The sequence below is a fragment of the Hordeum vulgare genome, chromosome 4H, assembly GCF_904849725.1.
Source record: "Hordeum vulgare subsp. vulgare chromosome 4H, MorexV3_pseudomolecules_assembly, whole genome shotgun sequence".
In the NCBI taxonomy this organism is placed as follows: Eukaryota; Viridiplantae; Streptophyta; class Magnoliopsida; order Poales; family Poaceae; genus Hordeum; species Hordeum vulgare.
Genome location: NC_058521.1, coordinates 215,300,639 through 215,372,727, shown reverse-complemented (window position 1 = coordinate 215,372,727; position 72,089 = coordinate 215,300,639).

The following is a 72,089-nucleotide window of genomic DNA, read 5'->3' as shown; positions in this document are numbered from 1 at the left end:
TAAGAAGGATTAAGTATGTATCCTAGCATGTGCCCAGGAGAACTCAAGTAAATTCCTTATCAGGAGTTGTATAGGAGGAAGTACCAGTGGTGAAGGATTTCCATGATGTATTTCTAGAGGAGTTGCCAGGCATGCCACTAGATAGGGACATTGAGTTTTTGATTGAGCTTTTGCCAGACAGAGGGCCAATATCTAAGAGACCGTATCGGATGCCCGCAAAGGATTTGGAAGAAATTAAGAAGCAGATTAAGGAGTTACTGGATAAAGGCTATATTTGCCCAAGTTCGTCACCTTGGGGATCACCAGTGCTTCTTGTCGAGAAGAAGGATGGATCATTGAGGATGGTTGTTTACTATCGAGGATTGAATGAAGTGACAATCAAGAACAAGTATCCACTCCCGATTATCAGTGATTTGTTTGACCAGTTGCAAGGAGCTAAAGTATTTTCCAAGATCGATCTGCGATCAGGATACCACCAGCAGAAGATTCGAGAGCAGGATATACCTAAGACAGCTTTTACCACCAGGTATGGGCTATATGAGTATACCGTGATGTCATTTGGTCTGACTAACGCACCTACCTATTTTATGAACATGATGAACAAGGTGCTTATGGATTTTTTAGATAAGTTCGTCGTGGTGTTCATTGATGCTATTCTGGTGTATTCGAAAAATGAAGAGGGGCATAAGGAGCATTTGCGTTTGGTACTTGGGAAGCTCAGAGAACATCAGTTATATGCCAAGTTCAGCAAGTGTGAGTTTTGGTTGAAGGAAGTTGGTTTCCTCGGACACGTTATATCCGGAGAAGTAATATCAGTAGACCCCACCAAAGTTGTCACAGTGACTAATTGGGAATCACCCATGTTAGTTGGAGAGATCCGGAGTTTCCTTGGACTTGCAGGATACTACTAGAGGTTCATTGAGAATTTCTCTAAGATTGCAATGCCCATGATGGAGTTGTTGAAGAAAGACACCAAGTTCAAATGGACTGAGGAACGTGAGGCCAGTTTTCAGGAGTTGAAGAAACGCTTGGTTACAACCCCAGTGTTGATTCTACCAGATCAACGCAAGGAATATCAAGTGTATTGCAACGCTTCTCATCGAAGACTTGGAGCAGTGCTAATGCAGGAGGGAAGAGTTGTTTCGTATGCCTCACGACAACTTAAACCCCATGAGTTGAACTATGCTACCCTCGATTTGGAGTTAGCAGCTGTAGTGCATGCGTTGAAGACATGGAGACATTTTCTCATCGGAAACCATTGTGAGGTGTACACGGATCACAATAGTTTGAAGTATATCTTCGCACAGAAGGAGTTGAATCTCATACAGCGGAGATGGTTGGAGCTCATCAAGGATTATGATATGAGGTTGCACTATCATCCCGGAAAGCCTAATGTAGTAGCCGATGCGTTGAGTCGCAAGAGTCATGTCAATACACTCATGACCAGAGGTTTACCGAAGGAGTTAGTAGAGGATCTTCGCGAACTATGTTTGGAAGTAGTTCCAAGAGGTTGTGTAGCAGCATTGGAAATTCAGTCTACCCTGATGGGTAAGATCAGAGAAGCTCAGAATACTAACAAAGAGATTGCCGAGATAAAGGAAATGATGAGCAAAGGAAACCCTAAATGATTTTGTGAGGATGCGCACGATACCTTATGGTTTGAGGATCGCGTATACGTACCTAATAACCCCGATATCACGAAGTTGATTCTGCAAGAGGCCCATGATTTTCCGTATTCGATTCACCCAGGAAATACCAAGATGTATCTGGATTTGAAGGACAGTTTCTGGTGGACTGGAATGAAGAAGGATATTGCTGAGTATGTAGCAGTTTGTGATGTATGTCAGAGAGTGAAGGCAGAGCATCAGAAGTCAACAGGTTTGCTACAGCCATTGCCGATACCCGAATGGAAGTGGGACAAGCTAGGCATGGATTTTATCACGGGATTGCCCAGGACTCGTTCAGGCTACGACTCGATTTGGGTTGTGTTCGATCGTTTGATGAAGGTAGCTCATTTCAACCCAGTAAGACCACTTACACCAGTGCTAAGTTGGCAAAGATATACATGACCAGGGTCGTATGTCTGCATGGAGTTCCGAGGACCATTGTATCAGATAGAGGAACCCAGTTTACCTCAAAGTTCTGGAATCAGTTGCATGAAACTTTGGGTACCAGGGTAGAGTTCAGTACAAATTTTCATCCACAGACAGATGGACAGACCGAGAGAGTCAATCAGATTTCGGAGGACATGTTGAGATCTTGTGCGCTAGATTATGGATCTAGTTGGGACGACAATTTGCCGTATGCAGAGTTCTCTCACAACAACAGTTATCAAGCTAGTTTGAAGATGACCCCTTTTGAAGCCTTGTACGGAAGGAGGTGCAGGACACCGTTGTTATGGGATAAAGTTGGAGACCGCTAGTTGTTCGGACCAGATTTGATTAAGGAGTCTGAAGAGAAGGTTAAGTTGATTCGCGATAGACTCAAGGTAGCCCAGTCCACACAGAAGAGCTATGCGGATTCAAAACGCAAGGAGACAGTTTACAAAGTCGGAGATAGAGTTTATCTTTGTGTGTCCCCACTTCGAGGAGTTAAGCATTTTGGAGTTAAGGGAAACTTAGCACCACATTTCATGATGTGTTTGACGTTTCAAAGTTGAAGAAGTGCCACGCAGAGATGGCCGATATCCCTTTGAGAGATACACTGCCACTGGAAGTGATGCACTTGGATAGCGATTTGACTTACAAGGATAAACTAGTGAAGATTCTCGAGTTTGCCAGCCGAGTCACGCGCAGCAAGGTTACCAAGTTCTGCAAAGTTTAGTGGAGACACCATACCTAGGATTTAGCCACCTCGGAACAAGAGGAAGATCTACGGAAGGATCATGCACCCGCACCTATTTTCTAGCCAACCCGAATCTCGAGGCGAGATTCATCTTAAGGGGGGTTGGTTTGTAACATCCCAAATTTTCCAATTTGGACTGTTATACATTAGATCATCATTGCACATCATATTTTATTGCATTCTTGGTTGATCCTAGAAATTCTACGCAACTCAAGGACCCATGGAGAGAGTTGGGGATTTCGTTATTCTCATATTTGAGCTTTCCCAACTTTTGAAAAGAGGATCATTTGGTTTTAATTATTTTCTCTTTGAATATTCTAAATATTAAATAAAAGAGAGGGGATAAAATGACTTCCCCAAAATAAAAGAAATACTGGAGGAAAAATATTAAAATCAAATAAGAATTTTATTCAAAGCTTTATGGCTATTTTATTTGAATTAGAAAAAATGAGTTTTTGAAAATTGCATTAGAGGCACAAATAAGTGTTCACCTTGTCCGTTATATTTTTAGAGGATGGGGAAAATTTATTTCAGGATTTTTGGAGTCCATTTAGTATTTCTTTTATTTTATTTTCCGCGGTTCAGATTTTTTTTTTAAAAGTCAACCGACCTACTGGGCCATGTCCGGCTAGGACTCCGACCGAGCCGGCCTTTATAAGTCACGCTAGTCCCGCCCACAAAAACCCTAGCCGCCGCCGGCCGCCAACCCGCACTGCCACCTCGCCGCCAGCCGCCGCCACCACGCCGCGCCACTAGAGCCGCCCGCCGCCGCCGGAGCAGCCCGCCGCCGCCGCCGGACCTCGCCGAGGTAGCCGCCGTCAGAGAGGAGGAGGAGAACGCCAACGAGGTTGCCGACACAGTCAAGCTCCTTTGAACACGGGAATGGGTCCGCCTGACCGTCGCCTACCTGCTGGTGCTCGAAACAACGACGGGGAGGCAGGGGTTCGCCGGTGACGAGGAGGCTATGGCGGAGGAGCTTCAGGAGGTGGACGAGGGAGAGTCTAGAGACACGAAAAATATCGGGCTAGTTGGGGGAAATCTTCCTGGGATAAAGGGGGTCAGTTTGGTGGGTCGAGGGGCGCAGGAGCCGTCGTGTAGCGGGAGATCGACCGGAGCTCCGAGGCGGAGGGACCTCGGTCGAGCTCGAGCACCGGGGCTCTGCTGGTTTGCTGGGGTGGCTAGGGAGGTGCTAGTGGATGTCGCGAAGCTATCTGAGGGGTGCTGGAGCGAGGGGAGGGCTATTTATAGGCCCGCGACGGTGAGCAGATTCGGGAGCGCTTGTGAATCACCTTGGCGCGCATGGGGGTGCAGAGAGAGGTCGGGGTTGAAACCACGGTCTCAGGACGTGGTATTGGACCGCCCGAACCATCTGCAAGAGAGAGAGGGAGATAGAGCGCGAGCATTCATGGCCGTGCAAGCTTGAACGGTTCTGGAGCGTTCGGGCACGCGTCGCGCGAGCTCTAGCGCGAGAGAGGAGGGGCCCTGAGGCTTTCCCGATGCAGAGGGACTGTCGGGGAAGAGGTTGGACATCTCGGGGGAGGCTGGAACTGGCCAAGGGCGTCGCCCCCACCTTGGTGACTCCCTGTAGCGCGCCCAGAGCGCGGTTTTGGCATGCCAGGGCATGCTATTGCGCTCTGAGGCAGTTTGGACGTTTCTAACATGTCCTGGCACTTGCTGGGGGTGTGCCTAGCCGTTTGGTTTTTGTGCGAGCTTCGGCTAGTCAAAGGTGGCAAGAAATACTACTGCTGCTAGTCATGAACTGAGGTATAAATTGGGGTTTTTGGCCTTTTCACTTTGAACCAGTGAGGGGCCAGTTGACTGGGATTAGATACAGGTGCTGGCTACTTAATCTAAGAGTTTGAAGCAAAGGAGTTTGGTTTAACTGTGGCTAAGGTGCCTTTTTCCTATCTGTCAGAAGGTGTTCGACAGTGGGTACAGGGGGTTGCACCCCACCACTGGTGCTGAGACTTAACAGGTTTGGTTTTGGTGGTAAACCATGGAGTTCCACCAAATTTGAGCTCCAGAGGACAAGTTTAGCTTTGTAAACTTGAAATCACTCCACTATGTGGGCAAACTAAGTCCCACAAATCCCATTTTTGTTGTAGAACCCTCATTTGAGGTATTAGGCACTCCTGCAAAGTTTTAGCATCATTGGGCAAACTTTCCTATGTAGAGATGCTCTAACTTGATTCTGGACATACATGGTTTTTGGGTTATTTGGGGTCCTTATCCACCTTTGATCAAGGTGAAACTTTATGTGGACACCAAACAAGGCTTAGGGATATCATTGTAATTTTCTAGGAATTTACTGAGAATATTTCCTTTCGAAATATTTCAAAATGCCAAAACAGACAAAAATAGCTTTTATAGTTTTAATTAATAAATATAATATAAAAATTGGTTTAAAATCCTATGTATGGAAAATATATGTCCTTGTGATCATCTAGAAATTTAATCAGATTTTTCCAAGGCAGAAAAGTATGTTTCCATGTTGGAATACCAATTCTGACCTTAGAAATGGATAGGTTATTTAATTAGGAAAATAATCACGAAAATAACTGTTTTTGTGGTTTTGAAATATAAAGGTAGGTAAAAATCAGATTACCAAATATGGGTGGAAGCACTGCTTGCTATCAAGGGCATGTAGTGCAACTCAAGGTGGTATTACTTAGGTCAGCAATAAGCAAGGGTTTTTGAAATCAGTAAAATACTAAGGAATTTAGGGTTTTAAATCCTCACATGATCAAGCATACAAGAATACAATGCCAATCATCGCACTCACATCATTAGTTTGGAAAAAGTTTTAACAAGCTCAGAATTTTACAATAAAGACAAGTGATAGCCAAAACAGGGTGTGACAGACCTATCCCCCTTAAAAGAATCTCGTCCCCGAGATTCCTAAGCTAGGTGCTAAAAAGGTGTGGAAACTCAGATCGGAGATAGTCTTCACGCTCCCATGTAAATTCCGCTTCGGTGTGGTTGCTCCATTGAACCTTGAAATACTTGATGGTGCGGCTTCTGGTGCATCGCTCTACTTCATCCAGAATGCGGATTGGCCTCTCGTGGTAGGTGAGATCAGACTGAAGGTCAATGGCCCGGTGATCAATGTCCTTATAAGGATCGGAACGACTTGGCGTCCGGAGACACTTCCGAAGCTGTGACACGTGGAAAACGTTGTGCACACCCGAAAGTTCCGGAGGTAACTCTAACTGATAAGCGACCTCTCCACGCCTTGCCGTGATCTTAAATGGCCCAATGAACCTTGGAGCTAGTTTCCCCTTAACGTGGAAACGCTTGGTTCCCCTGAGAGGTGTGACACGGAGGTACACCAGATCTCCGGGAATGAATTCCACATTCCTGCAGCGAGAGTCCGCATAACTCTTTTGTCGCGACTTGGCTTCCTTCAGATTTTCTTGGACTAGTTGCACCTTCTCTTCTGCCCGGTGCAAAACTTCTGCTCCAAAATCAGCCCATCTCCGGTTTCTGACCAGTTGAGCAGGGTGCGGCATTTCCGTCCGTACAACACTTCGAATGGGGCCATCTCAAGACTAGACTGGTAGCTGTTATTGTATGAAATCTCAGCGAACGGTAGACAGTCTTCCCATTTGGCTCCGTGCGCTAGGACGCACGCGCGGAGCATATTTTCGAGTATCTGATTCATCCTTTTCATCTGTCCTCCCGTCTGCGGGTGGAAGGCTGTGCTGAAAGAGAGCTTGGTACCGAGGGCTTCCTGAAGTTTGCTCCAAAACCTTGAGGTGAACTGCGTGCCTCGGTCAGATACAATCTCCTTGGGAACTCCATGAAGGCTTACTATGCGCTCGCTGTAGAGAGCCAACTTGTTCCCGTCGTAAGTGGTGTTGACAGGGATGAAGTGGGCCACTTTGGTCAGATGGTCGACAACAACCCATATCAAGTTATGGCCCTTGCTAGACCTTGGTGGACCGATAATGAAATCCATCCCTACCTTGTCCCACTTCCATTCCGGCACCTCGAGAGGTTGTCGCAGTCCTGCGGGTCGCTGACGCTCAGCGTTAACTTGCTGACATACAACGCACTTGACCACATATGACGCGATTTCCCTCTTCATGTCGTGCCACCAGAATCTTTCTCGGAGATCTTGATACATCTTGGTACCACCGGGGTGAATGGAGTAGGGTGTATCATGAGCTTCCTGTAGAATGATGTGACAGCCCGATGCCGACGCCTTAGAAGATTCCCTTTATTTTCGTTTTCGTCGTATGATTATTTTATTTGTCACATCATCATTGCATCATGCATGTCATCATTTCTCTTGCGTGCTTGTCTTGGTATCTAGTTGCACCTTGGTGATTGTGAGTGTGAGTGCTTTGTGAGTGTGCCTTTGTGTTTGTTGTGTGATTGGGTGCCTCAAGGATTCTTCTCAAAACCCATTCTTGCACCAAAGCTCCAAAAACCCCTTCTTCCAATTTATTTAGTGGCTGAGTTTAAAGTCTCTATTTGGGGCCTAATAAAATGTTCCTCCTCTTTTAAAAAACATTCTTATTATTTTTGCGGCAACACTCTAGTTTTTACTTTGTTTTCTCCTTTTGCCTTATATCAAATCAGAGCCCCATTTTATATAAAAGGTTTTATTTTTATTCTTAAAATAAAACCCAATCTATTTTGATAAATTGGTGCATGTTTTAAGGAGCCCAAAAGTATTTTTTATATTTGTTTATTTCCTTTTCTTTTGCCTCTGGCATTATTTTAAAATCACCTTTTTTCGCGTATCCTTTTTTTTGAGAAAGGAGATATCTGCCCAACGCCCAGCCGACCACTTGGGCCTCCAGGCCGGCCTACCTACCCTGCTAGCCTAGCGATAGGAGCAGCTCTGCCCGAGACCCCATCTCCCCGTCGCCCTGCCGATCTCCTCCTCCTCCCTGTTCCCTTCTCGCGCTGCCACGCCCTGTGCCTCGCCATGGTTGCCAGCCCCCGAGCCGCCGCAGCTGGTCCCCCGCATGCTTGGTGTGCGCCCCTCGCCCTCCCCGCTCGCCGCCAGGCCCCCGCCGCCTCCAAGAACTCTGGCCGCCGCCGGTGTTGTCTAGCAGGCCGCACCCCCCCCCCTCCCGTAGCCGGACACCAGGCCGCGCAGCAGCTGGCCGCCATGCCCGTCTGCACCGACTCCCGCGCGCCGCCCGTTGTGCTCCCCTCGGCCTCGGTCCTCACGAGCTCACGCGGCCGCCGCCATGGCCGCCCACCGCCTGCGCAAGGAGGGCCCCCCTGGCGGATGTCACCGGAGGTCCCCCGCGCCGCCGACCTCAACTGTCCCTCGACCTCGCCTCCTGCGCCGCTCCCCTGCCCGAGATGGCCTCCCATCGCCGGTGCGCCACGTCCTCTGCAGCACCCCCCTGCGTGCCGCTGATGTGGCTGTCTCGTTGCTGTTGCTTGTTGCTGTGCATAGGTGCTACTTGCTGTGTCGTGCTGTTGTTTGCCTGCTGCAAGACCTGCTGCTATGTTGCTGTTGCTGCCGCTTGCGTGCCGACGATGCTCTTGCTTGCTATTTCTGCTAGCTGAATCTGCTTGCTGTTGCGTTATGCTGCTGCTAGGTTGCTTTGTTGATGTGTGTTGCTGCTAGCTGCAATTTGCCGTGACCGTAGCTGCTATGCTTGGTGTTGCTGTTGTTAGATGCTTAGCTGTTGCTAGTTGTAGTTGTTGCTTGCCTTGCTAGTTAGGCTAGGTGCTGCTAGCTTGTAGCTTGGTGTTGCAAGTTGCTGCTGGTAGATGGTGGCATGATGCCGTTGTGTCGCGGTTGCCTCCTGCTGGTGCTGCTTGAGTCGTGTTGCTGTTTGATGTCGCTGGTTATGTCGGCGAAGACTACATGCGTCATTCCCTCCTTCATGGAACCAACAAGGTCGGCGGGTACCACTACGTCCTCGACGACCCCCGGAACGTGTTCGACAACCGATGTGAAGACCGTGACCGACGCCAAAGACCGTGAACCACGACGCCGAGAGAACGACTACCGTCGACAAGACCGGTACCACGACTTCCACGACGTCCTCGACGACCGTTGTTCCCCTTCACCGAACCGAACTGCTCCGATTCGCACGCGTCGAAGGTATACCGATGAGACGTGTCGTGTAACGAACGAATGTGCTGTAAGAGTTGTATCGTGTGTTGCACCGTATGTTGCCCGTTGCACGTTGTCCCTCTTATGTTGAGCCCCGACACATGGGAACCCGGTAACCGGGATCACCCCATCTTGTTTACCGTTCCCGCACGCGTTCCCAGTACGTTGGCACGATATCTAGACGAGTTATCGGGATAGGAACGTTGCCGTGGCATCATTTCCGTCTTGCCGCCATGGTTCCCTCTCGCTCGCCGTGGCGACACCTGTTTCTTTCCCTTCTTGCCCGTGTTATGAACTCGCATGCATGACGCATTCATGGCATAATATTTCTTGTGTTGCATGCCTCTTGTGTCGTAGTTCCATTCTATGTTCCGCGTGTTAATCGACTAGTATGACAGGTAGAATCATCGCTTCACCCTTGCCATGTTAACAACAATGTAATATTGTCGTGTAAATAATCGGGAGTGAATTAAAAAATTAATCGTGGAGTTTCGTCGGTATGCAACCCGTTGCATATCGAGCTTCACTTAATGTGTAGTGTTTGCATGAGGTGAATTGCCATGCCATCCCTTGCATCACTGATCTGACCATGCATCATATTAGGTTTGCATCATGTTGTGCATCGTGTGGTGAATATCTGTGTTGATGTTTATTTCCGGTTTCCTCCGTCTCGATAGAGTTCCGCAAGCGTGTCGGAATGTGAGGACCCATTCGACTACGTTGGTTCGCCGACTTCACGGAGTCGTTCTTCTTCCAAGCAGGATCTCAGGCAAGATGACCATTTCCCCAGATACCATTACTATCATTGCCATGCTAGTTTATCGCTTCTATTGATGTCTCTTTGCCTACCACTTGTTAAATATCAGCCTCTCTACAATGCCATGATAACCTTCAACCTGCTCGACCTAGCAAACCACTGATTGGCTATGTTACTACTTGCTTATCCATGTTGTTAGCATTGCTAGTTGCAGGTGTAGTTGCTTCCATGTGATAACATGGGTTCCTTGTTATATCACCATATTAAATGCTATTTAATTTAATGCACCTATATACTTGGTAAAAGGTGGAAGGCTCGGCCTTTCTAGCCTGGTGTTTTGTTCCACCTTTTCCCCCTTAGTTTCCAGCTACCGGTGTTATGTTCCATAAATGAGCGCTCCTAACACGATCGAGGTTGTTATGGGGACCCCCTTGATAATTCGTTTTAGATTAAAGCTGGTCTGGCAAGGCCCAACATTGGTACTACATATGCCCAACATAATAACTTGTTAAGACTGAAAGCATAGGGCATCATGAACTCGAGGAGTAATTTCACATAATACAGGGGGGCAGTGCTGTTGGTGCTGGTCCAAAACTAGAGCCGTTTGCGGGGCCAACCCGGGGCAACTCGGGAGATTTCTATCAGGCCACCGTACGCTGTGCTTATCCGTCGTGTCCTCAGAAGGAGATACGCGGCTCCTATCGGGATCGACGACACGCCGGGCGGCCTTGCTGGATTAGTTTTACCTTTGACGAGATAGCTTGTGCATCGAGATTCCGGTGATCCTTTGGGTAATCTCAGAGTTGAGGTTTTCCACTAGGGAATCCGACGAGATCGCGAGCTTCGTGATTGAGGATCTATATGTGGCTTGTGGTAATTTGTGATGGACTAGTTGGAGCACCCATGCAGGGTTAAATCTTTTCGGAAAGCCGTGCCCGCGGTTATGTGGCAACGTGGAAACTTTGTTTAACACTGGTTCTAGATAACTTGAAGTTAACTTAATTAAAATATGCCAACTGTGTGCGTAACCGTGACTGTCTCTTTCGTGAGTTCCTTCTCTGATCGAGAACACGGTGGGGTTATGTCTGACGTAGGTAGGTGTTCAGGATCATTCATTTGATCATCAGTAGTTCACGTCCGTTATGCGTAGATCTTCCCACTCTTATTTCTTGTACTCGTAAGTTTAGCCACCAAATATATGCTTAGCCGCTGCTGCAACCTCACCACTTAACCATGTCTCACCCTTTATGCTTTGCTATTCTTGATACCTTTGGAAATGAGATTGCTGAGTCCCCTGTGGCTCACAGATTACTACAACACCAGTTGCAGGTAAATGTAAAGGTTATTTGACGCGAGCGTGTTGTTTGTTCATTTGGAGTTGCTTCTTCTTCTTCTTCTTCTTCATCGATCTAGGATGGGTTCCAGGCCGGCAGCCTGGGATAGCAAGGATGGACGTCGTTCTTATTTTCTCATTTGTTTTCGTCCGTAGTCGGACTCTGCTCTTACTCTTGATGAATATGTAATGTACTGATGTGATTTTGACGTAGCTTGTGGCGAGTGTAAGCCAATTCTATATATACCTCTTCTTTTTAGTACATGTACTTGTAACAATATCCATTCTTGCGACACGACGAGATGCGCTTCTATCCCTGACGAGGCCCTCGTGCCAAATTGAGGATAGGGTCGCATCTTGGGCGTGACAGATGAGCTCCTTGAGTTCGGCCTTGTTGGGTGCGCATAAACGTTTCCCAAATCACACCACACCTTGATCATCCTCCAAGAATCCTCGGGCCCTGCCTTCTGGAATCTTCTTCTTGATACCTTCGATGCTCTTGTGACCCTTCTGGGCCTCCTTGATGTCGTCTTCTAGCGTTGGTTTGACTTCGAGATTATCTAGGAATCCTGGTTCCACCAGTTCCAATCCGAAGATCTCCAATTCTTCATATAAGGCGGGCTGCCTTTCCTTAAGCATAACGTTTATGGTGCTGGTCTTCCGACTCAAGGCGTCAGCCACTACATTTGCCTTAGCGGGGTGATATTGAATGCTAAGGTCGTAGTCTTTGATTAACTCCAACCATCTCCATTGCCTCATACTTAATTCCCTTTGGTTGAAGATATACTTCAGACTCTTGTGGTCGGTGTATATTTCACATCGCTTCCCCAGAAGGTAATGTCACCATGTCTCGAGGGCATGCACTACTGCTGCCAACTCGAGATCATGGGTGGCATAATTTTCCTCATGCGGGCGCAGTTGCCATGACAAGTATGCCACGACCCTGCCATCCTGCATTTGAACCCCACCTAGACCGGTCCTTGAGGCATCACAATATATCACGAACTCCTTGTTGATATCTGGAGTGGCCAATACCGGGGCGCTGGTTAGCCTCTTCTTCAACTCTTGGAAGCTTGCCTCACATTCCATCATCCATTCGAACTTCTTGCCTTTCTTCAAGAGCTGAGTCATAGGTCGCGCGATGCGGGAGAATCCTTCTACGAACTTGCGGTAGTATCCTGCGAGTCCGAGGAAGCTCCTGACTTCCCTCACATCGATTGGTGATTCCCAATTGGTTACCGTGGTAGTCTTTGAGGGATCAACTGCCAGTCCACTTGCTGTCATGGTATGACCTAGGAATCCAACTTCGTTCAGCCAAAACTGGCATTTGCTGAACTTGGCATACAGTTGGTGCTCTCGAAGCTTTTCCAATACTAACCTCAAGTGTTGCTCATGCTCTTCTTCAGATTTGGAAAAGATTAATATGTCGTCAATGAATACAATGACAAACTTGTCCAAATATTGCATGAAGACCTTATTCATGAGGTACATGAAGTAAGCTCGGGCATTTGTCAATCCGAAGGACATGACAGTGCATTCGTACAGACCGTACCGGGTCACAAATGTCATCTTCGGAATGTCTTCGGGTCTAATCTTTAGTTTGTAATATCCAGATCGGAGGTCGATCTTGGAAAATACCTTTGCTCCATTAAGCTGGTCGGACAAGTCTTTAATCTTGGGGAGTGGATACTTGTTCTTGATCCTGACCTCATTGAGTGATCGGTAATCGACGCAAAGTCGGATTGTCCCATCCTTCTTGGACATGAAGAGAACAGGCGATCCCCAAGGTGACGCACTTGGACGAATAAACCCTTTCCTCAGTTGCTCATCCAGTTGCTTCTTCAACTCCGCTAGCTCTTAGGATCCCATCCTGTAAGGCTTCTTATAGATAGGCCTTGATCCGGGCATGAGTTCGATGATGAACTCGATGTCTCGATCAGGAGGCATCCCTGGTAGCTCATCAGGAAAGACATCCGGGTACTCACGGACTATTGGCCCTCGGTCGAATCCTTCCTGTGATAGGCTGTTAACTCGTGGCACTTGAGTGGGTACAGGCTGAGAGACATACTTGACTTTGACCCCTTGGTCACTTGTCATGGTAATGGCCCTGTTAGCACAATCCAAGATACTCTAATGCTTGGCCAACCGGTCCATACCGAAGATTACTTCTAGGCCTTGCGATTTAAGCACAATGAGATCCGCTTAGAAGCTCGTCCCATTGATAACTATCCCAACCTTTCTACACCCTAGGTTGGTCCTCAAAACTGCTCCCGGGTTTTGAATTGCCATATGCCCACGAAGCAAGGTAGGTTCTAGTCCACACTTTTCCGCAAACTTTTGTATAAAAAAGGAATGCGAAGCACCACAATCAAACAATATTGTTGCTGGGGTAGAGTTGACGAGGAACGTACCCAGAATGTAGTCCGGGTCTTCGTGTGCCTTTTCTGCGGAAATATGATTAATCCGCCCCTTGCTGTGATAATGCTGAATGCGGGGAGCCTAGTTCCTGCCTGGTGCTCCTTGGCCTGGATTTGGCGCATTGGGGCACGGAGCATCGGGTTTCTTATTGGGGCACAGCCTGGAATAGTGCCCTGGTTGTCCACACCCAAAACAGGTAACTTGCACTGGAAGGTTGGTCTTGCTCCCACCGTTGTTTGGCGGAGTGCTTGTTGGCTTGACGCTGACTTGCTGAGGTTGGTAATTCTGGCGAAATGTTGGATGCTTGTACTGCTGCTGCTGATAGTTGGGTCTTGCTGGGGCTGACTGTCATGGTCGTGGTTTCGAGTTGATCGGTCCTCCATTGCACGACGCTTGTCTTCCAACATAAGAGCCTTATTAACCAGGTCACTGAAGGTCCGACATTCACAAACAACTAGTTGATACTGGAGTGACTGCTGCAGTCCTTCCATAAAGTGCTCCACTTTGGCAGCCTCAGTGTTGACAACTTCAGGTACATACCTTGATAGAAGGTTGAACTTCTCCAAATACTCCTTGACTGATCCACTGCCTTGCCTTAAGGCTTGGAATTTCCGCTTCTTAATGATCATCATTCCCGGAGGAATGTGAGTGGCGCGGAATCCATCTTTGAACACGGCCAAAGTGATGACTTACACGGCTCGCATGATCTGAAATCCATCCCACCAGGCTCTGGTTGTGCCTCCGAGGCAGTGGGTTGCATAGAGAACATTCTCGTTGTCGTCGGTGCACTTGACCAACGCGAGAAGGTCTTCGATAGTGCGGATCGAGTAATCGGCATCCAAGTGCTCAGTCGTCTACGTAAATGTGGGCGGCGTGGTCGCATAAACTCAGAGAGAGTTGAGCGACCGTTGCCATTCCCGTTCTACGGCGGGTGTTTCACCAAAGTTTGAGCCAGCTGCCGGATAGCGGCATTGTTGGCTTGCCACTCCTCCCGAAGAGCTTGAAAGAACTGAGCCATGGTCAAGCTTTCAGGGGGAGGCGGCGGTGGAGGAGCATCGTCTTGCTGCACATGGTGATCTCCAGCTTGAGCTTCCTCTCTGGTTCACTACTGCTATCCTGAAGAGGCAGAGCCGGAGTTGCCGAAAGTGCTGTTGCGAGTTGCATTCACCATCCTTTCAGGGGAGTAGACATGTCAATTTGCCGAACTGGTTGCACTCGAAAGGGATGATATTCTTGCAAAGAGGGGGTCTAGCGTGTGCTAGTGTGCAAAGTTTTATGAGAAAGGTTTTTGAAAAGAACTACTCCATTAAATTTGAAACAAGTGATGCAGTCGCTGACAAGCTGCTCAAGGGAGAATGCGAGTCGCATCCAACAGGTTCACACAACACCTGGGTCATAAAATCCTCATAAAGGAACTCCTACTTTCGATACATCCTAAGCTGCTAAGCGATCGACTGCGCGGTCTCATAAGCCGGCTCTATGGGATCTTCGTCTTCTTCTTCATCTCTGTCTTCATCTTCATTGCTGCTTCCCTTCCTCGAAGGAGTAGGGGAAGGAAGTAGACCGTCTCGACGTCTCTTGGTTGGTGAGGTAGCGAAAAGCTCGGTGTATTCTTCTATGGTTAAACGTAGACTCTGAAGAGGAACAACCTGAAGCGGGGGTATTCCTCCTCGGAAAGCAAAGCCAGGTGATATCACAGGTGCTCATTCTTTCTTCACCTTGCGGTTCATCATCTTCTCCATACGAAGTAGGTCCTTAACTTGTTGCAGCTCTTGGCGAATCCTAGTTGACTCCTTGATCAAAAGATGCATCAAGGTGTCTAAGGAGAGGCTGAAGTAGGTGTAAAACCTTAATGGCATCCCGTCCTCGGATGAAGGGTTGAGTGTCCAGCTTCCGTCTACCTTATCCTTAACAAAAGGTAGGTGATGAGTAGCGGGTTCGTCCGCCATCTCAGGAAGGATGTCGCGGAGTCGCACGAGTGCCTCTCGTGCCGTAGTCTCCACGGCCAACATCACATCCTCCATTTGTGGCCCTTCAAAGAACCAGCTAGTTGGGGAGTCATTTGTTGGGGAACGTCGCATGGGAAACAAAAATTTTCCTACGCGCACGAAGACCTATCATGGTGATGTCCATCTACGAGAGGGGATGTGTGATCTATGTACCCTTGTAGACCGTACAGCAGAAGCGTTAGTGAACGCGGTTGATGTAGTATAACGTCCTCACGTCCCTCGATCCGCCCCGCGAACCGTCCCGCGATTAGTCCCACGATCTAGTGTCGAACGGACGACACCTCCGCGTTCACCACACGTACAGCTCGACGATGATCTCGGCCTTCTTGATCCAGCAAGAGAGACAGAGAGGTAGAAGAGTTCTCTGGCAGCGTGACGATGCTCCGGAGGTTGGCGATGATCTTGTCTCGGCAGGGCTCCGCCCGAGCTCCGTAGAAACGCGATCTAGAGGTAAAACCGTGGAGATATGTGGTCGGGCTGCCGTGGAAAAGTTGTCTCAAATCAGCCCTAAAACCTCGGTATATATAGGGGGAAGAGGGAGAGCCTTGCCTTGGGGTCCAAGGACCCCTAAGGGCTTCGGCCGAGCCAAGGGGGGCAGCGCTCCCCTTCCAAACCGAGTCCAACTAGCTTTGGAAGGAGGAGTCCTTCCCCCTTTTCCCACCTCCTCTTATTTTTCTCTTTGATTTTCTTCCTATGGCGCATAGGGCCTTCTTGGGCTGTCCCACCAGCCCACTAAGGGCTGGTGCACCACCCGCAAGCCCTATGGTCTTCCCCGGGGTGGGTTGCCCCCCGGTGAACTCCCGGAACCCATTCGTCATTCCCGGTACATTCCCGGTAACTCCGAAAACCTTCCGGTAATCAAATGAGGTCATCCTATATATCAGTCTTTGTTTCCGGACCATTCCGGAAACCCTCGTGACGTCCGTGATCTCAGCCTGGACTCCGAACAACATTCGGTAACCAACCATATAACTCAAATACGCATAAAACAATATCGAACCTTAGGTGTGCAGACCCTGCGGGTTCGAGAACTATGTAGACATGACCCGAGAGACTCCTCAGTCAATATCCAATAGCGGGACCTGGATGCCCATATTGGATCCTACATGTTCTATGAAGATCTTATCGTTTGTACCTCAGTGCCAAGGATTCATATAATCCCATATGTCATTCCCTTTGTCCTTCGGTATGTTACTTGCCCGAGATTCGATCGTCAGTATCCGCATACCTATTTCAATCCCGTTTACCGGCAAGTCTCTTTACTCGTTCCGTAATACAAGATCCCGCAACTTACACTAAGTCAGATTGCTTGCAAGGCTTGTGTGTGATGTTGTATTACCGAGTGGGCCCCGAGATACCTCTCCGTCACACGGAGTGACAAATCCCAGTCTCGATCCATCCTAACTCAACGAACACCTTCGGAGATACCTGCAGAGCATCTTTATAGTCACCCAGTTACGTTGCGACGTTTGATACACACAAAGTATTCCTCCGGTGTCAGTGAGTTATATGATCTCATGGTCATAGGAACAAATACTTGACACGAAGAAAACAGTAGCAACAAAATGACACGATCAACATGCTACGTCTGTTAGTTTGGGTCTAGTCCATCACGTGATTCTCCTAATGACGTGATCCAGTTATCAAGCAACAACACCTTGTTCATAATCAAAAGACACTGGCTATCTTTGATCAACTGGCTAGCCAACTAGAGGCTTGCTAGGGACAGTGTTTTGTCTATGTATCCACACATGTATATAAGTCTTCATTCAATACAATTATAGCATGGATAATAAATGATTATCTTGATACAGGAATTATAATAATAACTATATTTATTATTGCCTCTAGGGCATAATTCCAACAGTCTCCCACTTGCACTAGAGTCAATAATCTAGCCCTCACATCATCATGCGAAATACATTGTAATAAATCTAACACCCATACAGTTCTGGTGTTGATCATGCTTTGCCCGTGGAAGACGTTTAGTCAGCGGGTCTGCTACATTCAGATCCGTGTGCACTTTGCATATATTCACGTCCTCCGCTTCAACGTAGTCGCGGATGAGGTTGAAGCGTCGTTTGATGTGTCTGGATTTCTTGTGAAACCGTGGTTCCTTTGCTAGGGCAATGGCACCCGTGTTGTCACAGAACAAGGTTATTGGATTCAGTGCACTTAGCACCACTCCAAGATCCGTCAAGAACTGCTTCATCCAGACACCCTCCTTAGCCGCCTCCGAGGCAGCCATGTACCCTGCTTCACATGTAGAATCTGCTACGACGCTTTGCTTGGAACTGCACCAGCTTACCGCACCCCCATTATGAATAAATATGTATCCGGTCTGCGACTTAGAGTCGTCCGGATCTGTGTCAAAGCTTGCATCGACGTAACCCTTTACGGCGAGCTCTTCGTCACCTCCATACACGAGAAACATCTCCTTAGTCCTTTTCAGGTACTTCAGGATATTCTTGACCGCCGTCCAGTGATCCACTCCTGGATTACTCTGGAACCCGCATGCCATACGTATGGCCAGGCTAACGTCCGGTCTAGTGCACAGCATTGCATACATGATAGAACCTATGGCTGAAGCATAGGGGACGGTGCTCATATGCTCTCTATCCTCATCAGTTGCTGGGCACTGAGTCTTACTCAATCTCGTACCTTGTAAAACTGGCAAGAACCCTTTCTTGGACTGTTCCATTTTGAACCTCTTCAAATCTTTATCAAGGTATGTGCTTTGTGAAAGTCCTATCAGGCGTTTTGATCTATCCCTGTAGATCTTAATGCCTAGAATGTAAGCAGCTTCTCCTAGGACCTTCATAGAGAAACTTCTATTCAAGTAACACTTTATGCTCTCCAAAAACTCTACGTTGTTTCCAATCAGCAATATGTCATCCACATATAATATTAGAAACGCCACAGAGCTCCCACTCACTTTGCCGTAAATAAAAGATTCTCCAACCACTTGCATAAACCCAAATGCTTTGATCACCTCATCAAAGCGTTTGTTCCAACTCTGAGATGCTTGCACCAGTCCATAAATGGATCGCTGCAGCTTGCACACCTTGTTAGCATTCTTAGGATCGACAAAACCTTCGGGTTGCATCATATACAACTCTTCCTTAAGGAAACCGTTAAGGAACGCCGTTTTGACATCCATCTACCAGATTTCATAATCGAAAAATGCAGCTATTGCTAACATGATTCTGACGGACTTAAGCATTGCTACGGGTGAGAATGTCTCATCGTCCTCAACTCCTTGAACTTGTGAAAAACCCTTTGCCACAAGTCGAGCTTTATAAACAGTCACATTGCCGTCAGCGTCCGTCTTCCTCTTAAAGATCCATTTGTTCTGAATAGCCTTGCGGCCCTCAGGTAGTACTTCCAAAGTCCACACTTTGTTCTCATACATGGATCCTATCTCGGACTTCATGGCTTCTAGCCATTTGTTGGAATCTGGGCCCACCATTGCTTCTTCATAATTTACAGGTTCATTGTTGTCTAACAACATGATTGACAAGACGGGATTACCGTACCACTCTGGAGAAGCACGTGGTCTCGTCGACCTGCGTGGTTCAACAGAAACTGGAACCGGAGTTTCATGATCATCATCATTAACTTCCTCCTCACCGGCGTCGCAACGACACAGGTTTCCCCTTGCCCTGCGCCACCATCCAGAGGGATGAGAGGTTCGACAACCTCATCAAGTTCTATCTTCCTCCCACTCAATTCTCTCGAGAGAAACTCCTTCTCGAGAAAAGCTCCGTTTTTAGCAACAAACACTTTGCCCTCGGATTTGAGATAGAAGGTGTACCCAACTGTCTCTTTTGGGTAACCTATGAAGATGTACTTTTCCGCTTTGGGTTCCAGCTTTTCAGGCTGAATCTTTTTGACATAAGCATCACATCCCCAAACTTTAAGAAACGACAACTTTGGCCTTTTGCCATACCACAGTTCGTATGCTGTCGTCTCAACGGACTTTGATGGTGCCCTATTTGAAGTGAATGCAGCTATTTCTAATGCATAACCCCAAAACGATAACGGCAAATCGGTAAGAGTCATCATAGATCGCACCATCTCTAATAAAGTACGATTACCACGTTCGGACACACCATTACGCTGTGGTGTTCCAGGCGGTGTCAACTGTGAAATAATTCCACATTGTCTTAAGTGAGCACCAAACTCGAAACTCAGATATTCACCCCCACGATCAGACCGTAGGAACTTGATCTTCTTGTTACGATGATTTTCAACTTCACTCTGAAATTGCTTGAACTTTTCAGATGTTTCAGACTTGTGCTTCATTAAGTAGACATAACCATATCTACTCAAATCGTCAGTGAAAGTGAGAAAATAACGATATCCGCCGCGTGCCTCTACGCTCATCGGACCACACACATCGGTATGTATGATTTCCAACAAGTCACTTGCACGCTCCATTGTTCCGGAGAACGGAGTTTTAGTCATATTTCCCATGAGGCATGGTTCGCACGTGTCAAGTGAATCAAAGTCAAGTGACTCCAAAAGTCCATCGGCATGGAGTTTCTTCATGCGCTTTACACCAATATGACCTAAGCGGCAGTGCAACAAAAATATGGCGCTATCATTGTTAACTCAATATGAACAATCCTCTCACATTGGGTGCATGACCATAAAAGATGTTACTCATAGAAATAGAACAACCATTATTCTCTGACTTAAAAGAGTAACCGTCTCGCAATAAACAAGATCCAGATATAATGTTCATGCTCAACGCAGGCACTAAATAACAATGATTCAAGTTCATAACTAATCCTGATGGTAACTGAAGTGAAACTGTGCCGACGGCGATTGCATCAACCTTGGAACCATTTCCTACGCGCATCGTCACTTCATCTTTCGCGAGCCTTCGTCTATTCCGCAGTTCCTTTTTCGAGTTGCAAATATGAGCAACAGAACCGGTATCGAATACCCAGGCACTACTACGAGAGCCGGTTAAGTACACATCAATAACATGTATATCAAATATACCTGATTTTTCTTTGGCCACCTTCTTATCAGCCAGATACTTGGGGCAATTGCGCTTCCAGTGACCCATACCCTTGCAATAGTAACACTCTGTTTCAGGCTTAGGTCCAGCTTTGGGTTTCTTGTTGGATTGGCAACACGCTTGCTGCTCTTCTTTGAATTACACTTCTTGCCTTTGCCGTTTCTCTTGAAACTAGTTGTCTTATTCACCATCAACACTTGATGCTCTTTACGGAGTTCAGACTCTGCGACTTTCAGCATCGCAAACAACTCGCCGGGAGACTTGTTCATCCCTTGCATGTTGTAGTTCAACACAAAGCCTTTATAGCTTGGCGGTAGTGATTGAAGGATTCTCTCAGTGATAGCTTCTTGCGGGAGTTCAATCCCCGGCTCTGCTAGACGGTTTGAGTACCCAGACATTTTGAGCACATGTTCACAAACACACGAGTTCTCCTCCATCTTGCAAGCATAGAATTTATCGGAGGTCTCATACCTCTTGATCCGGGCGTTCTTCTGAAAGATAAACTTCAACTCCTGGAACATCTCAAATTCTCCATGACGCTCAAAGCGACGTTGAAGTCCCGTTTCAAAGCCATACAAGACTGCACATTGAACTACTGAGTAGTCCTCCTTACGTGCTAACCAAGCGTTCTTAACATCCTGATCAACAGTAGCGGGTGGTCCATCTCCTAGCGCAGCATTAAGGACATAATCCTTCTTCCCAGCTTGTAAGATTAGCTTAAGATTACGAGCCCAGTCTACAAAGTTGCTTCCATCCTCTTTCAACTTAGCTTTCTCTAGGAACGTATTAAAATTCAGGGTGACTGTCGCGTGAGCCATGATCTACAACACAAATATATTCAAAGTGGACTTAGACTATGTTCAAGATAATTAGAGTTTAACTTAATCAAATTACTCGCTAAACTCCCACTCAAAAAGTACATCTCTCTAGTCATTTGAGTGGTTCATGATCCACTTACACTAGCTCAAGTCCGATCATCACGTGAGTTGAGCATAGTTTCAGTGGTAAGCATCCCCATGCTAATCATATCAACTATATGATTCATGATCGACCTTTCGGTCTCATGTGTTCCGAGGCCACGTCTGCACATGCTAGGCTCGTCAAGGTTAACCCGAGTGTTCCGCGTGTGCAACTGTTTTACAGATGTTGTATGTGAACGTTGAGTGTATCACACCCGATCATCACGTGGTGTCTCGAAATGACGAACTGTAGCAAAGGTGCACAGTCGGGGAGAACACAATTTCGTCTTGAAATTTTAGTGAGAGATCACCTCATAATGCTACCGTCATTCTAAGCAAAATAAGGTGCATAAAAGGATTAACATCACATGCAATTCATAAGTGACATGATATGGCCATCATCACGTGCTCCTTGATCTCCATCACCAAAGCACCAGCACGATCTTCTTGTCACCGGCGCCACACCATGATCTCCATCAACGTGTCGCCATCGGGGTTGTCGTGCTACTCATGCTATTAAAACTAAAGCTACATCCTAGCAAAATAGTAAACGAATCTGCAAGCACAACCATTAGTATAAAGACAACCCTATGGCTCCTTCCGGTTGCCGTACCATCGACGTGCAAGTCGATATTATCTATTACAACGTGATCATCTCATACATCCAATATATCACATCACATTGTTGGCCATATCACATCACAAGCATACCCTGAAAAAACAAGTTAGACGTCCTCTAATTTTGTTGTATTACCGAGTGGGCCCCGAGATACCTCTCCGTCACACGGAGTGACAAATCCCAGTCTCGATCCATCCTAACTCAACGAACACCTTCGGAGATACCTGCAGAGCATCTTTATAGTCACCCAGTTACGTTGCGACGTTTGATACACACAAAGTATTCCTCCGGTGTCAGTGAGTTATATGATCTCATGGTCATAGGAACAAATACTTGACACGAAGAAAACAGTAGCAACAAAATGACACGATCAACATGCTACGTCTGTTAGTTTGGGTCTAGTCCATCACGTGATTCTCCTAATGACGTGATCCAGTTATCAAGCAACAACACCTTGTTCATAATCAGAAGACAGTGACTATCTTTGATCAACTGCTTAGCCAACTAGAGGCTTGCTAGGGACAGTGTTTTGTCTATGTATCCACACATGTATATAAGTCTTCATTCAATACAATTATAGCATGGATAATAAACGATTATCTTGATACATGAATTGTAATAATAACTATATTTATTATTCCCTCTAGGGCATAATTCCAACACCATTAGCCTTCACTATCACATCCACGTGATAGTCCTTCGTGTCGGCGTTGACCCAGTGTTCGTGGTAGAGAAAGACGGGCGTGCGACGCACTTGACACTTCTCGAGGCTATCACTCAAAAGCAGAGGAAAGCCCGTTTCCAGAAGCGTCTCGGGTACGGCGGCCATCTACAAGGTGTAGAGGAGAGGATTAGAAATATATGGTGGGTGCGGTTCTCGGGTCATTCTAGGTGCACTATTTTTTTTGTTATCGCCCATGCTACCTAAGGCTTCCTATAGACAGGATGGCTCTGGTACCAGCTCTGTGGGGACCCCAACTTACTAGTCGAGAATGACCGTGCTCAGTGATCCCACAGATCAATGCTCACCGAACACAGATACTGAAATTAAGAGTCTTACATCCAAGTACCGATTATTACAACACATGACCAAAGGGTCAAGTTCACAAGACGGGGCCTACGGCCAAATCACATGAATACACTAATAGCGGAAAACATAGGGCTCAGCGGGTGCCCATGACATCAACCCTACACAGATAGGCATTCTGACTCGGAAGTGTCCTAGTTCGCAGGGGTGTCGCCGAAGACATACTCATCTCCAAACTCCGGTCCTTCCATGTCTGGTCAAGAACATAACCAGCGGTATGCCAATGAGTACTTTGAAGGTACTCGCAAACAGCCCATGATATGAAGAAAGTGAAGGATAACAATATCATGCATCTTTAGTGTAACTGATCTGGGTGGAATGATCATGAATACGCATCAAGTTAAAGAATTACTCTTGGAGAACAGGTTACAGATATCAACATGTCGGTTGAGGGCTGAACCACTCGGGTTCACCCTATATGCCAAGTCACCGAACTTGGTCATATCATTGCTATCATAGCAACACTTTTCTTATCACCACACACACACACACACTTGGTTTATGCGGAATTATCAGGACGTAGTTTAAGCAGGATTACCCAACTGTCCTTGACCGTGGACACGGCTATTCGAATAGATTACACTCTGCAGAGGTAGTTAGCTGGACCCACGAGATCCGGGAAACTTCCGTGTCATCCACGACTCGCGGTATATCACATACCCGAGGGTAAGTACCCGATGAATGCCTTTCCTCTTACGATACTAGACAAAGAGGTCCACTCGATTGGTACCCAGCCCACATGTTGTACGTCTTACGAGCACCAACTCTGGACTGTACCAACCATGCGGGGACCAACGGTGTGACTGGAACTCATAAAAATGGCATAGTCGTCCTACCCGGCACGACCCCATCACGAGAGTGACCACACATCACTCCCGCCACTAGTAATGTGGCTCTTTGCTAGCACTGACTAGAGTAATTGACATAGCCCCGTCCCATAAGGGGTAACGTGGTCGTACTGGTAAGGTTGGTATGGTCGACACATCATAAATCTAATTCCATTTCCGAAACCTTACTCACACAAATAACGGGTGCATCACTTCACCAAAATTGACCACCTATCTCATCATCACCCTCGGGCATTAGTGGCACCCGACGGGGTTTTCGTAAACTCTTGCTTTACGACATCAACATGCTTATGAATAACACTACTTCTATCTTTACTTGTCAACATGGTATTAGCATGACCCTAAGGGGTAGAGTCAAACTCAATGCATGTGCTCCGGAGGAGCCTTCGGTAAAATCATGTCAAATGATTACCGGTACTTATGATCATACGCAACGAGAATACTTGCTATTTTAACATGCAAAGTAACATATGCTCAGTCATGGTCAAAGGGCTAATTGCCTTGGTCAGCTAAGTATTCGGGGTCTTCAAGGTCTTCCGCTCCGATTCCCTCGTCACACGGATTTTCTATCATCGATAAAACAATAAATAAGAAATAGCTCACAAAGAAACAGCCCACAAAGTCATTTTAAGAAAGTTTCCTATTACTGATAAATCTAAGATATCATTTAAAAAATATTTGTCTTAGTTTTCTTTGAAGAAATATTTTTGAAAACAACCAAGCAGAAGCAAAACTATTCCATTTTAGCCATTTTTAATATTATAAAATAGAATAGTTGCTGGAAAAATCCGTCTAAGCATGTCATTAAATAGTTCACATTTTTAGAAAAACTATAGTGGAAGAATTATATTTTTACACTGGTTAAATGTTTTTATAAAAATCTTAGAAGTCCAGGTTTTAAAAATAAAAAGAAAACACACCAGCTCCTGGCCTGGCTAGGCCCAGAGCTGGGCTGGCCCATGGCCAGCCGACGGCCTGCCCGTGCGCGCGCGCCGTCAGGTTTGAACCTGACGTGCGGGGCCGTGCGGTCAGTGGTCCAGGCTAGCGCGGGGGTGGAGACTGGGCCACCGACAGGTGGGGCACACCTGTCGGGGTCGTCTCCTACCTCCAGCCAGAGAGGAGGACGAGGACACCGACAGGTTGCCGACGTGCTCAAGCTCCATTGAACACGAGAATGGGTCCGCCTGACCGTCGCCTACCTGCTGGTGGTCGAAACAACGACGGGGAGGCACGGGTTCCCCGGCGACGAGGAGGCCATGGCGGAGGAGCTTTGGGAGGTGGTCGTGGGAGAGGCTAGAGACACGGAAAAGCTCGGGCGAGTTGGGAGAAAGCTTCCTGGGATCAAGGGGGTCAGTTTCGTGGGTCGAGGGGTGCAGGAGCCGTCGTTTAGCCGGAGATCGACTCGAGCTCCGAGGCGGAGGGGCCTCGGTCGATCTCGAGCACCGGGGCTCTGCTGGTTTTCTGGGGTGCCTAGGGAGATGCTAGTGGATGTGGCGAAGCTATCTGAGGGGTGCTGGAGCAAGGGGGAGGGCTATCTTTAGGCCCGTGACGGTGAGCAGATTCGGGAGCGCGGGTGACTCACCGTGGCGCGCATGGGGATGCAGAGAGAAGCCGGGGTTGAAACCACGGTCTTAGGTCGTGGTATTGGACCGCCCGAACCATCTGCAGCAGAGAGAGGGAGAGAGAAGGCGAGCATTCGTGGCCGCGCAAGCTTGGCCAGTTCTGGAGCGCGTGGGCACGCGTCCCGTGAGCTCTAGTGCGAGAGAGGAGGGTTCCAGAGGCTTTCCCGACACAGAGGGGCTGTCGGGGAAGAGGTTCGACATCTCGGGGGAGGCTGGAACTGGCCGAGGGCGTTGCCCCCACCTTGGTGACTCCCTGTAGTGCGCCCAGAGCGCAGTTTTGGCATGCCACGGCATGCAGGTGCGCTCTCAGGCACTTTGAATGTGTCTAGCATGTCCTGGCCCTTGCTGGGGGTGTGGCTAGCCGTTTGGTTTTAGTGGGAGCCAAGAAATACTGGTGCTGCCAGTCATGAACTGAGGTCTAAATTGGGGTTTTTGGCCTTTCCACTTTGAACCAGTGAGGGGCCAGTTGACTGGGATTAGATATAGGTGCTGGCTACTTAATCTAAGGTGGCTTTTTCCTATCTGTCAGAACGTGTTCGACAGTGGGTAGAGGGGGTTGCACCCCACCACTGGTGCTGAGACTTAACAGGTTTGGTTTTGGTGGTAAACCATGGAGTTCCACCAAATTTGAGCTCCAAAGGACAAGTTTAGCTTTGTAAACTTGAAATCACTCCACTATGACCAGATCTGTTCCTTCCAAAGGGAGTGTGGGCAAACTAAGTCCCACAAATCCCATTTTTCGTCTAGAACCCTCATTTGAGGTATTAGGCACTCCTGCAAAGTTTTAGCATCATTGGGCAAACTTTGGTATGTAGAGTTGCTCTAACTTGATTCCGGACAGACAGGGTTTTGGTGTTATTTGGGGTCCTTATCCACCTTTGATCAAGGTGAAACTTTATGTGGACACCAGACAAGGCTTAGGGATATCACTGGAAGTTTCTAGGAATTTTTTGAGAATATTTCCTTTGGAAATATTTCAAAATGCCAAAACTGACAGAAATAGATTTTATAGTTTTAATCAATAAATATAATATAAAAATGGGTTTAAAATCCTATGTATGGAAAATATATGTGCTTCTGATCATCTCTAAATTTAATGAGATTTTTCCAAGGCAGAAAAGTATTTTTCCATGTTGGAATACCAATTCTGACCTTAGAAACGGATAGGTTATTTAATTAGGAAAATAATCACAAAAATAATTGTTTTTGTGGTTTTGAAATATAAAGATAGGTAAAAATCAGATTACCAAATATGGGTAGAAGCACTGCTTGCTATCAAGGGCAGGTAGTGCAACTCAAGGTGGTATTATTTAGGGTAGCAATAAGCAATGGTTTTCGAAATCAGTAAAATATCAAGGAATTTAGGGTTTTATATCCTCACATGATCGAACATGCAAGCATACAATGCCAATCATGGCACTCACATCATTAGTTTGGAAAAAGTTTCAACAAGCTCAGAATTTTACAATAAAGACAAGTGATAGCCAAAACAGGGTGTGAGAGAGGACATGATGATATTTGATGTTATATGAACTAACCTCTCTAGTGAAAGTTCTGTTAAGTTTTGAGTGGATGAATTGTTCAAAGATCGAGGAGGTATCGATATGTGAAGAATAAGGTGAGACAACAATTCAAGATTGGTGATTCCCAAGGAAACCAAGTAAATAATCAGGGATACTCATGCGTCTAACCTTGGGGATGCCCTGGAAGGCATCCCATCTTTCTTCTTCAACAATTATCGATATGTCTCGTTTTTTGTTTTGTTCATGATATGCGTAAATTCATGGAGCGTCTTGTGCCTTTTATTTTCCTTTTAGAATGGCACGATGCTGGTATGTGTAAGTCCGTGGTTGATTTATATAATGCTCTTTGTACTTAACTTATATATTTTGAGTATGGCTTTATATATTGCTTCATGTGCTTCACTTATATCATTTAAAATTGGATGTCTGTTTCTCTACATATACAAAACCATGATTTGTAGACCACTCTTCTGCATCACTTATATTTATTAGAACGTGGTCTTTATTTGAGAAGTAATTAAACCCTCATGGTTCACTTATACCTATCTGGAGAGTTAACGGGAACTGGTCATTTACATTGTTAGTCACAAAATCCTACATAAGACTTCTAGATCACAAAGTATGATATGTTTGATTACCGACAATAGTTTTGCAACATTAAGATAGTAATATGTGGGTGCTCTAGTGGATGATTGTGGATTAGTAATAATATTGATGTTAAGGTTTGTGATTCCCGAATCATGCACGTATAGTCTCTAGTTATGCGATGAAGATTGGAGCATAATTTATCCTTGATTGAAATCCTTTGTGCTGTTATAATCGGGGGCGTGCGATGGTTTACTCCTACCAACCTCCTCCCAAGGGGCATCTGAGTAGTGCTTTTCTTAGAGAGAGATAACAAAATCTTGCAATAAGTATGTGAGCTCTTTGTGACTAATATGAATCCATGGATATACGCACTCTCGCCTCCACATATTTGCTTTGCTCTTAGGTACCGTGCATTGTCCATTCTCACCTCAAGGAACGGGACAACTTTAGCCGATGCATCCAAACACCAAGACATGATATGTCATGGTGCACATAAGCCTCATTATATATTCCTCAAAGCAACCACCATAGCTACCTATCATCGCATTTCCAGAAGCAATCTAAGGTATATTGCCATGCAACTTCCATCATCATCATATACCTGACTTGAGAATTCATTGTCACATTGATTTGCATAATTGTAAGATAGCTAGCATGATATTTCCATGGCTTGTTCGTTTTTTGATATCTTTTGCTACGCTAGATCATTGCACATCCTAGTACACTAGCCAAGGCATTCATACTTAGTCATATTCTTTCATAGGTTTTCATATCAAGTTGTAAGTGACTAAAAGTGTGATGATCATCCTTATTAGAGCATTTTCCCAGTGAGGAAAGGGTGATGGAGACTATGACTCCCCCACAAGTCGGGATGAGACTCCACACAAAAAATAAAAAATGGGGGTGGCCAAATGGGCCCACCAAAAAGGAAGAAGAGAGAAATGGGGGAGGCAAAAAATAAAAAATAAAAAAAGAAGAAGAGCCCATCATGAATATATATATATATATATAAGTAAATTAGAGAAAAATAGATAAGTGACTTTGCTAGTATCCTTTACCACACTTGTACCTTAAAGGGGCACGAGGTTTTTCATACACAAAGTCTCTTGTTTTGTCACTTCCATATGCTAGTGGGAATCTTTAATCATTGAACTTGGATTGTATATTCTGTTCATAGGCTTCCTCAAATTCGCGAGGTATTCATGATGAATAAAATTAGATGCACACCCACTTAGCTTAAGTGGAGCTTTCATGCACTTATAGCTCTAGTGCATCAATTGCATGGAAATCCCTACTCCTCGTATTGATATCTATTGATTGGAATATCCATAGCATGTTGATAAGCATACTTGATGCGAGACTTTATTTTCCACTTTTACCCATTTGAAACCTTCCACCATATTCTATTCCACCTTTATGCTATATCCATGATTCATGTGCATGTATTGAGTTAGTAATAAAAGCGTAAGTGCATTAAAAGGTGCTATCCAATTGCTTGGTTTGATACCGGGGTGCTCATGATTTATACTTTTTGCTAGGAAGACCAAGCATTATAGGCTAATGATCTTGTATGGATAGTGTTCTTTAGCATTGTTATCTTGAAAGGACATAATAGTTTGATATTAAGCATGAGTACGGATGTATTTTTGTCAAATGATAGACTATTGCCTTGAATCACTTGTATATTAATATTAGTGCCATGATTAGACATTTGTTCAAGACAATGTTCGGTAGCATTCCACATCCAAAATTATCTATTTACCATTTACGTACTCAAGCACGAGCGGGAATTAAGCTTGGGGATGCCGATACGTCTCTGTCATATGTATAATTTCTATTGTTTCATGCCAATGCGCTACTACTTTCATATACTTTTGGAAACATTTTATAACATTTTTGGGACTAATTTACTTATCTAGTGCCAAGTGTGAGTTCCTATTTTTGTGTGTTTTTTGTTTCATGGAAATTCCAAAGAAAACAAAGTTCAAACACGATAAAAATTTACGGAGCTTTTTTTGGAATACATGTGAATTTTGGGAAGAAGAATCAACGGAACATGATGCCCGCGGGAGGCAATAGCCAAAATGGCATGGCCATGGGGGGCCGGTCGCGCCCTGATGGCCTGTGGCTCCTTCTTAAGTCGGTTGGGTCCCTCCATTCACATCGGTAAAAATAATTTTCAGGTAAAAATCCCCTCAAAATTTCAGTCTGATTAGAGTTACAAATCTCTGGATATTTAAGAAATGGTGAAGGGCCAAAAAATAGTAACGAAAAGGGAAGAGAAACAGAGAGGTAGATCCAATTTCCGAGGGACTCCTGCCCTCCGGGTGCCATGGTAGCCATGGACCAAAGGGGAATCTCTCCTCCCACCTAGGGAGGAGGCCAATGAATAAGAAGAAGGAGGGGAGCTCTCTCCCCTCTCTCCCGATGATGCCGGAGCGCCACTAGGGAAACCATCGTGACAACGAGCTACACCAACAACTTCACCACAGTCAAAACCAACTCTCTCCCCCTCTATGCAGCAGTGTAAACCCTCTGCTCCCCGTTGTAATCTCTACATAAACATGATGCTGAATGATATATGTTATTATCCAATGATGTGTCATTGTCCTATGATGTTTGAGTAGATCAAGGTTAATTATGGTATGATGTTATTGATATGATTTGTATGTTGATATGGGTTGTCCACAGGTGCCTTCCGTGAGGTGCACACGTGAACGATTCATGTTGTAGGGTTTGCAATATGTTCATGATTTGCTTATAGTGGGTGTCTAGAGTAACAGAAGATTACACGTGTGTAAGGGAGTTGTTTGCGCCTAGGAGTAAATAGGACTTGGTGTTTAATGCTATGGTTGGGCTTAACTTAATGATTTATAGTAGTTGCAGATGCTTGCTAGAGGTCCAATCATATGTGCATATGATCTAAGTTCGGAACGTGTGTTAGTGTATGCCTTTGCCTCCTTGCATATGACAAGTATCTATCATGTTATATTCAATTGCCTATGGACAATCTTTCTCTTGCATTACATGGAAAATCTTTCTACTAAATAACTAACTAAATTAATATTTATTAAAACAATACCTAACTTTATTTCCACGTTCTTTATTACCTTGCAAACCTATCTATTGCACCTACTAAGTACTTTTACTTTTATTCCCGCAATGTAGTTTCATACTTGTTCCAGGTAAAGTATGCATTATCGTGCGTAGAGTTGTATTGGTGGTCGATAGAACTTGAGAGAATGTTAATTCTACCTTTAGCTCCTCGCTGGGTTCGACAATCTTACTTATCGAGAAAGGCTACAAACGCCCCCTACACTTGTCCGTTATCATGCAACGAACATTGGGTTCGGTTTCTAGGTAGCAAACGTCTTGTTTCATCAACCTTGCATGCTCTTTATTACTGTCACCACGATTATTTACTAACAATGTGTGCCAATTATATCACAGAAGACCGAGTATTTTCGAAGTTTTTGAATTATTTTATTGCACACATAATCACACATTGAAAAAATGTAGCAGCTGTCTGCAATTGTGTATAGGTACACAAATAAATATCCTCTCTTTTTGCTCTCCATCTTATGTTTCCTCTCTCATAGGTCACAAGCCCCAAATCTGGTCTTCTTCTCCCAAAGGTCCCCGCCTCCATAAAATCCCCAACATTACACATGTCCTCAGAAATTCGAACCACCATCTCCATTATGGAAGGTGCAGGGGTGATGCAGCTCATACGCACGCACGAGCCTGCAATGGTGGCAACGATGATACACTCTTATGATGGTGTGGAGGCCTTGGCGGCAAGCACGAAATAGAAGGAGGTTGCGGCAGATCAGTTGGGAGCACACGTGCTTGTGTACGTGGCCAGTGCGACAAACATTGATGAGGTCTTCGTTGCCTTGGCAACAAGCACATATTTGTCCGTGGTAAGGACAGTGATACGTCTCTGTCGTATATATAATTTTTTTTATTTTTTCACACCAATATTCGACAAATTTAATACACTTTTGGAAACATTTTATATTATATTTGGGACTAACTTACTTATCAAGTGCCCAGTGACAGTTCCTGTTTTTTGTGTTTTTTTTCTTTCGCAGGAAATCCACATCAAAAAAACTCGAAACATGATAAAAATTTACAAGGATGTTTTAGGAATATATATATATATATGTGAGGGGCCCACAAAACAATAGGGTGCGGCCAGGGGGTGTGGTTGCACCGTGATAGCTTGATGCCACCACTTAAGTCGGTTGGGGCCCTACTTTCGACATAATAAATATAATTTCCCGACACAAATCCTCTCAAAGTTTCATCCCAATCGGAGTTACGGATCTCAAAATATTTAAGAAACAGTGAAGGGCTAGAACATGAGAGAAACAGAGAGAGATAGATAGATAGATAGATAGAGAGAGACAAGAGATTGATAAATCCAATCTTGAAGGGGATGCTACCCTCCAAGATACATGACAACCATGGAACAGAGGGGAAACTCTCCGGCCAACTAGGGGGATACAAAGGAAGAAGAAGAAGGACGGAGGCTCTCCCCCTTTCTCCCGGTGGCGCCGAAGCATCATCGAAGGAACCATCATGGCGGTGATCCACACTAAAATTTTGTGCCGACATCACCAACTCTCCCCCTATATTCAGAAGTAGAAAACCTCTCTTCCCCCCATTCAATGTTTACTTAAACATGGTGCTTAATGCTATATATTATTATCCAGTGATGTGTGGCTATCCTATGATGTTCGAGTTGATTTGTTTTGTCCTATGGGTTGATCGATGATCAAGATTGGTTTGAGTTCCATGTTTTATTTTGCTTCTATCCTATGTGTTTCTTTAGTGCAACGCACACATGGAAGACTCCTGCTTTAGGGTGTTGCAAGTGTCTAGAGTGAGAGAAGTTTTCACCCGAGTAGGGGGGTCGTTTCATATGGGAGATAAGAGGACTTGATGTGTTAATGCTATGGTTGCGTTTTACCTTAATGATCTTTAGTAGTTGTGAATGCTTGCTAGAGTTCCAATCATAAGTGCATATGATCCAAGTATGGAAATTATGTTACCTTATGCCTCTCCCTCATATAAAACTGCAATAACGATTACCGATCTAGTTATCGATTGCCTAGGGACAAATCCTTCTCTTGTGTTACAAAAACGCTTTCTATTAAACAACAAACTTAAATAATATTTCTCTAAAAAGCTCCTAAATTTTATTTACTTGTTCTTATTACCTTGCAAAATTATATATTACTCCTACCAAGTACTTCTAGCTTCCTTCCTGCAAAGTAAGTTTCATACTTGTTCTAGGTAAAGTAAGCGTTAGCTTGCGTACAGTTGTATTGGTGGTCGATAGAACTTGAGAGAATATTAATTCTACCTTTAGCTCCTCGCTTGGTTCGACACTCTTCCTTATTGAAAAGGACTACAAACAATCCCATACACTTGTGGGTTATCAAGACCTTTTTCTTGCGCCATTGTAAGGGAGCAATAGCGTAGCGGTTGATATTCTCGTGTGTGCTTGTTTGCTTTATCACAAATTAATTTTATTATCTGTTCTAAGTTGTTTTCTATATTTAGTTATGGGTAGGAAACACAAAATACCCAAAAAATAGTTGTACTTCCTAACCTGGTGATTGAGGAAGCACACAAAGTCTACGATACTACTAAAGCTGTTTTACTTGTACCATCTTTGATCCCTTTCTGCTTGTGCCGAAAACCCAAATAGCTTAGTTGAGAGAAAATCATTATATGAGCATGCTTATTTCGCGCTACACCACTTATGTAAAAATGGAGAACTCTTATGGCATCAAATTAATTGTTTTTGTTGTTATGCTTGGAATTTATGGGAAATACATGATTTTACTTGTGGGTCTGAAGACACTAAAAAACACCTTCCACTACTGGAATCAGGGAATTTGCCATCAGCCAGTTCTTTGTCGTCTGATGGCTGATGGCAAAGAGCCTCTTTGTCGTCAGCTGCCAAAGAACACATGGCAAAGTAATGGCTGTTGGCAAAGATCTTATTCGCCATCAGCCATATCTTTGTTGTCTGCCAGTAGACGGCAGAGAAGGTGCGGGCAGACGGCAAAGGGTTCGATGTTGGCAAAGAACATGTTTTTCATCACACAACCCTTTGCCGTCTGCCAGTAAACGTCACAGAAGCTGAAGGCAGAATGATTGTTGGAAATATGCCCTAGAGGCAATAATAAATTGGTAATTAGTACATTTCCTGGTTCATGATAATCGTTTATTATCCATGTTATAATTGTATAGATTGGAAACTCAAATACATATGTGGATACATAGACAAAACACTGTCCCTAGTAAGCCTCTAGATGACTAGCTCGTGGATCAAAGATGGTTAAGGTTTACTAGCCATAGACAAGTGTTGTCACTTGATAATGGGATCACGTCATTAGGAGAATGATGTGATGGACAAGACCCAAACTATAAACGTAGCATATGATCGTGTCAGTTTATTGCTACTGTTTTCTGCCTGTCAATGTATCTGTTCCTATGTCCATGAGATCATGCCATTCCCACACACTGGAGGAATACCTTGTGTGTATCAAACGTCGCAACGTCACTCGGTGACTATCAAGGTGTTCTACAGGTATCTCCGAAGTTGTCTGTTGGGTTGGCGTGCATCGACTCTCGGATTTGTCACTCCATATGACGGAGAGGTATCTCGGGGCCCATTCCGTAATAGAATATCACAATAAGCCTTGCAAGCAATCTGACTAGGGAGTTAGCCATGAGATCTTGTATTACGGAACGAGTAAAGAGACTTGCCGGTAACGAGATTGAACTAGGTATAGAGATATCGACGATTGAATCTTGGGCAAGTAACATACCGAAGGACAAAGGAAACAACATACGGGATTAACTGAATCCTTGACATAGAGGTTCAACCGATAAATATATTCTTAGAATATGTAGGAGCCAATATGGGCATCCAGGTCCCGATATTCGTTATTGACCGTAGAGGTGTCTCGGTCATGTCTGCATAGTTCTGAAACCCGCAGGGTGTGCAGACTTAAGGTTTGGTGACATTTTGATATTGTTGACTTATAGGTGTTGGTATAAAAAAGTTGTTTGGAGTCCTGGATTTGATCCTGGACGTCACGAGGAGCTCCGGAATGGTTCTGAGGTAAACATTGATACATAGGAAGTCTTGTTTTGGTCACCAGAAAAGTTTTGGGCTCCTCGGTAGTGTACCGGGAGTGCCGGGAGGGTACCGGGGACCATCAGGAGAGGTGTTACGCCCCGAGGTGCCTTATGGGCTGTGGGACGATACAAACCAGCCCCTAGTGGGATGACATAAGCTCCCACTAAGGCCCAAGAGGTTTGAGAGGCAAAAAACCCAAAGGTGGAAAAGGTCGAAAGGGTTTCCAAGTAGAAAGGAGGAATCCTACTCCTAGTAGGATTGGAGTAGGACTCCTCCACCTCCAATTTCGGCCAAACCTTGAGGGTTTGAGGCTGCCTCCTCCCCTACCTCCCTCCTATATATAATAGAGGTATTAAGGGTTTTTGAGACACAGAAAAACAGCCACATGCTGCCCTCTCTCTCTAGATATGTTTCTCCTCTAGTCTTGATTCAGCGGTTCTTAGGCGAAGCCCTATTGGACTAGCTCCACCACCACCACCACCACACCGCCGTTCTGGAGAACTCATTTACCTCTCGGACCCTCTTGCTGGATCAAGAAGGTGGGGATCATCATCGAGCTGTACGTGTGTTGAACACGGAGGTGTCGTCCATTCGACACTAGATCGGGATGGATCGTGATGGGATCGCGGGACGGATCATGATGAGATCCCGGGACGGGCTGCGGTTTGGATCGTGAAGATGTTCCACTACATCAACCGCGTTATATACTGTTCCGCTTAGCGATCTACAAGGGTATGTAGATGTTGGGTAACGTAGCATAAATTCAAAAAATTTACTATGCATATTCAGATCTTCATATGGAGAGACCAGCAACGAGAGAGGGGTAAGAGCATCTTCATACCTTTGAAGATCGCTAAGTGGAAGCGTTCCTAGAACGCGGTTGATGGAGTCGTACTCGCGGTGTGATTTCGATCTAGTGTCGAACTACGTCACCTCCGCGTTCAACACAAGTGCAGCCCGGTGACGTCTCCCGCGCCTTGATCCAACAAGGAGGGGGGAGAGGTTGGGGAAGAACTCCAGCAGCACGACGACGTGGTGTCCATGGAGAGATGAGGTCTCCCGGCAGGGCTTCGCCAGGCACCGACAAAGAGGAGGAGAAAGAAGGGCAGGGCTGCGCTGAGGGAGAGGGAAAAGTCTATCTCCAACAGCCCCAAAACCCCCACTATTTATAGGAGGAGGGGAGGGGGTGCGCGACCCCTAGGGTTCCCCCCTAGGTGGTGCGGCAGCCACCAGATGAGAGAGGGGGCGGCGGCCAAGGCAGGGAAAGGGGGGCCCTAGGTGGGCCTTGGGCCTCCCCTGCGCCTAGGGTTCCCCCTCCCTCCCTCTCTGGTGCGCATGGGCTGGGTGCGGGGCGCACCAGCCCACGTAGGGGCTGGTTCCTTTCCCCACTTGGCCCAGCTAGCCTCCCGGGGTCGTTGCCTCCTTTTGGTGGACCCCCGGGGACACCTCCGGTGGTCCCGGTGGTCCGGTACGTTACCGGTGACGCCCGAAACACTTCTGGTGTTGGAAACCATCCGTCCTATATATCAATCTTTACCTCCGGACCATTCCGGAGCTCCTCATGACGTCCGGGATCTTATCTGGGACTCCGAACAACTTTCTATAACCTCGTATAACGATTCCCTATAACCCTAGCATCATCGAACCTTAAGTGTGTAGACCCTACGGGTTCGGGAGACAGGCACACATGACCGAGACACCTCTCCGACCAATAACCCTAAGCGGGGTCTGGATACCCATGGTGGCTCCCACTTGCTCCACGATGATCTCATGGGATGAACAACGATGTCACGGATTCAATCAATCGCGTATATAATTCCCTTTGTCTGTCGGTATAGAACTTGCCCGAGATTCGATCATCGGTATACCTATACCTTGTTCAATCTCGTTACCGGTAAGTCTCTTTACTCGTTCCGTAGCACGTCATCGTGTGAATAACTCCTTAGTCACATTGAGCTCATGATGATCTTCTACCGAGTGGGCCCAGAGATACCTCTCCATCACACGGAGTGACAAATCCCGATCTCGATTCGTACCAACCCAACACACACTTTCAGAGGTACCCTTAGTGCACCTTTATAGTCACCCAGTTACGTTATGACGTTTGAGACACCCTTTGACAGCGCATGCCGACGTTCCACAAGATTCCCTTTCTATTCCGTTTTCGTCGTGTGGTTAATTTTATTTTTTGCATCATCATCGCATCATTCGCATCATCTGCATTGCTTCGGCATCTCTGTTGCCGCCAGTTTTTCAAAAACTTGCATCCGTTGTTAGTTGCCGGTTCTCGTCGTTGTTCGTTCTGAGCCTGTCAGCACACGCACGCGCCCGCGGCATCGTTCGAACCCTGTTTTAAAAGTGTGCGTAAAACTTTCTCTGATCAGGGTGAAACTTGGCATGCGGTCGTAGTTAGTTATAGCCAGGCTGGGATGAACAACGACGGTCGAATTTCGTCATGATCGGAGTCCGTCTGGTACCCGAACGGTCGACTGTAGCGGCACCGTCTTCGGATATTCGTTGGACGTGTGTCGGTGTTTTAAAACTCGTTGTCGTGCCGCCCGTTTTCCCTCTCGTCTCGGGATATCCACTCTACACGGCCATGTACCCGTACCCGCGTGTGGAATCGTTTGAATCCGACACCACGGTTGGATCCAGAATGAATTTCCGGTTATCCTGGCCCCCCAATAGTTATAAATAGACCCCAGTTCATTAGACAGCAAACCCTAGCCCAGTGCCGCAGAAACCGCGCCCCACCAATCCCCAGCAGCCTCCCACCTCCTCTCTCCTCCCATGACCCCGCCAGGCCCAGATCGGGCCCGGCCGAGCCCAACGCCCCACCGCCGCCGAGCCTCCCTGCTCCCTGCCTCCCTAGCGCCGCCACCACAGCTTCTCGCGCCGCCGCGTGATGCCCCAGCTCGCCGGAGAGCCGCGTCGGCCGCCTCCCCGAGCCGCCCCGTGCTGCTTCGCCCCTGCCCGCTTGCCGCAGTGCCCCGAGGGCGCCGGTTCTCTGTGCCCGCCGCCTTCTCCTCTGCGCTGGCGGATCCCGCGCCCCTATGCCTTCGCCGCTCACCGTTGTCCCGCCGAGGACTTCGCCACGCCGGCCGCCGGAGTTGCGTCGTCGCTGCTTCCCGCGCGATCCCGATCTGGATCAGGAAGCAGTTGGCGACGAGAGCGCACGCCAGCACCCGGGTGGGCCTCCGCCCCGCCTGGGCCTCCTCCGCCCGGGCCCCGAGCCGGCCCAGGGTCGCCATGCCTCGCGCCGGCCTAGTTCCCGCAGCTGCATGTGTCTAGCTCGCCCAGATCAGCGCCGCCTCGCATGGGCCGACCAGCGCCTCGGCCTGCCCCGACCTCCCTAGGCCTGCCTCTCCAGATCGCCTCTCCACCGCTTGGGCCAGGCCCACGAAGGTGCGCCAGCCTCGGCCCTCCTAAGTTGTGCCCGAGCGGCATTTAGTTTACCTGCGCTGCACTGTAGGCCCGGTTAGATTAATTAGTAATTTTGGAATTAATATAAATTCCAGAAATTAGATGATTATTAGTATGCCCGTAGTTTAATATCCGTGTGTGTGACCGGGGCGAGTAATCTATGGTTTTGGTGTAGAATTTCGCGTAGTATCCGTTTTTGCAACTTGGATAAATGTTTGATGTGGTTTGACCCACTGTTTGCCTAGAAATGCATGCTGTCCTAAGCGGTTTGCGTCCCGTATATATTTTTCGCGTGTGTCCGGATTGCCCAAACGACTTAGATAAATGCCCATGTTTTAGTAACCTATTTTCCATTTATTTTAGAGTAGACGTTGGTATTTTTGCGTGTAAGGATATGCCGCTAGATTATTTTCCGTGTCTAGGTTATTATCTCGCATTTACGTGTGGCAATATTTTTGTTGCGCAACCCCACATATTTTATATGTTTTCGGGGTAGAAAAATCCCTTGGATTTTTCTGTGTATTTAGTTTCAGCTTTTGAGCAAGTTGGTTCGCTCGATATTTTGCCATGTTGCCCTCTTGTCTTTTTCGTAGGATTTATTCCTTGCTCCATTTGATTAAGTTGTCAACTAGAGAGTTGACCTTGGATGATTTGTCTAGCCCCTGGTATTTTTGGTTGCAATAGATATGCATGTTTAGGTTTGGTTTGCTTGCTCTCAAGTTGCTAGAAATAGTGTTGATTTGGAGGTGCTGAAATATTTCTAAGTGTGGAATCAGTTATATTTTGTTGTTGTCTTGTCTTGCTTGTATATTTTGATCGGTAGCTCTTTTGAGGTTGGTCCAATGGAGTTAGTTGTAGCCCTTGTGTTTCTCTAGCATGTTGTGGATTTTCATGCCACTTGGAGTCCTATAGCTATAGGTTTTGCTGCTGTCAATATGGTTTCAGATCGAAAACTGCACTTTCATGAAGTGTAATTTTCACTAAGTCTGAAATAGTGTGGGGGAAGCCATTTTGTGACTTCTTTTCCTAGTGTTCCTTGCTGCCATGCTATTTGTTGTTAGTTGTTTGTTGTAGTGCTTCTTGCCCTCTTTTGTGCCGTGCCTTGGTCGATTATATTTGAGTTGAGTAGCTCGTAGTTGTATGGTGTAGAAAATGCTATGTGGCTGATTTTGGCAGATTGTAGTCATTTCTTGTTTTGCTCGTAGTTTTTGCACAGTAGCTCCAATTTGATCGTGTCCTAGATGAAACTTGCTTAGAATCTCGTGTAGTTCCATGTTCTCTTTCTGGTCGTATGTTTTGAAGTGCTCGTGGCCGTCGTTGCACACATATTGCATTCATGCCATCATATCTTGCGGTGCTTGAAACTTTTGATCCATAGCTCCGTTGGAGATGATCTCTATGTGTAAATTGCTTGTCTCGACGCGTAGAATCACGTGAACCTATTTGGTTTTCTGTTTAACAACGAATTAAATGTGTTAGTTCAGATCTGGATAGAATTGTAAATTAACATGTGAGGTTGTCTCGGAGGTGCTATATGTCATTTCTGACCTCATTTTAAATGCCTAGATAGGTAGGTTAATTGTGTTTCATCTCTTGCCATGTTTAACCACATTTAATATTTCCATGTATCTATTCGGGATAGAACTAAATAATTAAACGTGGAGTTTCGTCAATATGCAACTCGTTGCATATTGAACTTCACTTAATGTGTAGTGTTTGATTGTCTGAATTCTCATGTCGTGACTTGCATGCATTCAGCTGCTCATGCATCATTTGTGTTGTGCATCGTGTGGTGAATTCTCTATGTTGATGCTTGTTTCCGGTTTGCTTCGTCTCGATAGAGTTCCGCAGCGTGCCGGATTGTGAGGACCCGTTCGACTACGTCGGTTCGTCTGCTTCACGGAGTCATTCTTCTTCCAAGCGGGATCTCAGGAAAGATGACCATTTCCCCAGATACCATTACTATCATTGCCATTCTAGTGTACCATTTCTATCGATTATGTCTCGTTCCCTATCACATGATAAATATCAGCCTCTCAACAATGCCATGAAAACCTTCAACCTGTTCAACCTAGCAAACCACTCTTTGGCTATGTTACTGCGTGCTTGACCCTGTGTTAGCGTTGCTAGTTGTAGGTGCAGTTGCTTCCATGTGACAATATGGGTTCCTTGTTATATCGCCGTATTTAAAATGCTATTTATTTTAATGCACCTATATACTTGGTAAAAGGTGGAAGGCTCGACCTTTCTAGCCTGGTGTTTTGTTCAACCTTTGCCCCCTTAGTTTCGGCTACCGGTGTTATATTCCATATTGAGCGCTCCTAACACGATCGGGGTTGTTATGGGGACCCCCTTGATAATTCGTTTTAGATTAAAGCTGGTCTGGCAAGGCCCAACATTGGTTTTACATTTTCCCAACATAATAATTCTGATAATACTGAAATGCATAGGGAGTTAGCGCTACCCGAGGAGTAATTTTACATAAACACGGGGGGGGGGGGGCAGTGTTGATGGTGTTGGTCCCAAACGGTCTGCCTGCGGGGCCACCGCGAGGAAACTCGAGGTTTGGCACCCATAGCTAGTTCCATCCGTCCTGTCCTGAGAACGAGATACGCGGCTCCTATCGGGTACGTCGACCCGTCGGGCGGCCTTGCTGGATTAGTTTTACCTTTGACGAGATATCTTGTGCATCGGGATTCCGGTGATGCTTTGGGTAATCTCAGAGTTGAGGTTTTCCACTAGGGAATCCGACGAAATCGCAAGCTTCGTGATTGAGGATTTCTATGCGGCTTGTGGTAATTTGTGATGGACTAGTTGGAGCACCCCTGCAGGGTTAAATCTTTCGGAAAGCCGTGCCCGAGGTTATGTGGCAACGTGGAAACTTTGTTTAACACTGGTTCTAGATAAGTTGAAGTTAACTTAAATAAAATATGCCAACTGTGTGTGTAACCGTGACTGTCTCTTTCGTGAGTTCTTTCTCCGATCGAGGACACGGTGGTGTTATGTCTGACGTAGGTAGGTGTTTAGGATCATTCATTTGATCATCAGTAGTCACGTCTGTTATGCGTAGATCTTCCCCCTCTTACTTTCTTGTACTCGTAAGTTTAGCCACCAAATATATGCTTAGCCACTGCTAAAACCTCACCACTTAACCATGCCTCACCCATTAAGCTTTGCTAGTCTTGATACCTTTGGAAATGAGATTGCTGAGTCCCCTGTGGCTCACAGATTACTACAACACCAGTTGCAGGTACATGTAAAGGTTACTTGAAGCGAGCGCGTTGATTGTTCATTTGGAGTTGCTTCTTCTTCTTCTTCTTCGATCTAGGATGGGTTCGAGGCCGGTAGCCTGGGATAGCAAGGTTGGACATCGTTCTTCTTTTCTCGTTTGTTTTCGTCCGTAGTCGGACCCTACTCTTCTTCATGATGATTATATATTGTACTGTTGTGACTCTGATGTAGTTTGTGGCGAGTGTAAGCCAATTCTATTATATATCTCTTCTTTTCAGTACATGTACTTGTAACGATATCCATTCTTGCGACATGACGAGATGCGCTTATATCCCTAATGAGTCCTTCGTGCCAAATTGAGAATAGGGTCGCATCTTGGGCGTGACAAGTTGGTATCAGAGCAGTACCGACCTAGGAGCCCCCTTGATTGATCGAACTTGGCCGAGTCGAGTCTAGTGAAAAATTGTTTTGAGTGTAGTTATATGTCGGAGAGTAGGATTCTTTTTTCTCCTCTTCTATGCTCTCGTGAGGAATCTTGACATAATAATTTAATTCTACTCCTCTTCTCACTCAAATTGTTTTTAGGATCACGCGGTTATTTTTGGAATCTATATGATGACGATGTGACGGAGTTCTGTCTTGGTGCCTTCTGTCTGCTTTGAGTTTCAGGGGAGTTGAGCTCCAGGGGATTCTCGAGCAAATCATTATCATTCATATTTCTTAGTATCTCAGAACGAAGGATGTTCATAATTGCTTCAATACTAGTAATGGTGAGATAACCCCGATGTCCCCAGTACTGGTGCACATTGTTCGGGAGTACTGCCATACTTTGTATCGTTGTGATCACGAGGGTCTGTAGTAGATGAAGGTCCGAGATTTTGGTTGTGTGTTGACGGATGTGATACAGGTGACGGGTTAGTATAGGAGTTGTGTGATTATTAATCCTTGTATCCGTGTACCAGATTGCATGACCAGATATTTCGGGAATTCATAGGTGGGAATTCAAGTAGTTGCTTATAGGACAATCTTCCAACAAATGCATGATGTTAGGTTGGGGTTTGACATCTAGTGGATTCCTGTCCACGAAAATACCGGACGAAATCTTTCTCATGAGTTTGTTCTAGCTTCTTTCATAAGCCTCACTCTTTGTTTTGTTGGAATATGGTAATTCGAGTTGCTTCGATGTCAAGTGGTGATTTTAGATCTTTCCAAGAGGTGTCCTCATAGTTTTTATGTGAGAATGCAAATTCTTTTGTTCGTTCAATCGTCATGTCAATTCTTGTCAACCGGAGTCGTCATGTCAATTCTTTGCCAACCGGTGTGCTTCTCCTCAAGTAATTCTATCCTTTCCAATTTTGCAAGATCATTCTCTCATTTTATTCTGGATTTCATCCCATATGTCCCAAGTTGTCTTTGTTTTTTCCCCGCCCTCCCGCCCTTTTCTTCAGTGTTTGGATTTCATCCAAGTGCATTTCATTCCAGTGATGCTTCCACTATCTCGTCTTCCTTTCGTAGCCGGTGATTCATTGTGAAGATTCTCAGGAGTCGAGTTCATCATTTCTTCATTTTGTTCCTTTCCGGTGAATTTAATTCAGTTGTCCGTGTTCATCATATACTTTTCATCCTTATAATTTTTCCCGTGTTGGAAATTCTTATCAGTCTTCTTGTTATTCATTCCTCTCTTTTCTATCCTGAGCGTTGAAGCTATCTCAGAAATTCTTGTTTTCAATTCTTCCAATTATTTCGAGGTGCTATCCTCATCAACTTCTCATTTCTACCGGTGCAATATCCCTCTTGCTAGCAATCTTTTCAACGGTGATTTCTTTGAGTGGGCGCATAACCCACAGGTTTTTCCCAGGATCTTTTAGCTCTTCTAATCTTTCCCGGAGATCTCTAATTATTTTCAACTATGACGTAAGTATGAATTTCATCAATTATAGCCCTTCTCCAAGATCTATTCGAATTAATTCATTATTTGGTTCAACCTTTCATTCTTCATTATTCCGGAGTGTCTCAATTATTCTTGGTTGTGTTCTCCTCATCATGTTTCAGCTTTGAAGATCGAAGGAGTGTTTCTCTCAGTCTTGCTCCATTCTTGTGAAGATTGTCATCTCAGCTTCAAGTTATCCTCTCATGTGTTCCAATCATGAGTATCCCTTTCTTGCTATCCGGTGCATTTGTGTGTTGCTTTCATTCTCGATCCTCCGAAGGCCATCATTTTAGAAGGTTCTTCGTTCTCAGCTTTCAGCTTTCGTCCATAATTATTCTCAATTGTGTCTCTTCGTTCGTCTCTCGGTTATTCCGGTGCCTTGTTCAAGTTTTCTGTTAGGTGGATCATGATCTCTTCATTCTCATGTGTTTCCATGCATTCTTGGAGTTCCCATACAGTTGTGAATTCTTACCAGTGCTTCCTTAATTTTACTTCAAGTGGTGCTTATCTCTCTGTCTCTTCAAGATCATTTCAAGAATAATAAGTGGTATGCTAAAGCCGCTGCTTGTCATCAATTAAACTTGATAAAGGATAAATATAACATAATTCTTATTCTTGTTCATAGTAATCTGAATTCTTCTTCCGGAGTGATTCATGATATCAATTCTTTTCGCAAGTGCTTATCTTTATTTTCCGGAGTTCCATGTTCTTTTAAGTATCTCTTTGTGAGGCTTCATCTAAATCTTGGCAAGGTCATAATCTTATTCTTTCCTACATTCATGTCGTTGCATGATTCATTTTTATACGGAGGTCCTTCTTGGTGGTTAATCCAGGTTTCAATCCATTCTCAAGTGTTTTTCAAGATTCTTGTTGGAGAACCTCAAGTTTTCTTAGCCTGCATTTCCAAGTGCATTGTTCTTCCTTTATCCTTTGAGGTGGTATTATAGCATTCTTGTTAGTGCAGGAGCCTCGAAGAGTTTTTCCTTTCAAGTATGAGATAATTAAACCCACCAATTCTATGATCATGAGATATTTTCAACCAATGATTTCTTCTTTGAGTTATATTGGTTTGGATTTCACCTAAAGCTTTTCCTATGGATTGTGCTATCATGGTGCTTGTCATTAATCCCAGTTCTCAATGCACCCTCTTGGTGTAAGAAGTTTTGTCATCTTTGCTTTCAACAATCCTTGTTTGCGTTAGTGGCTGGTTGTCACTTCATTAGTTTGAAAAGGTTTCCATAAGCCCACTACTATCTTGTTCTTTTCGTTGTTGTTTTTCCAACAAGTCCGTTCAATTCTTCTTGCAAGGATTCTTGCCAAGTTCATTGGAGTTACTAGTTGTCTTTCTTTTTCTTCATTCTCTTCTTCCGTATGAGCTAGTTCCTATACTTTTATTCCGGAGGCATTGTGTTGTTGCTCTTTTGGGTCTATCTTCTTGTTCTGTCTAGATCATGGTGTTCCCTTGTTCTATTTACTTGTTTGTTGTGAATATTGCCTAATTTTCTCTTCTTACCGAATTTTTTGTCCCATTTTCCTACCAAAATTTTCCGTGAATTCTTGCCTCTTTCTCTTATCATTCCTCATCCCCTTGCAACTTTCAAGGATCGTTGGTTTCACTCGTTTGTCAAAGAAGCGATTAAATTTTACCACTTGTTCTTTCTCATCCTCTCCCCCTTTCATTCTTGGATCTCGGGGCGAGATACTCTTGTAGTGTAGCAGAGTTGTGACAGCCCGATGCCGACGTTCCACAAGATTCCCCTTCTATTCCGTTTTCGTCGTGTGGTTATTTTTATTTGCTGCATCATCATCACATCATTTGCATCATCTGCATTGCTTCGGCATCTCCGTTGCCGCCAGTTTTCAAAAACTTGCATCCGTTGTTAGTTGCCGGTTCTCGTCGTTGTTCGTTCTGAGCCCGTCAGCACACGCACGCGCCCGCGGCATCATTCGAACCCTGTTTTAAAAGTGTGCGTAAAATTTTCTCTGATCGGGGTGAAACTTGGCATGCGGTCGTAGTTAGTTATAGCCAGGCTGCCTGTCGAATTTCGTCGCGATCGGAGTCTGTCTGGTACACGAACGGTCGACCGTAGTGGCACCGTCTTCGGATATTCGTCGGACGTGTGTTAGTGTTTTAAAACTCGTTGCCGCGCCGCCTGTTTTCCCTCTCGTCTCCAGATATGCGCTCTACACAGCCACATACCCGTACCCGCGTGCGGAATCGTTCGAATCCGACACCACGGTTGGATCCGGAACGAATTTCCGGTTATCCTAGCCCCCCCCCCCCAATAGTTATAAATAGACCCCAGTTCATTAGACACCAAACCCTAGCACTGTGCCATGGAAACCGCGCCCCACCAACCCCCAGCAGCCTCCCACCTCCTCTCTCCTCCCGTGGGCCCGCCAGGCCCAGATCGGGCCCAGCCGAGTCCATCGCCCCGCCCACGCCGAGCCTCCCTGCTCCCAGCCTCCCTAGCGCCGCCGCCAGCCTCCGCGTGCACCTCCCCAAGCCGCCACAGCTTTTCGCACCGCCGTGTGACGCCCCAGCTCGCCGGAGAGCCGCGCCGGGCGCCTCCTCGAGCCGCCCCGTGCTGCTTCACCCATGCCCGCTTGCCGCAGTGCACCGAGCGCGCTGGGTTCTCTGCGCCCGCCACCTTCTCCTCTGCGCCGGCGGGTCCCGCGCCCCTATGCCCTCACTGCTCGCCGCTGTCCCGTCGAGGCCTTCGCCATGCCGGCCGCCGGAGTTGCGTCGTCCCTGCTTCCCCCGTGATCCCGATTTTGATCGAGAAGCAGTTGGCGACGAGAGCGCACGCCAGGACCCGGGTGGGCCTCCGCCCTCCCCGTGCCTCCTCTGCCTGGGCACCGAGCCGGCCCATGGTCGCCAAGCCTCGCCCCGGCCCAGTTCTCATAGCTGCATGTGTCCAGCTCGCCCAGATCAGCGCCGCCTCGCATGGGCCGGCCAGCGCCTCGGCCTGCCTCGACCTCCCAGGCCTGCCTCACCAGATCGCCTCTCCACCACTTGTGCCAGGCCCACAAAGGTGCGCCAGCCTCGGCCCTCCTAAGTTGCGCCCGAGCGGCATTTAGTTTACCTGCGCTGCACTGTAGGCCCGGTTAGATTAATTAGTAATTTTGTAATTAATATAAATTCCAGAAATTAGATGAATATTAGTACGCCCGTAGTTTAATATCCGTGTGTCGGATCGGGGCGAGTAATATATGGTTTTGGTGTAGAATTTCGTGTAGTATCCATTTTTGCAACTTGCATAAATGTTTGATGTGGTTTGACCCACTATTTTCCTAGAAATGTGTGCTGTCCTAATAGGTTTGCGTCCCGTATTTATTTTTCACGCGTGTCCGGATTGCCCGAACGCCTTAGATAAATGCACACGGAGTTAGTTGTAGCCCTTGTGTTTCTCTAGCATGTTGTGAATTTTCATGCCATTTGGAGTCCTGTAGCTATAGGTTTTGTTGCTGTCAATATGGCTTCAGATCGAGAACTGCACTTTCATGAAGTGTAATTTTCACTAAGTCTGAAATAGTGTGTGGGAAGCCATTTTGTGACTTCTTTTCCTAGTGTTCCTTGCTGCCATGCTAGTTGTTGTTAGTTGTTTATTGTACTGCTTCTTGCCCTCTTTCGTGCCGTGCCTTGGTTGATTATATTTGAGTTGAGTAGCTCGTAGTTGTATGGTGTAGAAAATGCTATGTGGCTGATTTTGGGAGATTGTAGTCATTTCTTGTTTTGCTCGTAGTTTTTGAACCGTAGCTCCAATTTGATTGTGTCCTACATGAAACTTGCTTAGAATCTCGTGAAGTTTCATGTTCTCTTGCTGGTTGTATGTTTTGAACTGCTCGTGACCGTCGTTGCACACGTATTGCATTCATGCCATCATATCTTGCGGTGCTTGTAACTTTTGATCCGTAGCTCCGTTGGAGATGATATCTATGTGTAAATTGATTGTCTCGATGCGTAGAATCACGTGAACCTATTTGTTTTGCTGTTTAACAACAAATTAAAGGTGTTAGTTAAGATCTGGACAGAATTGTAAATTAACATGTGAGGTCGTCTCGGAGGTGCTATATGTCATTATCGACCTCATTTAAAATGCCTAGATAGGTCGGTTAATTGCGCTTCATCTCTTGCCATGTTTAACCACATTTAATATTGCCATGTATCTAATCGGGATAGAACTAAATAATTAAACATGGAGTTTCGTCAATATGCAACTCGTTGCATATTGAACTTCACTTAACCTGTAGTGTTTGATTGTGTGAATTCTCATGCCGTGACTTGCATGCATTCAGCTGCTCATGCATCATTTGTGTTGTGCATCGTGTGGTGAATTCTCTATGTTGATGCTTGTTCGACTACGTCTCGATAGAGTTCCATAGCATGCCGGATTGTGAGGACCCGTTCGACTACATCGGTTCGTCTGCTTCACGGAGTCATTCTTCTTCCAAGCGGGATCTCAGGCAAGATGACCATTTCCCAAGATACAATTACTATCATTGCCATGCTAGTGTACCGTTTCTATCGATTATGTCTCGTTGCCAATCACATGTTAAATATCAGCCTCTCAACAATGCCATGAAAACCTTCAACCTGTTCAACCTAGCAAACCACTGTTTGGCTATGTTACTGCTTGCTTGACCCTGTGTTAGCGTTGCTAGTTGCAGGTGCAGTTGCTTCCATGTGACAACATGGGTTCCTTGTTATATCACCATATTTAAAATACTATTTATTTTAATGCACCTATATACTTGGTAAAAGGTGGAAGTCTCGGCCTTTCTATCCTGGTGTTTTGTTCCACCTTTGCCCCCTTAGTTTCGGCTACCGGTGTTATGTTCCGTATTGAGCGCTCCTAACACGATCGGGGTTGTTATGGGGACCCCCTTGATAATTCGTTTTAGATTAAAGCTGGTCTGGCAAGGCCCAACATTGGTTTTACATTTGCCCAACATAATAATTTTGATAATACTGAAATGCATAGGGAGTTAGCGCTACCCAAGGAGTAATTTTACATAAACACGGGGGCCAGTGCTGATGGTGTTGGTCCCAAACGGTCTGCCTGCGGGGCCACCGCGAGGAAACTCGTGGTTTGGCACCCATAGCTAGTTCCATCCGTCGTGTCGTGAGAACGAGATATGAGGCTCCTATCGGGTACGTCGACACGTCGGGCGGCCTTGCTGGATTTGTTTTACCTTTGACGAGATATCTTGTGCATCGGGATTCCGGTGATGCTTTGGGTAATCTCAGAGTTGAGGTTTTCCACTAGGGAATCCAACGAAATCGCGAGCTTTGTGATTGAGGATTTCTATGCGGCTTGTGGTAATTTGTGATGGACTAGTTGGAGCACCCCTGCAGGGTTAATTTTTTTGTAAAGCCATGCCCGCGGTTATGTGGCAACGTGGAAACTTTGTTTAACACTGGTTCTAGACAACTTGAAGTTAACTTAAATAAAATATGCCAACTGTGTGCGTAACCGTGACGGTCTCTTTCGTGAGTTCTTTCTCCGATTAAGGACATGGTGGGGTTATGTCTGATGTAGGTAGGTGTTCAGGATCATTCATTTGATCATCAGTAGTCACGTCCGTTATGCGTAGATCTTCCCCCTCTTACTTTCTTGTCCTCGTAAGTTTAGCCACCAAATATATGCTTAGCCGCTGCTGCAACCTCACCACTTAACCATGCCTCACCCATTAAGCCTTGCTAGTCTTGATACCTTTGGAAATGAGATTGCTGAGTCCCCTGTGGCTCACAGATTACTACAACACCAGTTGCAGGTACAGGTAAAGGTTACTTGACGCGAGCGCGTTGATTGTTCATTTGGAGTTGCTTCTTCTTCTTCTTCTTCATTGATCTAGGTTGGGTTCCAGGCCAGCAGCATGGGATAGCAAGGATGGACGTCGTTCTTCTTTTCTCGTTTGTTTTCATCCGTAGTCGGACCCTGCTCTTCTTCATCATGATTATATGTTGTAGTGTTGTGACTCTGATGCAGCTTGTGGCGAGCGTAAGCCAATTCTATTATATATCTCTTCTTTTCAGTACATGTACTTGTAACGATATCCATTCTTGCGACACGCCGAGATGCGCTTCTATCCCTGATGAGGCCTTCGTGCCAAATTGAGGATAGGGTCGCATCTTGGGTGTGACACACCCAAAGCACTCCTACGGTATCCGGGAGTTGGCACAATCTCACGATCGAAGGAAAAGACACTTGACATTAGAAAAGCTTTAGCATACGAACAATACGATCTAGTGCTACACTTAGGATTGGATCTTGTCCATGACATCATTCTCCCAATGATGTGATCCCATTATCAATGACATCCAATGCCCATGAGCAGGAAACCATGATCATCTATTGACTAACGAGCTAGCCAACTAGAGGCTTGCTAAGGACACATTGTGATCTATTTATTCACACATGTATTACTGTTTCCTGTTAATACAATTATAGCATGAACAATAGACGATTATCATGAACAAGGAAATTTGATAATAACCATTTTATTATTGCCTCTAGGGTATATTTCCAACAGTCTCCCACTTGCACTAGAGTCAACAATCTAGTTACATTGTGATGTATCGAACACCCATAGCATTATGGTGTTGATCATGTTTTGCTCCTGGACGAGGTTTAGTCAGCGGGTCTGCGACATTGAGATCCGTGTGTACTTTACAAATCTCTATTACTCCACTCTAGACATGGTCCTGAATGGAGTTGTAGCGGCGTTTTATGTGCTTCGTCTTCCGGTGAAACCTGGGCTCCTTGGCTATGGGAATGGCCCCAGTGTTATCACAGAAGAGTGTCATTGGACCCGATTCGCTTGGAACCACTCCAAGGTCGGTGATGAGCTCCTTCCTCCAAATTCCTTCATGAGCCGCTTCTGAAGCAGCTATGTACTCCGCTTCACATGTAGATGCTGCCACGACTTCTTGCCTGTTGCTGCACCAGCTCACTGCCCCACCATTCAAAACATATACGTATCCGGTGTGTGACTTAGAGTCATCCGGATCTGTGTCGAAGCTAGCGTTGACGTAACCCTTTACGACGAGCTCTTCGTCACCTCCATAAACGAGAAACATTTCCTTAGTCCTTTTCAAGTACTTAAGGATATTCTTGACCACTGTCTAGTGTTCCATACTGGGATCACTTTGGTACCTCCCTACCAAACTTATGGCAAGGTTTATATCAGGTCTCGTACACAGCATGGCATACAAAGAGAGCCTACGGCTGAAGCATAGGGGACATAACTCATCTTCTCTCTATCTGCTGCCGTGATCGGCGACTGAGTCTTACTCAATCTCATACCTTGCAAAACTGGCAAGAACCCTTTCTTTGAGTTTTCCATATTTAACTTCTTCAATATCTTGTCAAGGTATGTACTTTGCGAAAGACCTATGAGGCGTCTCGATCTATCTCTATAGATCTTGATGCCTAATATGTATGCAGCTTCTCCAAGGTCATTCATTGAAAAACTCTTCTTCAAATAGGCCTTTATGCTCTCCAACATTTCTGTATTGTTCCCCATCAATAATATGTCATCCACATACAGTATGAGGAAAGCTACAGAGCTCCCACTCACTTTCTTGTACAGACAGGCTTCTCCATTAACCTGTATGAACCCAAACGCTTTAATCACCTCATTAAAGCGAATGTTCCAACTCCGAGATGCTTGAACCAGCCCATAGATGGAGTGCTGGAGCATGCACACTTTTTTAGCACCCTTAGGGTCGACAAAACCTACTGGTTGCATCATATACAACTCTTCCTTAAGGTTCCCATTAAGGAACGCTGTTTTTACGTCCATTTGCCAAATTTCATAACCATAAAAGGCCGCAATTTCTAACATGATTCGGACTGATTTCAGCTTCGCTACGGGAGAGAAAGTCACTTCGTAGTCAACTCCTTGAATTTGTCAAAAACCCTTTGCGAAAAGTCGAGCTTTGTAAACGGTTGCATTACCGTCTGCATCAGTCTTCTTCTTGAAAATCCATTTATTTTCTATGGCTCGCCGGTCATCGGGCAAGTCCACCAAAGTTCATACTTTGTTCTCATACATGAATCCTATCTCGGATTTCATAGCTTCAAGCCATTTGTTGGAATCCGGGCCCGCCATCGCTTCTTCATAGCTCGAAGGTTCACCGTTGTCTAACAACATGATTTCCATCACAGGGTTGCCGTACCACTCTGGTGCGGAGCGTTCCCTCGTGGACCTTCACGGTTCAGTAGTAACTTGATCCGAAGCTTCATGATCATTATCATTAACTTCATCTTCAGCTGGTGTAGGCGCCACAGGAACAACTTCCCGCGCTGCGCTACTATCATGTTCGAGAGGGGGTGTAATTACCTCATCAAGTTATACCTTCCTCCCACTTACTTCTTTCGAGAGAAACTCTTTCTCTAGAAAGGATCCATTCTTGGCAACAAAGGTTTTACCTTCGGATCTAAGATAGAAGGTATACCCAATAGTTTCCTTAGGGTATCCTATGAATACGCATTTCTCCGCTTTGGGTTTCAGCTTTTCTGGTTGAACTTTCTTCACATAAGCATCGCAGCCCCAAACTTTAAGAAACGACAACTTAGATTTCTTGCCAAACTATAGTTCATACGGTGTCGTCTCAACGGATTTATACGGTGCCCTATTTAAAGTGAATGCTGCAGTTTCTAATGCGTATCCCCAATATGATAGGGGTAAGTTGGTAAGAGACATCATAGATCGTACCATATCTAATAAAGTGCGGTTAGGCCGTTCAAACACTCCGTTGCGTTGCGGTGTGCCAGGCGGCGTCAGTTGTGAAACGATTCCACACTTCCTTAGGTGTGTGCCAAACTCGTGACTCAAATATTCTCCTCCACGATCAGATCGTAGACACTGAATTTTTCTGTCACATTGATTCTCGACCTCACTCTGAAATTCCTTGAACTTTTCAAACGTCCCATATTTGTGCTTCATCAAGTAGATATACCCATACCTACTCAAATCATCGGTGAGAGTGAGAACATAACGATAGCCACCGTGAGCTTCAACGTTCATTGGACCACACACATCAGTATGTATTATTTCCAATAAGTCGGTTGCTCTCTCCTTTATTCCTGAGAATGGAGTCTTAGTCATCTTGCCCATGAGGCACGGTTCGCATGTGTCAAATGGTTCAAAATCAAGAGACTCTAATAGTCCATCAGTATGGAGCTTCTTCATGCGCTTAACACTGATATGACCAAGGCGGCAGTGCCGCAAGTATGTGGGACTATCATTATCAACTTTACATCTTTTGGTACTCACACTGTGAATATGCGTAACATCACAATCGAGATTCATCAAGAATAAACCATTCACCAGCGGAGCATGACCATAAAACATATCACTCGTATAAATAGAACAACCATTATTCTCTGACTTAAATGAGTAGCCCTCTCGCATTAAGCAAGACCCTGATACAATATTCATGCTCAAAGCTGGTACTAAATAACAATTATTAAGGTTTAAAACTAATCCCGACGGTAGATGTAGAGGTAGCGTGCCGACGGCAATCACGTCGACCTTGGAACCATTCCCGACGCGCATCGTCACCTCGTCCTTGGCCAGTCTCCGCTTATTCCGCAGTTCCTGCTTTGAGTTGCAAATGTGAGCAACATCACCGGTATCAAATACCCAGGAGCTACTACGAGCGCTGGTAAGGTACACATCAATAACATGTATATCACATATACCTTTAACGTTGCCGGCCTTCATGTCCGCTAAGTATTTGGGGCAGTTCCGCTTCCAGTGACCTTTTCCCTTGCAATAGAAGCACTCAATATCAGGCTTGGGGCCATTCTTTTTCTTCTTCCCGGTATCTGGCTTACCGGGCGCGGCAACGGCTTTGCCGTCTTTCTTGACGTTCTTCTTACCCTTGCCCTTCTTGAAACTAGTGGTCACGTTGACAATCAACACTTGATGCACTTTCTTGATTTCTACTTGTGCAGACTTGAGCACCGAGTACAACTCGGGAATGGTCTTCTCCACCCCTTGCATGTTGTAGTTAAGCACAAAGACTTTGTAGCTTGGTGGGAGAGACTGGAGGATTCTGTCAATTATAGAATCATCCGGAAGTTTGACCCCAAGTGAAGTCAGACGACCGTGTAACCCAGACATTTTGAGTATGTGCTCACTGACAGAACTGTTCTCCTCCATCTTACAGCTAAAGAACTTGTCGGAGATTTCATATCTCTCAACACGGGATGAGCTTGAAAAACTAGCTTCAGCTCTTGGAACATATGATATGCACCGTGTTTCCCAAAACGCCTTTGGAGCCCCGTTTCTAAACTGTATAACATGCCACACCTAACCAGAGAGTAGTCATCGCTCCGCGTTCGCCAAACGTTCAGAATGTCCTGGGCTGCTGCGGGAGCGGGAGGATCACCTAGAGGCACATCAAGGACATGAGCTTCAAGTTGCGAACCCAGTCCGCATAGTTGCTACCATCATCTTTCAGCTTGTTTTTCTATAGGAATGCGTTGAAATTGAAGTTGACGTTGTCCATCTACAACATTTATAAAGACAACTTTTAGACTAAGTTCATGACAATTAAGTTCATTTAATCAAATTAAGAATGAACTCCCACTTAAATCAACATCCCTCTAGTCATCTAAGTGATACGTGATCCATGTTGACTAACCCCTGTCAGATCATCACGTGAGACGGACTAGTCACCATGGTGAGCAACTTCATGTTGATCGTATTCAACCATATGAATCATGTTCGACCTTTCGGTCTCTTGTATTCGAGGTCATGTCTGTACATGCTAAGCTCGTCGAGTCAACCTAGGTGTTTCGCGTGTGTAAATCTGGCTTACCCCCGTTGTATGCGAACATTAGAATCTATCACACCCGATCATCACGTGGTGCTTCAAGACAACGATCCTTCGCAACGGTGCACACTTAGGGGAATACGTTCTCGAAATTTTAAGAGGGATCATCTTATTATGCTACCGTCGTTCTAAGCAATAAGATGAAAAACATGATAAACATCACAATGCAATCATATAGTGACATGATATGGCCATTATCATCTTTGCTCTTTCGATCTCCATCTTCAGGCATCGCATGATCATCATCGTCACCGGCATGACACCATGATCTCCATCATCATGATCTCCATCATCGTGTCTCCGTGAAGTCGTCAAGCCAACTACTACTATCACTACTACTAAAGCTAACCGTTAGCAATGAAGTAAAAGTAGTAAGCACATGGCGTTGCATCTCATACAATAAATTAAGACAACTCCTATGGCTCCTGCCGGTTGTCATACTCATCGACATGCAAGTCGTGAAACCTATTACAATAACATGATCATCTCATACATCATACATGCAACATCACAACTTTGGCCATATCACATCACATGTCAAACCCTGAAAAAACAAGTTAGACGTCCTCTAATTGTTGTTGCAAGTTTTACGTGGCTGATTAGGGTTTCTAGCAAGAACACTTACTTACCTACGTGACAGCCACAACGATGATATGCCAAAGCTATTTACCCTTCATAAGGACCCTTTTCATCAAATCCAATCCGACTAGAGTAGGAGAGACAGACACCCGCTAGCCACCTTTATGCACGGTGTGCATGTCTGTCTGTGGAACCAGTCTCACGTAAGCGTACGTGTAAAGTCGGCCCGGGCCGCTTCATCCCACAATACCGCCGGAAGAGAATAAGACTAGTAGTGGCAAGAAATTGAAAAATCATCGCCCACGACCTTTTGTGTTCTACTCGTGCATAGAATCTACGTATAGAAAACCTGGCTCGGATGCCACTTTTGGGTAATGTAGGATAAATTCAAAAAAATCCTACGCATATTCAGATCTTCCTATGGAGAGACCAACAACGAGAGAGGGGTAAGAGCATCTTCATACCTTTGAAGATTGCTAAGCGGAAGCGTTACTAGAACGCGGTTGATGGAGTCATACTCGCGGCAATTCAAATCGCGGTGTGATTCCGATCTAGTGCCGAACTACGGCACCTCCGCGTTCAACACACGTGCAGCCCGGTGACGTCTCCCGCGCCTTGATCCAGCAAGGAGGAGGGAGAGGTTGGGGAAGAACTCCAGCAGCACGACGACGTGGTGTCCATGGAGAGACGAGGTCTCCCGGCAGGGCTTCGCCAGGCACCGGCAGAGAGGAGGAGAAAGAAGGGCAGGGCTGCGCCGAGGGAGAGGGAAAAGTCTATCTCCAACAGCCCCAAAACCCCCACTATTTATCGGAAAAGGGAGGGGGGTGCGCCACCCCTAGGGTTCCCCCGTAGGTGGTGCGGAAGCCACTAGATGAGAGAGGGGGCGGCGGCCAGGGCATGGAAAGGGGGCGGGGCGCCCTAGGTGGGCCTTGGGCCTCCCCTGCGCCTCGGGTTCCCCCTCCCTCCCTCTCTGGTGCGCATGGGCTGGGTGGGGGGCGCACCAACCCACCTAGGGGCTGGTTCCCTTCCCCAGTTGGCCCATCTAGCCTCCCGGGTTCGTTTCCCCCTTTCGGTTGACCCCTGGGGCCACCTCCGGTGGTCCCGATACGTTACCGGTGACGCCCGAAACACTTCCGATGTCCGAAACCATCCGTCCTATATATCAATCTTTACCTCCGGACCATACCGGAGCTCCTCATGACATCCGGGATCTCATCCGGGGCTCCGAACAACTTTTGGTAACCTCGTATAACAATTCCCTATAACCCTAGCGTCATCGAACCTTAAGTGTGTAGACCCTACGGGTTCGGGAGATAGGCAGACATGACCGAGACACCTCTCTGGCCAATAACCATCAGCGGGGTCTGGATACCCATGGTGGCTCCCACTTGCTCCATGATGATCTTATCGGATGAACCACGATGTCAAGGATTCAATCCCGTATACAATTCCCTTTGTGAGTCGGTATAGAACTTGCCCGAGATTCGATCGTCGGTATACCTATACCTTGTTCAATCTCGTTACCGGTAAGTCTCTTTACTTGTTCCATAGCACGTCATCGTGTGACTAACTCCTTAGTCACATTGAGCTCATGATGATGTTCTACCGAGTGGGCACAGAGATACCTCTCCGTCACACGGAGTGACAAATCCCGATCTCGATTCGTACCAACCCAACAGACACATTCAGAGGTACCCATAGTGCACCTGTATAGTCACTTTGTGACGTTTGATACACCCAAAGCACTCCTACGGTATCCGGGAGTTGCACAATCTCACGGTCGAAGGAAAAGACACTTGACATTAGAAAAGCTTTAGCATACGAACAATACGATCTATTGCTACACTTAGGATTGGGTCTTGTCCATCACATCATTCTCCTAATGATGTGATCCCGTTATCAATGACATCCAATGCCCATGACCAGGAAACCATGATAATCTATTGACTAACGAGCTAGCCAACTAGAGGCTTGCTAGGGACACATTGTCATATATTTATTCAAACATGTATTACTGTTTCCTGTTAATACAATTATAGCATGAAAAATAGACGATTATCATGAACAAGGAAATATGATAATAACCATTTTATTATTGCCTCTAGGGCATATTTCCAACAGTAGATTCACTCTCCCCTCTCGTAGATGATCATCACCATGGATAGGTATTGCGTGTGCGTAGAATTTTTTTGTTTCCCATGCTACGTTCCCCAACAGTGGCTTCATGAGATAGGTTCATGCGTAGATGATATATCGAGTAGAACACAAAAGAGTTTGTGGGCATTGATGTTCAATTTGCTGCCCTCCTTAATATTTTCTTGATTCGGCGGTATTGTTGGATTGAAGTGGCTCGGACCAACTTTACTCGTACGCTTACAAGAGACCGTTTTCATCGACTCACATGCAACTTGTTGCATAAAGATGACTGGCGGGTGTCTATTTCTTCAACTTTAGTTGAATCGGATTTGACCGAGGTGGTCCTTGGAGAAGGTTAAATAGCAAATTGCATATCGCTGTTGTGGCTTTGCGTAAGTAAGATGCGATCATACTAGATACCCAGAGTAACCACGTAAAACATGCAACAACCAATTAGAGGACGTCTAACTTGTTTTTGTAGGGTATGCATTTGATGTGATATGGCCAAAGACATGATATGATATATTTGATGTATGAGATGATCATGTTTTAATAGTTAAATATCAACTTGCACGTCGATACTACGGCAACCGGCAGGAGCCATAGGGTTTTCTTTAAACTAATTTTTGTGCTTGCAGATGCTTTTACTATATTGCTAGGTGGTAGCTTTAGTAGTAATAGCATAGATAGCGTGACAACCTCGATGGCGGCACGATGATGGAGATCATGATGATGGAGATCATGGGGCGGCGCCGGTGACGATGGAGATCATGCCGGTGCTTTGGTGATGGAGATCAAGAAGCGGAAGTTCATGGCCATATCACGTCACTTATGATTTGCATGTGATGTTAATCCTTTTATGCACCTTATTTTGCTTAGAACGACGGTAGCATTATAAGGTGATCCCTCACTAGAATTTCAAGATAAAATTGTGTTCTCCCCGACTGTGCACCGTTGCAACAGTTTGTCGTTTTCAGACACGACGTGATGATTGGGTGTGATAGACTCAATGTTCACATACAACGGGTGCAAAACAATTGCACATGCGGAACACTCGGGTTAAACTTGACGAGCTTAGCATGTACAGACATGTCCTTGAAACACAAGAGATCAAAAGGTCGAGCATGAATCATATAGTTAATATGATTAAAATGGAGGTGTTCACCACTGAAACTATACTCAAATCACGTGATGATTAGACTTGAGTTAGTGGATTTGGGTCATGCGCCACTCGAATGACTAGAGGGATGTCTATTTGAGTGGTAGTTATTAGTAATACGATTAGCTAAACTCAATTATCATGAACATAGTCAAAAGGTCTTTGCAAATTATGTTGTAGCTTGCGCTATAGCTCTACTATTTTTTATATGTTCCAAGAGTAAATTTAGTTGAAAGATGATAGTTGCAATTATGCGAACTGGGTCCGTAAACTGAGGATTGTCCTCATTGCTGCGCAGAAGGCTTATGTCCCTAATGCACCGCTCGGTGTGCTGAACCTCTAGCGTCCTCTGTGGATGTTGCGAACATCTGACATACACGTTTTTTATGACTACGTGATAGTTCAGTGTGTAATGCTTAACTGCTTAGAATTGAGGCGCCAAAGACATTTTGAATGTCATGAAACATATGAGATGTTCCAAGAGATGAAATTGGGATTTCATGCTCATGCCCTTGTTGAGAGGTATGAGACCTCAGACAAGATTCTTTGTCTACAAAGTAAGGGATAAAAGCTCAATCGTTGAGCATGCACTCAGATTTTCTGAGTGCTACAATCGCTTGAATCGAGTGGGATTTAATCTTCCAGATGAGATAGTAATGGTTCTCCAAAGTCACTACCACCAAGCTACTAGAGCTTCGTGATGAACTATAACAGATCTGGGATAGATATGATGATCCTTGAGCTATTTGCGATGTTTGACACCGCGAAAGTAGAAATCAAAAAGGAGCATCAATTGTTGATGGTTAGTAAAACCACTAGTTTCAAGAAGGGCAAGGGCAAGAAGGGATACTTCATGAGACGTCAAACCAGTTGCTGCTCTAGTGAAGAGACCCAAGGTTGAACCCAAACCCAAGACTAAGTGCTTCTGTAATGAGGGGAACAATCACTGAAGAGGAACTACCCTAGATACTTGGTAGATGAGAAGTCTGGCAAAGTCGACAGAAGTATGTTGGATATACATGATACTGATGTGTACTTTACTAGTACTCCTAGTAGAACGAGGGTATTAGATATCGGTTCGATTTGCTAAGTGTTTGTAACTCGCAATAAAAGCTATGGAATAAACAGAGACTAGCTAAAGGCGAGGTGACGATATGTGTTGGAAGTGTTTCCAATGTTGATGTGATCAAACATCACACACTCCCTCTACCATCGAGATTAGTGTTAAACCTAAAGAATTGTTATTTTGTGTTTGCGTTCAGCATGAACATGATTAGATCATGTTTATTGCAATATGATTATTCATTTAAAGAAAATAAAGGTTATTCTATTTGATTGCATAAATACCTTCAATGGTTTATTGAATCTCGATCGTAGTGGTTCACATGTTCATAATATTGATGCCAAAAGATACAAAGTAGTAATGATAGTACCACTTACCTGTGGCACTGCGACTTGAGTTATATTGCTATAATATGCATGAAGGAGCTCCATGCTGATGGATCTTTGTACTGACTTATTTTTGAAATGTTTAAGACATGCAAACCATACCTATTGGTATAAACGCATGAAGAAACTCCATGCAGATGGATCATTTGGACTCACTTGATTTTGAATCACTTGAGGCATGAAAATCATACCACATGGGCAAGATTACTGAAGGCCTCGTTTTTACAGTGAGATGGAACAAGAAAGTAACTTGTTGGAATTAATACATTTTGATGTGTGTAGTCCAATGAGTGCTGAGGCACGCAGTGGATATCGTTATGTTCTTACTTCACTGACAATTTGAGTAGATACAGGAGTATTTGCTTGATGGATCACAAGTCTGAAATATTGAAAATTTCAAGCTATTTCAGAGTCAAGATCGTCGTGACAAGAGGATAAAATGTTTACGATATGATTATAGAGATGAATATCTGAGTTGCGAGTTTGATACACAGTTAAGCCAATCTGGAAATTGTTTCGCAACTCATTCCACCTGGAGCACCATAGTGTGAAGGTGTGTCCAAACGTCATAGCCTCGCCCTTTTGGATATAGCGCATACTATGATGTGTCTTATCGAAATACCACTATTGTTTTGGGTTAGGCATTAGAGACAACCGCATTCCCTTTAAATAGGGCACCATGTAATTTCGTCGAGATGACAACGTATGAACTATGATTTCGAGAAACCTAAGCTGTCGTTTCTTAAAAGTTTGGGGCTGTGACGCTTATGTGAAAAAGTTTCAGCGTAATAAGCTCGAACCGAGAGCAGATAAATGCATCTTCATAGGACACCCAAATCAGTTCAGTATACCTCATATCTCAGATACGAAAGCAAAGTTTTTGTTTCTAGAAATGGGTCCTTTCTCGAGAAAATGTTTCTCTCAAAATAATTGAGTGGAAGGATGGTGGAAACTTGATGAGGTTATTGAACCTTCACTTCAACCAGTATGTAGCAGGGCGCAGGAAGTTGTTCCTGTGGCCCCTACACCAATTGAAGTGGAAGCTGATGATAGTGATCATGAACCTTCGGATCACGTTACTACAAAACTCGTAGGTCGACAAGGTCACGTACTGCTCCAGAGTGGTACGATAACCATGTCTTGGAGGTCATGTTGTTGAACAACAATGAACCTACGAGTTATGGAGAAGCGATGGTGGGCCCGGATTCTAACAAATGGCTGGAGGCCAAGAAATCCGAGAGAGGATCCATGTATGAAAACAAAGTGTGGACTTTGGAACAACTACTTGATGGTCGTAAGACTATTAAGTACAAATGGATCTTTAAAAGAAGACAGACAATGATGGTGAAAGTCAGCATTTAAGAAAGCTCGACTTGTTGCAAAGAGGTTTCTGATAAGTTCAAGCACTAGACTGCGATGAGACTTTCTAACTCGTAGCGATGCTAAAAGTCTGTTGAAATTATGTTAGCAGTTGCTGCATCTTGCAGATGGATGTCAAAACATTGTTTCCTTGACGGTTTCCTTGAGGAAAGGTTGTATGTGATACAACCAGAAAGGTTTGTCGATCCTAAGGAATGGAACAAGTATGCAAGCTCTAGCGATGCTTCTAAGGACTGGAGTAAGCATCTCGGAGTTGGATATGCACTTTGATGTGATGATCAAAGCTTTTGGGTTTATACAAAGTTTGTGAGAAAGTTGTATTTCCAAGGAAGTGAGTGGGAGCACTATAGAATTTCTAATGACTATGTGTGGTTGACATATTGTTGATCGGAAATGATGTAGAATTTTTGGAAAGCATATAGGGTTGTTTGAAAAAGTGTTTTCAGAGGAAAACCTGGATTGATCTACTTGAACATTGAGCAGTAAGATCTATAGAGATAGATCAAGACACTTGATAAAACTTTCAATGAAATGCATGCCTTGACAAATTTTTTAAGGAGTTCGAAATAGATCGACAGATAAGGAGTTCTTGGCTGTTTGTAAGGTGTGAATTTGAGTAAGAGTCAAAGACCGACCACGATAGAAGAAAGAGAAAGGACGAAGGTCGTCCCCTATGCATTAGCCATAGGCTCTATAGTATGCTATGCTATGTACTGCACCTGATGGGTGCCTTGCCATGAATTTGTCAAGGAGTGCGAAAGTGATCCATGAATGGATTACTCGACAGCGATCACAAGTATCCTTCATAACTAGTGGACTAAGGATTTTTTCTTGATTATGGAGGTGTTAAAAGATTTCGTAGTAAAGGGTTACATCGATGCAAGCTTTGACACTAATCCGGAAAACTCTGAGTAGTAAACCGGATTCGTATAGTGGAGTAGTCATTTGGAATAGTTCCAAAATGGCACGTTGGTAGCAGCATCAGCAGGATGACATAGAGATTTGTGAAGCACACTCAGATCTGAAAGGTTCAGACCCATTGACTAAACCTCTCTCACAAGCAACACATGATCATACCCCAGAACTGTATGGGTGTTAGATTCATCAAAATCACATAATGATGTGAACTAGATTATTGACTCTAGTGCAAGTGGGGGACTGTTGGAAATATGCCCTAGAGGAAATAATAAATAGGTTATTATTATATTTCCTCGTTCATGATGATCTTTTATTATCCATGTATAATTGTATTGGTTGGAAACTCAAATACATGTGTGGATACATAGACAAAACACTGTCCCTAGTAAGCCTCAAGTTCACTAGCTCGTTGACGAAAGATGGTTAAGGTTTACAAGCCATAGACAAGTATTGTCACCTGACAACGGGATCACATCATTAGCAGAATGATATGATGGACAAGACCCAAACTATAAACGTAGCATATGATCGTGTCAGTTTATTTCTACTGTTTTCTGCATGTCAATGTATCTGTTCCTATGACCATGAGATCATCCAACTCCCGGACACCGGAGGAATACCTTGTGTGTATCAAACGCCGCAACGTAACTTGGTGGCTGTAAAGGTGCTCTACAGGTATCTCCGAAGGTGTCTGTTGGGTTGGCGTGAATCGGGACTTGGATTTGTCACTCCGTATGAAGGAGAGGGATCTCGGGCCCACTCGGTAATACAACATCACAATAAGCCTTGCAAGCAATGTGACTAAGGAGTTAGCCACGAGATCTTGTATTACGGAACGAGTAAACAGACTTGCCGGTAACGAGATTGAACTAGGTATAGAGATACCGACGATCGAATCTCGAGCAAGTAACATACCGAAGGACAAAGGGAACAACATAAGGGATTAACTGAATCCTTGACATAGAGGTTCAATCTACAAATATCTGCATAGTTCTCGAACCCGCAGGGTCCGCACACTTAAGGTTCGGTGATGTTTTGGTATAGTTGATTTATAGGTGTTGGTAAAATAAAGTTGCTTGGAGTCCCGGATTTGATCCCGGATGTCACGAGGAGCTCCGCAATGGTCCGGAGGTAAATATTGATATATAGGAAGTCCTGTTTTGGTCACCAGAAAAGTTTCGGGCTCATCGATAGTGTACCGGGAGTGCCGGGAGGGTACTGGGGACCATCGGGAGGGGTGTCACGCCCCGAGGGGTCTTATGGGCTGTGGGACGATACAAACCAGCCCTTAGTGGGCTGACATAAGGCTGAGAGGCAAAAAACCCAAAGGTGGAAAAGATTGAAAGGGTTTCCAAGTGGAAAGGAGGAATCCTACTCCGAGTACGATTGGAGTAGGACTCCTCCACCTTCAATTTCGTCCATAAACTTGAGGGTTTGAGGCTGCCTTCTCCCCTCCTTCCCTCCTATATATACTAGAGGAATTGAGGGTTTTTGAGACATAGAAAACAACTGCGTGCTGCCCTCTCTCTCTAGGTTTGTTTCTCCTCTAGTATAGATTCAACGGTGCTTAGGCGAAGCCCTGTTGGACTAGCTCCACCACCACCACCACCACCACACCGCTGTGTTGGAGAACTCATCTACCTCTCAGCCCCTCTTGCTGGATCAAGAAGGCGGGGATTGATGACCCATAAGCGTATGGGATCGCATCAGTTTTCGAGGGTAGAGTATTCAACCCAAATTTGTTGATTCGCCAAGACGGGAAGCAAAAGAATATTCTCAAGTATTAGCAGCTGAGTTTGTCAGACTCAACCACACCTAAAACATTAGTGTATGCAAGCAAAGTATCAGTAGCAAAGTAGTATGATAGCAACGGTGCCAGAAATGATATGTTGACGGCATACTATTCCTAACTGTTGTATCAATGGCGCCAGTAGGTTGCACGTGGACGAGTAACTATTCTTCCCCGACAACAGTGTCGGAACAGATCTTTCAACAAGTAACAACGAAGTAGCAAGGAACAGCAGTAGCAGCAACAGCAGAGTACCAACAGTAGCAGTAGTGGCCCAATCCCTTTTGTTGCAAGGGACAAGCCTAGACAAAGTAACGTAGCGAGGACCGGTAGTAAAAGACTCGTAGGCAGTGGATCGTTGATGGATGAGTGTGATGGATGTGATTCATAATGTAATAGCTATAACACGGAGAGATAAGTAACTAGCTCCCATTCGTCAATCTAATGTAGGCATGTATTCCGTTTGTAGTCATACGTGCTTAGGGAAAAGAACTTGCATGACATCTATTGTCCATCCCTCCCGTGGCAGCGGGGTCCTAATGGAAACTACGGGATATTAAGGTTCTCCTTTTAATATTGAACCGGACAAACACATTAACACGCGGTGAATACATGAACTCCTAATACTATGGTCATCTCCGGGAGTGGTTCCGGCTATTGTCACTCCGGGGTTGCCGGGTCATAACACATAGTAGGTGACTACAACTTGCAAGATAGGATATAAACCACACATATATTGGCGACAACATAATAGGTTTAGATCTGAAATCATGGCACTCGGGCCCTAGTGAAAAGCATTAAGCATAGCCAAGTAGTAGCAACATCAATCTAGAACATAGTGGATACTAGGGATCAATCCCTGTCAAGAACTAACTCGATTACATGATAGATCTTTTCCAACTCATCACCGTCGAGCAAGCCTATGATGAGATTACTCACGAACGATGAAGAGCATCATGGAATTGTCGATGGAGAAAGGTTGATGATGACGATGGCCACGATTTCCCCTCTCCGAAGCCCGAAACGGACTCCAGACTGCCCTCGAGATGACGAACGGGATGTGGCGGCACCTCCGTATCACAAAACGCGATGAAACCTTCTCTCTAATTTTTTCCATGCGAGACAGAAGATATAGAGCTGAGTTTGGTGGTGGTGGAGCCACGTGGGCCCCACAAGCCCTCACGGCGCGGCCAAGGGGTAGCCGCAGCCTGTGGTTTTGTGGCCCACTGGTCTACCTCCTCCGGTGGATCTTTGCGCAGGTATTTTTTTTATTCCAGAAAAAATATCCGTAAATTTTCAGGACATTCCAAGAACTTTTATTTCCGGGTTAGTTCCATTGAAATCATGCAACACCATGGCAACTCTGCTGAAAACAGCATTAGTCCGGGTTAGTTCCATTGAAATCATCTAAATTAGAGTCCAAAACAAGGGCAAAAGAGTTCCGAAAAGTAGATACGTTAGAGACATATCACGGATCGTCATCGACCTGTATGTGTGCTGAACGCGAAGGTGCCGTCCGTTCGGCACTAGATCGGGATGGATCATGATGGGATCGCGGGATGGATCATGATGATATCGCGGGACGGGCTGCGATTTGGATCGCGAAGATGTTCCACTACATCAACCGTGTTATATACGCATCCGCTTAGTGATCTACAAGGGTATGTAGATTCAGTGTCGCCTCTCGTAGATGATCATCACCATGGATAGGTATTGCGTGTGCGTAGGAAAAGTTTGTTTCCCATGCTACATTCCCCAATAGGCAAAGGGAACGACCAGCGCCAACCCCACCCCACCCCACCCAACCCACCCCTTTGTCGTCTGCCTCCACACCTTTGTCGTCCACCTACGGACGACAAAGGGGACGGATCCATAACGGTCACCTACACCCACCCGCCCCACTCTCTCTCCTAGTCTCTCCACCACCACGCGCCCACCCACCTCTCTCTCTCTCTCTTGCCCCTACCCACCAAGAGCGCCGTCGTCGCACCACCGCAGCCCCGCCGACCCCCAACCCCGCCCTGGGCACCCACTCCTCCCTGTGCCGGCCCCACCCCACAACCGGCCACCCCTCACCGGGCCTCCTCCCTGTGCAGCTCCATCACCCCTCCCCACCCACCCACCCCACCCCACCCCACCCTACTCCCCCATATCGGTGCCCCTGCCACGCCCGGCGCCCCTGCCGCCGCCCAACGCCCTCACTGCCTCTAGCCGCAAAGGTAATTTTTTGGTCATTTTTTGTTGTTTTCCTTTTTTAGTTTAGTGGTAAGGGTGCGTTTGGATGAAAAGTAATTTTACAGTTTTTCAAGAATACTCTGGTTTGTTAAAAAATCTTGGTATTAAATACTTTGAGGTGTTCGGATGAAAAAAATATTGTAGTTTAAGAAACTATGGTATCTCTTAGACCGTGGTTTCCTTACAGTATGTAAAAAAGAGGTCATGACCTCTTTTTTCAAAACTGAACCTAGAGATAACTACGGCGCCTTGAACTCTTCGTCATCATTTTCTGTTAATTGAAATTCAATTTATCAAGTGATTATTAGGCGTTTCTCGTTAGGTGATGCTTAACTTTTTTGTTTCGTTGGTCTCTCAAGCCCATACTCTTCCAGACGCTGCCGCTAGTGATTCCTTCGTCTGTTGGTCTGTCTTCACCACTACAGCAAGGGGTAGCATGTACTCCATAGTTAATTTTTCTACATACGACCCCATCGGTTGAGCCGGCAGTGCATGTTACTCTCTGGTGATCTTGCATGCTTCTATTGAGTCGCCGGATGACGATTACTTTCTCGCGAGTAGCGGACGTCTAAAACAAAGCTCGCCCATGGAGTAGATTAATTTGTATGCATGGACGTCTAAAAGTAAATGCTAGCTAGCCGATCGATTCTATGTTGTCATAGGACGTATGTATGTCATGGTTGCATACAAGTATACGATATAATTCGATGCATGTGTATGGCATGGTTGCATGCAAGTACAAGATAGAATTCTCGTCCTAGGCTGCTACATCTCGTGGCATCTAGGAGAGGCCGAAGGTCTTGCATGCAAGTACAAGATAGAATTCTTGTCCTGACACTTCGACACGATGCCCCGACACCTTACACGACGCCCCGACACCCCGACACGACATGGCGATGACACCCCAGCACGAAACTCTGTGCAGCTATTAATAAACCGCCCCCGACACCACTGACCCCCAACTCCTGACCCCCGTAACCTCTTGGGCCTCTTATTGACTGAAAATGTGATCTTCGACCTTCTATAGGCCGCCGTCCGCGGACCTCACCAGGAGAATGCTCGGAGAGGATAGGAGAGGCAGAGAATAGAGGTCTACGGAAATAGAAGAGTTGGCGTGCTGACCCTTCGACCGTGCGTCGCCATACCTGAGGGTGCTGGGGACGAGAGAGTTAGGGGTGCCTCAACATCGATGGAACCCTAAATGACATCTATATAGGTCATATATGTTTCGATTTTATTAATGAACACAAAATATTTGTGTTGATCGGGTGGATTTACATGTGTAGTTGTCTTGTCGCTGTGAGGTCTACTGTTCGAAGACGACCCCATGCGTTGGACGAGCTCCACCCATGCGTTTGTGGGTGAGTACAAATGACGTATCCTCCTCGCCCCTTCATTTTCTATGGGTTGGTCTTTGGATGAAACTTTCTAAATGCAGGTACTTTAAATTATTAGTACGCGTGACCAGTATGCGTCTCCAATTCGAAAGGGTTACAGTTATAAATATGCATGCATTTGCATATATTTATAACAGTGATTCTTCTGAATTGTCCAACATTATCCTTGGACAACCCGAGTATGTGTAGATTGGGTTTGTTTTCCCATATGCTTTGTTCCGGATCCGATGCATAATTTTGTCAGTGCCTCCCTGTTTTTCATCGGATACACATCCTCTCTGTTTATTGCCAAGACGTGTATCAGGATAACGGCGGGGAGGTGCTACCAAAACTTTGCGTTGGATCCGGAGCAGAGCATGGGAAATTAAACCCAATCTACACATACTCAGGTGGGATTAGGACCAATCTTTACCTATTAGCGTGTAGGTTGCATGGACGTAATAATACTTGCGATCCTGATTAACTGATGAATATATATGCTGAATTATATATATATATATATATATATATATATATCTTGTGTGTTTAGTAGCTAGGAAAGATGAGTGATCATGCATGGATGTTCACCGGTCACCCTAGTCAGAAAGAGATACGAAATAATGGTTTATAAAAACCAAGGACTTTGTGAAAGCCGCATTTGCCAGGAAACAAACTGGTGACCCAGTCCACAGTGCGAAAACTATAAAAAGAGGACAAAGGCTGTAATGATTAAACACTTGTAGAGAAGGGGATTTAAGCCTAATTATACAGTGTGTACATTTCTCTATGAGTCTATAGAACGCACCAGAGCTGAGGTGGTTCATCATTGCACCGACGAGCATGGTACCGGGATCGAAGACATGGTGCAAGACTTTCATGATGCTTGGGATTCGGACGATGAGATGGAGGAATCTACAAAGGCCTTCTATGAAATGTTGGAGTCTTCAAAACATCCTCTCCACGAGCACACTGAGATTTGTTAGATGGATGACATTTCACACGTAATGGCTCCGAAGGCTCAGTTCAACTTGGGAAGAGAATGCTACGACGTGATGATGACACTATTTGGACGCTTTCTACCCAAAGGCCATGTCATGCGTGCAAACCTGTGCAAGTCGGACAAAATACATCGTGTACTTAAGATGCCCTATGAGAAGATTGATGCATGTGAGAAAGGATGTGTCTTTTTTATCAAGGAGTGTGCACTTGGACTATTGTCCCAATTGCAAGTCTTGCAGGTATCTTGTGGTAGACAACGGTATTGGTGAGAAGAGGCAGACCGAAATCATAGTTAATGTTCTTTGGTATATGCAAATCATACCAAGGTTCAACGTCTTTTCATGGTCGAAGAGACAGCCAGACAAACGACATGGCACAAATTGGGCAGAAGAACCAAACTAGATGTGGATGGGAATAAGATGGCACTACACACATGAGATGGGGAAGCGTGGAAAGATTGCAATGGATTACATCAAGATAAAGCGGCAGATCCAAGGAATCCTCCAGTGTGTAGCACACGGATGGATTCAATCCCTTCAGCATGACGACAACCCAATACAGTTGTTAGCCTGTATTTGTCATTCCACTCAATCTCCCCCGGGGCAGATTATGCAAAGAAATAACATATTCCTGACGTTGATAATTCTAGGGCCCAAATATCCGGGGAAGAATATGAATGTGTACTACAACCGCTTAAGGATTGATTGCGAGAAGCTTGGGATAATGGGGTCAAGACATACGATGCCGCTAGAAAAGAAAACGTCAAAATGCATGTGTGGTACATGTACTCGATGCATGACTTGCCGGCGTATGCACTATTCTATGGATGATGTGTGCATGGAAGGTTACCGTGCCCCATGTGCCAGGCAGCTCTTCGGTTTCATTGTTTGTAGGCGGGTGGGAAGCATTCTTGCTTTGCCTTTCAAAGACAGTCCCTAGATCCTCACCATTAGTTCAGAAAAGACAAGAAGAACTTTAGCAAAGGTAAGGTTGTCAAAACCTTGGCACCAGCTGTGTTGACAGGCCAACAGATCATGCATCAGTTAAATGCCCTCGAGCGTGATTCATAGAGTCCAATGTATTTCAAGGGATATAATTCAGAGAACGCCAGGACTCACAAGCCATGCTTGTGGGGTCTACCTTTCTTCAAAGACCTCCTTCTTCCACACAACATCGACATGATGCACACTGAAAAGAATATTGAAGATGCCATTTTTGGTACATTGTTCGACATAGATGGGAAGACAAAGGATAATCCTAAGGCTAGGGTCGATCAAGATACACTATGTCATAGACTATTACAAAACATGCGAGAAGGCAACGGAAAGCAAAAGTGGTCGAAGCCAAAGGACTAGTTCAATCTTGGAAGGCCAGCTATAAGGGAAATTATCTTGTGGGTAAAAATGCACTTGATGTTCCCCGATGGGTATGCAACGAATCTAAAGAGGGGAGCGAGTTTTGAAAAATTAAAAATATTTGGTCTCAAGAGTCATGATTGGCACATATGGCTTCAGTGGGTAATGCCAGTGATGCTACGTGGATTTATTCCTGACGATGAATGGCTAGTACTGGCGGAGCATCGATGGCCGAGGCATTCATTACCGAGGAGGTGGCTAACTTTGTGGCAGCACACTACGAAGCCAAAAATCGTCATTTGCATAATTCGAAGCCTCGGTTCAATGATGTCGATCCTAAAAAAGGTGGATCCAACCTCAGCGTATGCAAATGGAAGCTCGCACCAACCGGTGCTTCGAAACAAATAAAGTTGGATGTCCAAGAATGGCGGAACATTCCGTTGTATATCTTCAACAACCTAACAGAAGTGCGGCCGTACATCGAGTAAGTTCTCACCACATTTTCCCCTAACTTCTAATTCCTTTGAACTTCTCTTATTCCCGAATATGTGATACATTCGATACATCACCAAATTGTCGGATGGAGGATGATCCAAAATGATTCTGTCGAAGAGTATGAGCTTCTTGCAAAGCATGGAGGCGAATATCCCGGTTTCATCTCTTGGTCCAAACAAACAGTAATTATCAATAATGGACCATTTTATTCCTTGGTCTAACTTGCGGCTAATGCCACAATCATTTCGTATCGAAATTGTAGGCTAATTCAGAGTCTATGGATGCTGAACTGAGACAAGTCGATAATGGTTTTGACTATAACGTTCATTCATTTGAGAAATACAACATCAACGTGTATCACTTTCGTACCTTTGGCAAAGAGCTATCTATGTCGGACCGGGAATCTACAAATTGTTATGTCTCTTATATCGGCGAAGGTGGTATCGAGTATTATGGAAGAGTTAAAGCAATTTATGAACTTCAATTCTACTGTGAAAACCCACCGAGCGTCGTAGTCTTCAAATGTTATGCGTTCAGCCTAAAGGAGACTAGAACGACTCATGAACATATAGGGCTAGTCGAAATCAATCCAAGCACCCATTTAGATGTTCCCGATGTCTATATTACAGCTCAGCTGGCGACCCAAGTTTTCTATCTACCATGGGCATGACAAACTTATAAGAATTTGAATGGTGGTATGTTGTTTATGAAGTGCCGCCACGTGTTAGATCACCTCCCCTTGATGAACAGGATAATGAACCTCACATTAACCCAGACACATATGATGGAGAATTCTTCCAAGAAACACGTCTTTCCAAGAAACCTTTCAAGAACGGCAGTGCTTCACCCGAGAACATGAAAGTAGACAGTGACAGTGAATCCGACTTCACCCCTGAGCCAGAACCAGCAGAGCCGGAACTAGAAGAGGTTAGTGCTGGAGATGAACTGTCAATTCTTGACCGATTACATAATGGACTTCCACAAGTTCATGTCGTTGAACCCGATGAGCACGTCATTCATGACGACACGCATGATAGTGATGATGATGATGCATTTATTGATCCAAACTATTATTAATTTGTATGCATCCCAACTTAAGGTATATATGTACATATTATTATTCTTGTCAGGTATTCAATTTTGTATGTTGTACTAAGTTCTTTTACTTTTTATCACCGCCGTTGTTGAAAGATGGTGGGCACGGGTCCAGATCGCTCGGCAGGTTCTTCTTCGTTGGCGGCCCGGCGAGGGGTGGTACTTCCATTCCACCCCTATCTCTCTATAGAGCCTTGGTGGACAGTCTGACGACACCATCCGCGGGTGCTTCTTCGTCAGCGGCATTGCCCGCTGCGAGAGGAGGTCAGGCAGGGACGACGGGGAAAGGTACGGGACGTGGCCGCGGGAGAGGTAGGAGGAGTGTTGCACCGTCATCGCTACCACCACCATCTCATTCACCCGAGCACAGGACTACTATGGTGGACCCGTTTGCGGTGGATGCTATGGGTACTCCAGTCCAGGAGCCTCGGGTCGACGAGCATTCGTCCCATGAGACTACGGTTCCTGAGGCTACGTCCCACGAGACTCCCGCCAGAGAGGCTTTGTCTAACATGGAGGCATCCGGATGGGGTGCCTGGACGGATTGGACCGAGGGGCCGGTTGCCATTCTGTTGGTGGCGGGGATGAGTCTACGGATAATAAGGTGACATGGTGGATGGGGTCACCGTGTACAAGCATGCTAGTACACGTCTCCCGGTCGTACCGGTAACCCGCAAGCAGAGGCCGGTGATTAATCTTGAAGGGGAGAGGTAAGTTCATTTACTCTTTTTTTTACCTTTTGCCTTCAAGTTTCTTCAAATAAGTAATCAGTTGACCTTGTCATACTGCAGGGGATGGAAAC